At 39.3% G+C, this 72,089-nt stretch overlaps 1 non-coding gene across 1 annotated transcript; it reads left to right on the plus strand.

The window, feature by feature from the left end:
- Positions 1-32,881: 32,881 nt before the first annotated feature.
- On the plus strand, positions 32,882-32,985 carry LOC112805117 (small nucleolar RNA R71). Its single transcript, XR_003203727.1, has one exon. It is a non-coding gene; the product is annotated as a small nucleolar RNA R71 (small nucleolar RNA).
- The last annotated feature ends 39,104 nt before the right edge of the window (positions 32,986-72,089 follow it).

The following is a 72,089-nucleotide window of genomic DNA, read 5'->3' on the forward strand; positions in this document are numbered from 1 at the left end:
TTAGTTTTTGGGTTCACGATTATGTTCACCTCGTCGCGTCCAACCGGCATCTTGAGTTTCTCTTTGTGGACAGTTCCAAGACGTATGCCCCGAAAGACCGCACCTATAGCATAAGTCCGACCCAAAATGACACGGCCTATTTGGGTGATAGCCATATTTCTAATAATTTGAATCATCTGAAGTAGCCACTGTCTGTTTTTCTCTACCACTTCCTTGGTGGTCATCATTCGTCTTGAAGTTATTCCGTCCTTGGAAAAATTGTTGTGTGTATCCTCTCCTCTTAAATTCTTGGCCCCTTGGTGCGAAACCCTGATAGTGCTGTGTTCCTTTTGGTGCAATTCCCGGCTATCATTCTTTATCGTAGCAGCCTTCTTTCACATTCTTCTGTAACCCTACTCTTGTTTACCATTTCCAAGAAAACACTGATCTCCATCGGGCTCACTGAACTCAAAATATCACTCCGGAGTCCTCCTTCATATTTTACGCATTTCCATTCTTCAAAATCTCCCAGAGCACCCTGACAAATCCTAGAGAACCGACACAATTCCTCAAATCGATTGGTGTATTCTGCCACTGACATAAGACCCTGCTTTAGTTGTAGCAACTCAAGCTCCTTCATTTTCCTTACTGAGTTTGGGAAATGGTGAGCGGATATTTTATACGCTTTTTGGTAGTATTTTCATATAGTTTTTAGCATGTTTTATTCATTTTTTGTTATGTTTTTATTAATTTTTATTCAAAAATCACATTTTTGGAATTCACTATGGGTTTGTGTGTTTTTCTGTAATTTCAGGTATTTTCTGGCTGAAATTGAGGGACCTGAGCAAAAATCTGATTCAGAGGCTGAAAAAGGACTGCAGATGCTGTTGGATTCTGACCCTCATGCACTCGAAATGAACTTTCTGGAGCTATAAAGGTCAAATTGGAGCGCTCTCAATTGCCTTGGAAATTAGACATCTTGGGCTTTTCAGCAATATATAATAGTCCATACTTTGCCCAAGATTCGATGGCCCAAACTGGCGTCCAAATGCCAGCCAGAAACCCTTTTCTGGCGTAAAACGCCAGAAATGGCACCAGAACTGGAGTTAAACATCCAAACTGGCACCAAAGCTGGTGTTTAATTCCAAGAATGGTCTATGCACGTGAAAGCTTTAAGGCTCAGCACAAACACTCACCAAGTGGACCCCAAAAGTAGATTTCTGCACTATCTGCACTTAGTTACTCATTTTCTGTAAACCTAGGTTACTAGTTTAATATAAAAACTACTTTTAGAGATTCATTCAGGACTTATGATATTTTTTACATTTCATATTGTATCTTCTACGGCATGAGTCTCTAAACTCCATAGGTGGGGGTGAGGAGCTCTACTGTGTTTCAATGAATTAATGCAATTACTACTGTTTTCTATCCAATCACGCTTGCTTCCGTTCTAAGATACTCACTCGTACTTCAATAGGATGAATGTGATGATCCGTGACAATCATCATCATTCTCAAACTTATGAACACATGCTTGACAACCACTTACGTTCCATCTGAGCTCAATGTAGTTATTGAGCGATAGCTTGAGTGCGTATCTCTTGGGATTCTGATCCACGAGTTTGACTTGCCTCTCCTGACAACAGAGCATTCGAATCTGTAAGATTAGAACCTTTGTGGTAGAGGCTAGAACCAATTGGCAGCATTCATGAGATCCAGAAAATATAAACCTTGTCTGTGGTATTCCGAGTAGGATCTGGGAAGGGATGACTGTGACGAGTTTTAAACTCACGAATGTTGGGCGCAATGATAGTGTGCAAAAGGATAAAGAGATCCTATTCTGACACAAGTGAGAACCAACAGATGATTAGCCGTATAGAAACCGTACCTGGACCATTTTCACTGAGAGGACGGATGGTAACCATTGACAATGGTGATCCACCAACATACATCCTTCCATAGAAGGAGCTTTGCGCATTTGAGAGAGGAAGACAGTAGAAAAGCAGAGATTCAGAAGACAGAGTATCTCTGAAATCTCAACCTGTTCTCCATTACTGAATAACAAGTATCATTCATTTCATGCTCTTTTACTTTTTGCAACAAAATCCTTTTTATCATTAATCTCCTGACTAAGAGTTATAAGATAACCATAGCTTGCTTCAAGTCGACAATCTCCGTGGGATCGACCCTTACTCCGGTAAGGTATTACTTGGACGACCCAGTGCACTTGCTGGTTAGTTGTGCGGAGTTGTGAAAAGTGTGATCACAATTTTGTGCACCAAGTTTTTGGCGCCGTTGCCGGGGATTGTTCGAGTTTGGACAACTGACGGTTCATCTTGTTGCTTAGATTAGGAATAATTTGTTTTCGTTGGTTTAGAGTTTTCTGTTTGAGTCTAGTTTCATATTTTAAGTTTGGTGTCCTTTGTGTTTTTGTTTTCTTAAAAATTTTCAAAATTAGTTCTTGGTGTTCATCTTAGCATTCAAAGTTTTCTTGTTGTTTCTTTGTTTTGATCTAAAAATTCTAAGTTTGGTGTTATTTTACTATTTTTCTCTTTCCTCATTAAATTCAAAAAAATAAATATATCTTTTCCTTTATTTACTCATCCTTTTCGAACTCACTAGGTTGACTTGGTCAAAATTTCTAAAATTTGGTAGTTTCTTGTTAGTCATGTCAAGATTTCAATTTTTAAAATTTTATATTTTTAAATCTTTTTCAAAATAAAGTATTTTTCAATTTTCTTTCTATATTTTTCAAAAATCTTTTATAAAATTTTTCAAAATTCTTTTTTCTGTTTAAATTTTTGAACTACTTGTTCCAATTTTATTAGTTTGATTGAAAAATTTTAAGTTTGGTGTTTTCTAGTTAAGGAAATTTCAACCTTTAAAATTTTAAATCATATCTTTTTCAAATCTTTTTCTTTTATTCTCTTACAAGTGTTGATCTTCTAGTATCTTTAATTTTAGGATGCATCTTTTTCAAAATTACCTAACCACTTTTTCTCTCCTCTTAATTTTCGAAACTTACATTCAAATTTTTTATTTATTTTATTTTATTTTTTTTACTTCGGTATTAAAAAAAAAATTTAAAAAAATTTATTATTTATTTACAATTCAAATCACCTCCCTTTCTCCATCATGGACCTAAGTGGAAATGAACAGTCCAGAAGGACTCTGGGGTCTTATGCCAACCCCAATACTGCTTCATATGGAAGTAGTATCTGTATACCCTCCATCAGAGCCAGTGGTTTTGAGTTAAATCCTCAGCTCATTATCATGGTGCAGCAAACTTGCCAGTATTCCGGTCTTTCACAAGAAGAACCTTCTGAGTTTCTGGCACAATTCTTACAAATTGCTGACACAATACATGATAAGGAAGTGGATCAGGATGTCTACAGATTATTGCTATTTCCATTTGCTATAAAAGACCAAGCTAAGAGGTGGTTAAACAACCAACCCAAAGGCAGCATAAGAACATGGAAATAGTTATCAACCAAATTCCTGAATCAATATTTCCCCCCAAAAAGGATGACACAGCTAAAACTGGACATCCAAAGCTTTAAACAAGAGGATAGTGAATCCCTTTATGATGCCTGAGAGAGGTACAGAGAGATGCTAAGGAAATGCCCCTCTGAAATATTTTCAGAGTGGACGTAGTTAGACATCTACTACGGGCTTACAGAAAAGGTTCGAATATCTCTAGACCACTCAGCTGGTGGATCTATACACATGAGAAAGAAAATTGAAGAGGCTCAAGAGCTCATAGATACGGTTGCTAGAAATCAGCATCTGTATTTAAGAAGTGAGTCCTCCATGAAAGAAGAGGCTAAAACAGTATCCACTGAACTTAGTCCCCCAGAACAAGTTGCTAAATTCAATCAGCAACTATTTTCTATAACAAAACAGTTAGCAGAAATTAAGGAGATGCTACAAGAGACCAAAGATGCTAACCAGAATGTAGAAAAATAATTGAATTAGACAAAACAACAGTTATCAAAACAGATAACAGAAGAATGCCAAGCTGTTCATTTAAAGAGTGGAAAGACATTAAATGCCTCAACTCAAAGCAACAAGAAGCCAAGAAAGGAACATCTGACAGAGGATAACAAATTCACTGCCCAAAATCCCTCTGAGGACAGTAAGAGCCTAGAGAGGAATGATTCTAGCATTCAAACACCAGAAAAGGGCAGCAACCAGGCGTTAAACGCCCATTCAGCAGCCAATTCTGGCGTTCAAACGCCAGAACAGGGCAGCAACCTGGCGTTAAATGCCCAAAAAGCACCCAGTTCTTGCATTCAAACGTAAATGAGGGATCAGACACCTGCAAGTGCTGATAACAACCCCCTTAAGCAGGCTTCTCCAACCACTTCTATAGGTAATAAACCTGCAACAACTAAGGTTGAAGAATACAAAGCCAAGATGCCTTATCCTCAGAAACTCTGCCAAGCGAAGCAGGATAAATAATTTGCCCGCTTTGCAGAGTATCTCAGGACTTTTGACATAAAGATTCCGTTTGTAGAGGCACTTAAGCAAATACCCTCTTATGCTAAGTTCATGAAAGAGATCTTAAGTCATAAGAAGGATTGGAGAGAAACTGAAAAAGTTTTTGGTGCACGAAATTGTGATCATCAATGGCGCCATCAACATGGTACACTCAATTACAATCTCAACTCTTTATCACAACTTCGCACAACTAACCAGCAAGTGCACTGGGTCGTCCAAGTAATAAACCTTACGCGAGTAAGGGTCGATCCCACGGAGATTGTTGGTATGAAGCAAGCTATGGTCATCTTGTAAATCTCAGTCAGGCAGATTCAAATGGTTATGGATGATTTATGAATAAAGCATAAAATAAAGATAGAGATACTTATGTAATTCATTGGTGAGAATTTCAGATAAGCGTATGGAGATGCTCTGTCCCTTTCGTCTCTCTGCTTTCCTACTGTCTTCATCCAATCCTTCTTACTCTTTTCCATGGCAAGCTGTATGTTGGGCATCACCGTTGTCAGTGGCTACATTCTCGTCATCTCAGTGAAAATGTTCAACGCGCTTTGTCACAGCACGGCTAATCATCTGTCGGTTCTCAATCAGGTTGGAATAGAATCCAGTGATTCTTTTGCGTCTGTCACTAACGCCCAGCCTTCAGGAGTTTGAAGCTCGTCACAGTCATTCAATCCTTGAATCCTACTCAGAAATACCACAGACAAGGTTTAGACCTTTCGGATTCTCTTGAATGCCACCATCAATTCTAGCTTATACCACGAAGATTCCGATTAAGAAATCCAAGAGATAAACATTCAAGCCTTGTTTGCTTGTAGAACGGAAGTGGTTGTCAAGCACGCGTTCATAAGTGAGAATGATAATGAGCGTCACATAATCATCACATTCATCATGTTCTTGGGTGTGAATGAATATCTTAGAACAAGAATAAGCTGAATTGAATAGAAAAATAATAGTAATTGCATTGATACTCGAGGTACAGCAGAGCTCCACACCTTAATCTATGGTGTGTAGAAACTCCACCGTTAAAAATACATAAGAACAAGGTCTAGGCATGGCTGAATGGCCAGCCTCCCAAAGAGGGTTCAATCATAAAAACATGATCAAAAGATTCCTTAATACAATAGCAAAAGGTCCTATTTGTAGAGAACTAGTAGCTTAGGATTTACAAAGATGAGTAAATGACATAAAAATCCACTTCCGGGCCCACTTGGTGTGTGCTTGGGCTGAGCATTGAAGCTTTCATGTGTAGAGACTTTTCTTGGAGTTAAACGCCAGCTTTTGTGCCAGTTTGGGCGTTTAACTCCCATTCTTGTGCCAGTTCCGGCGTTTTACGCCAGAATTCTTGAGCTGACTTAGAACGCCTATTTGGGCCATCAAATCTCGGGAAACGTATGAACTATTATACATTTCTGGAAAGCCCAGGATGTATACTTTTTAAAGCAATTGAGAGCACGCCAATTGGGCTTCTGTAGCTCCAGAAAATTCACTTCGAGTGCAGGGAGGTCAGAGTCCAACAGCATCTGCAGTCCTTTTCAGCCTTTGAATCAGATTTTTGCTCAGGTCCCTCAATTTCAGCCAGAAAATACCTGAAATCATAGAAAAACACACAAACTCATAGTAAAGTCCAGAAAAGTGAATTTTAAATAAAAACTAATAAAAATATAATAAAAACTAACGAAAACATACTAAAAACATACTAAAAACAATGCCAAAAAGCGTATAAATTATCCGCTCATCAGTTTTCCTCACTGAAGAATGCAGTGTAGTCATTCTGAAAAGCTTACCAGAGAAGCTTAAGGATCCCGGAAGTTTTATGATACCATGCACATTAGAAGGTGCTAGTACCAAGACGGCTCTGTGTGATCTTGGTGCAAGTATCAACCTGATACCTGCATCCACTATCAGAAAGCTGGGTTTGACTGAAGAAGTCAAACCAACCCGAATATGTCTCCAACTTGCTGATGGCTCTATTAAAATGTCATCAGGCGTAATTGAGGACATGATTGTCAAGGTAGGGCCATTTGCCTTTCCCACTGACTTTGTAGTGCTGGAAATTGAGGAACACAAGAGTGCAACTCTCATTCTAGGAAGACCTTTCCTAGCAACTAGACGAACTCTCATTGACATTCAAAAAGAGGAGGTAACCTTGAGAGTCAATGAGGATGAGTTTAAGTTGAATGCTGTCAAAACTATGCAGTATCCAAACACATCAAAAGACTGCATGAGCATTGATATTATTGACTCCCTGGTGAAAGAGGTCAATATGACTGAGAGTCTCGAATTAGAGGTAGAGGACATTTTTAAAGATGTTTAGCCTGATCTGGAGGAACCAGAGGAAATAGAAGAAGCTTTGAAAACTCCTCAGGAAGAGGAGAAGCCTCCTAAGCCCGAGCTCAAACCACTACCACCAACCTTGAAATATGCATTTCTGGGAGAAGATGACACTTTTCTGGTAATCATAAGCTCTACTTTAGAGCCACAGGAAGAGCAAGCACTAATTCAGGTGCTAAGGACACACAAGATAGCTCTTGGGTGGTCCATAAGTGATCTTAAAGGCATTAGCCCAGCCAGATACATGCACAAGATTCTATTGAAGGATGATGCTAAGCCAGTGGTTCAACCACAGAGGCGGCTTAATCTAGCCATGAAGGAGGTGGTGCAGAAAGAGGTCACTAAGTTACTAGAGGCTGGGATTATTATTTATCCTATTTCTGATAGCCCCTGGGTGAGCCCTGTCCAAGTTGTCCCCAAGAAGGGAGTCATAACAGTGGTTCATAATGAAAAGAATGAACTGGTTCCTACAAGAACAGTTACAGGGTGGCGTATGTGTATTGACTATAGAAGGCTCAATACAGCCACCAGAAAAGATCATTTCCCTTTTCCATTCATAGACCAGATGCTAGAGAGACTAGCAGGTGATGCACAAAAACTTGTCTCTCAACAAATTTTCCTTCGGCAAGTATACCGAATTGTCATTAAGTAAAAACTCACAATAGAGTGAGGTCGAATCCCACAGGGATTGATTGGTGAAGATACTTTAATTGGAGGAATGTTGTAGTTGAGCTAAGCAGAAGTTGAGTTGATAATTACAGAAAATTAAATAGCGGAAAAGCAAATGACAGAAAATGTAGATGCTGAAAATAAATGGCAGAATGTAAATTGCAGAAAGTAAATTGTAGAATCTTAAATGGGAATTTGGGGAGATGAACATAAAAGTAAATGACAGAAGGTAAAGAGAATGGGTAAGATCAGAAATAGGGGATTCATTGGGCTTAGGAGATGTTGCATTCTCCGGATCAAGTTCATTCTCATCTCTTCCTCAATCAATACATTCATTCATCTCCTTGGCAATCTTAAGTGATTAGATCCTAATTCCTTGGCTACCCAATCTCTCTAAGCTTGAACAATTGCCCAATTCCTTGATTTAATTGCTCATGGGAAGAGATGAAGTATGGTCGCTGATTATACCACATGTATTTCCAAATCAAAGTGTTGTAGGATTATATGTCACTATATCCATCCAAATCCCAATTTGGTCCAACATGAGAAAACAATTCTAGCATGATCTCCTCATCTCTTTTTCAAGGCTCAGAGGAGATCCAATTATGGAGAGTTTCTTTTCCAAGACAATTAACCAATTGATTTAAGATCGAAAGTTTTCTAGTAAATCAAGAGAAAAGAAAGAGGAAGAAGAATGAAAACTATAATTGATCCATCAAATTACAACAGAGCTCCCTAACCCAATGAAAAGGGGTTTAGTTGTTCATAGCTCTAAAAATGGAAGATGATAGAGAAGAGTACATTCTCCAGTAAACTAGATATTGCAGGAAAAGTAAATATACAGAATGTAGTTCCCAATAATGCCAAGCCTCCTTTCTAGTTCAAAACTACTTCCTATATATACTACTCTTCTGATCTTCTAGTTAGCTCTTCAAGTCTTGGATATGGGCCCTTGATCTTTAGTTGAAGCGATTACAGTCTTTAGTGGGCTCAGCTTTGCGTGCAGAAAGAATGTGAGTCAGGCATGGTAGCACGTTAGTTAGGACGTTAGTGGCATTAACGTTAGGCGTAAACTTGGGTTCGAAAGCGTTAGTGATGATAACTTTGTCACTAACATTCTAAACCAATTGATCCACGTTAACTTCAACGTTAGTGGTACTAACGTGACCACTAACGTAGCCTCATAGTCCTTCGCAAGCGTTATTGCCACTTACTTTTACCAATAACGCTACTCCTTGTCCCTCTTTTCCACGTTAATGATCCACGTTAGTGTAACTAACGTGGCCCTTAACGTGGGCATGCCCAAGCTCGAGGTCGTTAGTGACACTCACCTTTGTCACTAACGCTTCAAAACGCCCCTTCTTTCCACGTTAGTGCCTCACGTTAATGGCATTAACGTGACCACTAACGTGGTTGTGCTTGCCATCTCCAATGTTAGTGACAAAGGTTAGTGTCACTAACGTTGGCCCATCATTCATTACTCCACGTTACCATTCATGTTAGTGGTCTTAACGTGACCACTAACGTAGGCAATCTAGGTCTGATCCAGCGTTAGTGACAAAGGTGAGTGTCACTAACGTTAGCGATCTCTTCTTTATTCCACGTTAGAGTTCACATTAATTGAATTAACGTGACTCTTAACGTGGCTATGTGTGGCCTTTTGGAACGTTAGTGGTGTTTACTTTTACCACTAACGATGGAGCTTCCCTTTCCTTCCACGTTAGTTCCCATGTTAATGTAACTAACGTGGCAACTAACGTGAGTTATGATGGATTTTGAAGGCGTTATTGATGATAACTTTTCCACTAACACTGCAAGTTTGCTCCCATTCCATGTTAGTGGTCACGTTAGTGAGACTAACGTGGCGGCTAACGTGGCTCTTCTTTGCTTCCTTTGTCCTGAAATCAAACAAACAGGGTGCATCAAAGATCTGTTCCAAGTTATGACATCATGCATCATTAATTTTATCATTCAATTCATGCATAATTCTCATGAAATCATGTAAAGTTCACAATGTTTGCTTGAATCAAGATGTAAGTGTGTTTTTACCCAAAACTTGCTTATTTACTAAGAAAATGCATGAAACTACCCTAAAATAGTAAAGAAAAGGTCAGTGAAACTGGCCCAGATGCCCTGGCATCACAACACCAAACCTAAAGCTTGCTTGTCCCTCAGCAAGTACTGCAGCATAAGAATGACGAATGAAAGAACAAGAGAAATAAGTCCTTATTATAGAAGTCAAGTTCTTGGTTTATAGGGTTTCATGCATAGCAACTTAGGTTCATTTCTTTACTGGTTTTCAGGTCCATGTCATGCTCTTGAATACTCGCTCGATTGCATCCTATGAGATCTTTATTCATTGATCCCTCCCTTTCTTTTCAGGGTTTATTGCATTCTTCTAGGCTAAGTGCTTTGTGAGGGGGCGACTCTTTAAGATAAGCTTTCAGCCAATACTCCCGAACCAGTTGGTTCAAGGTGCTAGGTGTTGAGACACCTTAAGGACTTATTCCTTCAAGTCTCTCTCCCCCATACATGCACACCACAGGCATAAGATTTGTCATTTTCTTTTCTTGAGGTCTTGGTGTCCAGCACCTCTTCGGGTTACTAAGTGTTTTGTAGCAAGGTTGCTCTTGATAGTGGATTTTCAGCTGATAATCCCGAGTTAGTTAACCCAAGTTACCAAGTGATGAAGCACTCCTGAGAACTTATTCATCCAAGCAGATCCTTTGCACAAGAACACCACAGACACATGCCACAAGATTCAAACCCTTGGTGCCTAGCCTTATTTCATATTCTTTTTCTTTCTTTTTCAAACTCTCACTGTTCTTTTTCTTTTTCTTTTTCATATTCTTATTAGTTAACCCAAGTTACCAAGTGATGAAGTACTCCTGAGAATTTATTCATCCAAGCAGATCCTTTGCACAAGAACACCACAAACACATGCTTCAAGATTCAAACCTTTGGTGCCTAGCCTTATTTCATATTCTTTTTCTTTCTTTTTCAAACTCTCACTGTTCTTTTTCTTTTTCTTATTAGGATCTTGTTGTTTAGCTAGTCTTATAGAATGTGCTTCAAGCATATGATTCAGAACATCTAGTTGCATGTATACCTTGTTGGTGAACCAATCTTAGCTAATCAATTACCACACCACAAACATTGAGAACTTACTTCACAAGATGAACCCCACTCTGGTTTTTCATAACATTTTCTTTTATTTAGCCTAACGGACAAGCATACATTTAAGCAGGATGAAAATAAAAACCGAAAACTTAGACCAGCACACATAGACCTAATGAAATCTTAAAGACAGAATTGAAAATTCCTAAGCTACTATGGAAGCATGTTCTATTTCATACATGATTTTCCTTATGTAAACTTGAAAAAGATAAAACGAAGAGGAAAATCCACCACCTTTTACTTCTGGGGATGCTTATGCTCTCTCTCTTGTTTGTCCTCTTTGTGTCTACTTGCGCTTCCCTGTATCCGTGTCATTCTGGCTCTTTTCCAATCTTCCAGTGCCTTCCTTATTCATTCATGACTCGTTTATGCTCTTTCTCTTTCCTCTCGTGCTAATTCATCCTTTACTTCCTTATATCTTGTGATCCCAGGGTGCAATACAGGCAGTTGTCCGACTAAGTATCCGAGCCTGGCTTGAGTGTTTATATTATATCCGGTCTCACTCATATAAACTCCTTCTGAGAACGCTCTGTATTCATCGAAGAGATCTTCCTGATCTCTTTGTTTCGGATGCATCTCATGAATGTGTGCTTGGATGTTGATTAGCTTTTGGATGGCTTCTTGTTGTTGATCTTGCTTTTGGTTCAACCTGTGGAAGGATTCACCCCACTGTCTCCCTTATTCCAGTTGCTGCTCCATCAATTGCTTTTGCCACTCCCGTTGTTGATTCATCCATCTAGAGAATGATTCTTCTTGGCGACCCATCATTTGTAGTTGAAGCTCCTTCTGTGCCTCTTGATTCTCTATGTATTGCCTAGACAAGCCATCAATGGCTTCTTGTAATTGGTACATGCCCAAAGTGGCTGGGGCTTGCTCCTCTGGCTTTTGTCCTTCTACAACTTGATGGGCTGCCCTCTTTCTTAGTCTTCGTTGAGGTAGGGGAGGTGCAACGGAATGCATCCGTTGAAAAGTAAGTGGGATGCCAACTTTTATCCACTCGGGATTTCCATCTTCGAACACTACCCCAGCCCTTGCGCACAGATGGAAAATGGTGCTGGGGTAGCCTAACCTTCCTCCAGAATCACTTTTCTCAGCTAACTTCTGAATGCCTTGAGCTATGAGCTCGTGAACCTTGATCTCTCCCCTTTGAGTATACATTGTACCATTGTTGCTCTCTTAAGGTTTACCTCTGAGTTCTTTCTGGCGGGAAGGATGGATCTCTTTACAATTTCGAACCACCCCTTTGCTTCAGGGGTGAGATCCCCTCTCTTAATGAATTTGGGTTTCATATGGGAATCTCTTACCCAATCCGCTCTTGATATGCAGATATCTTCCATAATCTAGTCATAATTGGGACTGCTATCTATTCTGGATTGATAACTCTCTTCTGCGAATGGTATGGTTCGTAGCTTTAACACCCTCATGATGTTCATGGGACTAAAATCCACCGTTACCCCTCTTACGAAGCTTATATAGGATTCATCTGCCCTATCATACCTGACTGCGTTTGCATAAAACTCTTTTACAAGAGTTGCGTTTACTTTTGTGACCGGATCAGTGAGGAGCTCCCATCTTCTATTTTCCACCTTCTCTGTGATTTCGGGGCACTCAGTTTTCTTGACTTGAAAGCCTAGCTCATATATGATCTCTTTATCAGTCATCCACCCAAATTGTAATGCATGGTGAAAGGTTCTAAATTTCTTCTCATCAAAAGGGGGTTGCTCCATAGGCTCCTTCCCTTTTCTTCTTTTAGTGCTCGACGATGCCATGAGTGACCTTTGATTTCAAAATTGTAGAAGTATGGATGATTGCAGCTTAAAAGATGTAGCTATGAGAGTGTGTGAGAAAGCTTTTGATGGAGGAAGAAGTTTTGAGTGTGTGTTCCGAAAGAAAGAAATGTGAAATGAAAGGGCATTTGAATACGGACGGTTATAGAGTAAAGGTCACTTATATAGGAGGCTGAGGGGTGATCGAAGGGTATGGATTAATAGTAAAATCAATGGTGGACGGCTGGGGTTTGGTACGAAATGAGCACAAGGATCACCATTTTTATGAAGCGATTGGTTCGGTCTCCAAGGATATCCTTCTTCCAATGTTGCATGGCAACACTTCCCAAGGTACTCCATTTGAAGACGTGTGTATAGCCCCCCTTTGTGAAGTGGCCGAACCCCCTTCTTCATTTATCCCATCAATTTCATCCAATCTTCCCTTTATTTCTCCTACAAGATAAAAGCTAAAAAAATGAGTTTGAATGGTGGCGGCAAAAGTTAGAGAGTGGAATAACTACTTTTTAAATTTTTTTTGTTTTTAAATAACTAAATGCTATTCATGAATGCAACCCAACCGACTGATTGAGTGTTCATGTATGCAACATTGGTGACACCAAACTTAGTTTGTGAGCATGTAGTGTAGAAAGAGTTGATTAAGGCTCTAAGATTGACATGATATGAATTGTGTTCATGCTCTCTTAGTGTGCCTTGAACACCAAACTTGTTGTTCACTATATGTTGCACACAGAGACTCTTCTAAGTATTTGTCAAAGCTGATTTGGAATTCATGAACCTTGCTTTATTAACTACTATTAAAGGTCTAAAGGAAAGGGTATAAAACATGGGTTGCCTCCCATGAAGCACTTCTTTAGTGTCATGATGTGCTATAACTGGGTATAGCTACGATTAAGGGAAATTGCACGAACGGCAAAATTCCTTCCGGCAAGTGCACCGGTTATCGTCAAGTAAAAACTCACAATAGAGTGAGGTCGAATCCCACAAGGATTGGTTGAATGAGCAATTCGAATTAGAAGTTTGATTAGTTGAGCGGAATCAAGAATTGGGTGTGAATTGCCTAAAGTAAATTGGCGGGAAATGTAAATTGCAAGGAATTGAAATGACTGAATCTTAAATTGCAGAATTAAAGTGCGAGAAGTTAAATTGCTGAAATTAAAAGGGATGGGGGTGATTGCATGAATTGAAATTGCAGATGGTAAATAGAAAGGGATAGATCAGAGAGATGGGAGTTCATTGGGTGTTAGGAGATATTGAGATCTCCGAATCAAAACATTTTATCTCTTCCTCAACCAATGCATTCATTGAATTTTGCTTGGCAATCTTATATGATTGGATCCCAATCCCTTGGCTCACCAATTCTCTCTAAAAACAAACAAATTCCCAATCCCTTGGTTTAAATGTTCATAAGAAGAGATGAAGCTTGATCACTGATTATACCACACAGCTTCATGGACCACAATTTGGTAGGATTACATGTCACAATATCCATCCAAACCCCAATCCAATTCACTGTGAGAAAGCTTCTCTAGCATGAATCCATCATTCCTTTCCCAAGGTTCCGAAGGATTCCAATTATGGGTAATTTCTTTCCCAAGACAACTACCCAATGGAATTAGATCGAGAAGCTTTCTAACAAAATTCAAGAGAAAAGATTGAAGAAGAAGATAAAACTATTATTGATTCATTGAATTACAATAGAGCTCCCTAACCCAATGAAAGGGGTTTAGTGAGTCATAGCTCAGAATTCAATTACACAATATGAAAAGTTCGAAAATGTCCAAAAGTGCTAACTAACTTCAATTCTATCCTATTTATACACTTTCTAAATTGAGCTTCTGTTGTGTTTCTTGGGCTTTGAGGCCTTTCCTTGATTTCCTTTTGCTTTAGGCTTATGGTCCATAATCTTGATGAGGCTGTGATCCAATTCTGTAACATTCATTGAGCAAACTTAGTAATAAACAAGTAATGACACAAGACTCAACAATTTGAAGTTCCAGACTCATCAATTCTTCAGGCCCAATCCCATAAACCATGATATTCAATTGGGTTTCATGTCATAATAAGTTTAAGTTAATCTTCGTGCTCAATTGCTAACTTAAACTTCAATATAATTGGCCCAGAAACCTTTCCAAATGGTGGTGTTTTAGTTTAAGTTTAAGTTTCAGTTTAAGGTCAAACTAAAACTTAAACGTGGAATTGGAAGAAAGCAACCCAGGGGTGTGCATTGTCGAGCACGTTTAACCTCCAGTTTAAGGTTAAACTGGAGGTTAAACTTGGAAATGAAGAAAGCACACCCTGGAGGCAATTTGGGTCGACCACGTTTAACCTCCAGTTTGAGGTTAAACTGGAGGTTAAACTTGGAAATGAAGAAAACACCCTGGAGGAGAGAACCCATCGAACACGTTTAACCTCCAGTTTGAGGTCAAACTGGAGGTTAAACTTGGAAATGAAGAACACACCCTGGAGGCAGAATAACCATCGAACACGTTTAACCTCCAGTTTGAGGTCAAACTGAAGGTTAAACGTGGAACTCTCCTGGTGCCTCTCCTGCTTCTGGCGTTTAACCTCCAGTTTGAGGTCAAACTGGAGGTTAAACGTGGAAATGCTTCTTGGTGAGGAGAAAGTGTCGAACATGTTTAACCTCCAGTTTGAGGTCAAACTAGAGGTTAAACGTGGAATGCCCCCTTGGTTCAAATCATCATTCTAGCGTTTAACCTCCAGTTTGAGGTCAAACTGGAGGTTAAACGTGGAATGCTTCTTAGTGCCATTTCTCATTCTGGCGTTTAACTTCCAGTTTGAGGTCAAACTGGAGGTTAAACGCCAGTTACAGCATTTCCTCTCTTCTCATGATTTTGGCGTTTAAGCTCCAGTTTAACCTTAAACTGGAGCTTAAACGTCCCATTTGATTTTTAAACTTCCTTTATTGATTTTTGTTGCTTCCTTGCGTAGCCTCTTCTTCCCTGAAATCATCCAAACAATTGCATCAAAGTCTTGTAAAATTTCATGAGAAATCATCCATTCATAGCATTCAAGTAATAACACTAAAAACTCATGGAATTTGCATCAAAATCATAATGTTTGGATGATTCATTGCTTGTTGTTCATTTAACCATTCTTGGTTACTTTAAGCTCAAGAAAATGCATAAAACAACCAAAACTAACAGAAAAATGCTAGTGAAACTAGCCTAAGATGCCTTGGCATCACAACACCAAACTTAATACTTGCTTGTCCCTAAGCAAGTCCTGAGTTATTTGAGAAGAAAGTATGAAACAAAAGGCAATTACATTGGCTAAATTAGCAAGCATTTGAAGCTCATCAGAAGGGTTTTATGCAGAAAGTTGCAGCATCACTTTTCATACTTATCAAGTAGGATTATCACTTTTTCATTGCATCCATCAAACACTGCTATGGCCTCTTGTTATTCTTATGTCCTTGGCACTTTTTCCTTTCTTTGTTTTTCTTTTTCTTAGAGCTCTTTGCTCCTTGTTTGCTCAGTGTCATGTGTAGCACATGTCAAATGCAATTTTCTTTTTCTTATCAGTGCATTACACATATCCACTACAGGCATTTTAGTTCACATTTTTTCTTGAGACATTGGTGCCCAGCACCTCTTTGTGTAACTAAATGTTTTGTAGCTAGGTTGCTCTTGATAATGGACTTTTGGTCGATAATCCCGGGTTAGTTAACCCAAGTTACCAAGTGTTGAAACACTCCACAGAACCTATTCATCCAAGCAGATCCTAGTACATAAACACCACAGGCATATGTCTCAGAAGTTCAAACCATTGATGCCTAGCTTATTTTCTCAATTTTTTTGCTTTTTAGTTGCCCTTTTCAGTGGCTTTTTCTTCTTCTTTTTCTTTCTTTCTCATGGCCAAAGACATTTATTCATCAAGATCCATAGACAGTATTTAACTTCTACACAAAAATGATAATTCTACACTCAATTTCCAGTGAGCTAACTGGTGGACGAAATTGTATCTCTTTATAGAATATGATAATAGAGGATGGTCCAGAATCAATTTCGTTCAACTGACCAGCAAGTGTACTGGGTCGTCCAAGTAATACCTTACGTGAGTAAGGGTCGAATCCACAGAGATTATTGGTTTGAAGCAATCAATATTTACTTTATTGATCTTAGTTAGGATGTCAACAAGGATTAATTTGGATTAAAAGTGAAATTACTGGAATTTGATAAAAGAGGGAACAATGTTACTTTGATTTGCAGTAATGGGAAACATGTTGGAGTTTTGGAGATGCTTTGTCCTCTGACTTCAACTCTTCCTTGAAATCCTCTTCTCACACGCAGGTTCCTTCCATGGCAAGCTCTATGTAGGGTGTCACCGTTGTCAGTGGCTACTTCCCATCCTTGCAGTGAAAACTATGCTCACGCACTCTGTCACAGTACGGCTAATCACCGGTTGGTTCCCGCTCCTACTGGAATAGAATCACTCTTTTGCGTCTGTCACTAACGCCCAGCAGGTTAAAGTTTGAAGCACGTCACAGTCATTCAATCCCGGAATCCTACTCGGAATACCACAGACAAGGTTTAGACTTTCCGGATTCTCATGAATGCCGCCATCAATCCGGCTTATACCACGAAGATTCTGTTGGGGAATCTAAGAGATATTCATTCAATCTGATGTAGAACGGAGGTGGTTGTCAGGCACACGTTCATGGGTTGAGGAAGGTGATGAGTGTCACGGATCATCACCTTCTCCACAGTTAAGCACGAATAAACATCTTAGATAAGAACAAGCGTGTTTGAATGGAAAACAAAGGAATTGTATTAAATCATCGAGATGCTGCAGAGCTCCTCACCCCCAACAATGGAGTTTAGAGACTCATGCCGTCACAAAGTATGTAATTCAGATCTGAAAATGTCATGAGGTACAAGAAATGTCTGTAAAAGTTGTTTAAATAGTAAACTAGTAACCTAGGTTTACAGAAAATGAATAAACTAAGATAATTGGTGCAGAAATCCACTTCTGGGGCCCACTTGGTGTGTGCTGGGGCTGAGATTAAAGCTTTCCACGTGTGAAGGCTGTTCCTGGCGTCAAACTCCAGGTTATGACGTGTTTTGGGCGTTCAACTCCGGATAATGACGTTTTTCTGGCGTTTAACTCCAGACAGCAGCATGAACTTGGCGTTTAACGCCAAGTTACGTCGTCTATTCTTGCGCAAAGTATGGACTATTATATATTGCTGGAAAGCCCTGGATGTCTACTTTCCAACGCCGTTGAGAGCGCGCCAATTGGACTCCTGTAGCTCCAGAAAATCCATTTCGAGTGCAGGGAGGTCAGGATCCAACAGCATCAGCAGTCCTTTTTCAGCCTAAGTCAGATTTTTGCTCAGCTCCCTCAATTTCAGCCAGAAAATACCTGAAATCACAGAAAAACACACAAACTCATAGTAAAGTCCAGAAATATGATTTTTGCCTAAAAACTAATAATATTCTACTAAAAATTAACTAAAACATGCTAAAATCTACATGAAATTACCCCCAAAAAGCGTATAAAATATCCGCTCATCACAACACCAAACTTAAACTGTTGCTTGTCCTCAAGCAACTAGATGAATAAAATAGGTTCTAACAGAAATAAAGAAATAATAATATTCTCGAGTTTTAAGTGAAGCTCAGATTCTTATTAGATGAGCGGGGCTTGTAGCTTTTTGTCTCTGAACAGTTTTGGCATCTCCCTGTATCTTTAAATTTTCAGAATGATTGGCATCCTTAGGAACTCAGAATTCAGATAGTATTGTTGACTCTCCTAGTGTAGTATGTTGATTCTTGAACACAGTCATTTTATGAGTCTTGGCTGTGGCCCTAAGCACTTTGTCTTCCAGTATTACCACCGGATACATAAATGCCACAGACACATAACTGGGTGAACCTTTTCAGATTATGACTCAGCTTTGCTAGAGTCCCCAGTCAGTGGTGTCCAGAGCTCTTAAGCACACTCTTTTGCTTTGGATCACGACTTTAACCACTCAGTCTCAAGCTTTTCACTTGGACCTTCATGACACAAGCACATGGTTAGGGACAGCTTGGTTTAGCCGCTTAGGCCTGGATTTTATTTCCTTGGGCCCTCCTATCCATTGATGCTCAAAGCCTTGGATCCCTTTTTTACTCTTGGCTAGTGCCCATGGCTTGTGAATATTGTGTTATCATTTTTTTTTTGAACTGCTTTTTCTTGCTTCAAGAATCAATTTCATGATTTTTCAGATCATCAACAATATTTTTCGTGTTCCTCATTCTTTCAGGAGCCAATATTCATCAAATTCAAAGTACATATTATGCACTGTTCAAGCATTCATTCAGAGAACAAAAAGTATTGCCACCACATATAATTAATTATAAATTTTATTATTAAGAACTCGAAAAATATAAATTACTTCTTTATTCTAAAAGAAAATCTACTACTTTATTCATGCCTAATGATGATGAGAAAAATAAATTATAGCTTAATTGGAAATAAAATCAAAATAGACATACTAATTACTACTACTACTATATAACTTCTAAGGTAAAATCCTATAATAATACTATCACAGAGTTAAAGCTGGAATTAGAACTTAACAACCTGTATTTTGGGAAGTGGATGTTCCTCTAGTCTGTGGGGTGCCTTCAAGAATTAATTTCTGACGCTCCAGCTCCCTTAAGTTCACATCCTTGCTCTTCCTGTTCTCTTAGGTGCCATGGTCTTAATGAGTTTTAGCTCAGTGATCATGGCAAATCACACCAAACTTAGAGGTTTGCTTGTCCTCAAGCAAAAGAAAGGAAAGGAGAGGAGTAGAAGGAAAGGCATTGTCAAATAAAGATAAGATGAGTTGAAAAAGATTTTAAAAAGATAATTGAGTTTTTAAAACAAACTTAAAAGAGTTTGATTGGATTGAAAATTAATTTGTTTTTATGGATTAAGATACATGTGATAATTTTTGAAAAAGGGATTTTAGAAATTAGGATTTTTAGAACACTAATTTGATTTGAGGGATGATAATTTGAAACATGTTTATGCAAGAAAACATGAATTGAAACATAAAAAAATTAGAAAATTTGTAAAGAGAGACGAATTTTACCTCCTCCCCACCATCCTGGCGTTAAACGCCCAGGATGCTAGCAAACTGGCGTTAAACGCCCAGAAGGTGCATCTTTCTGGCGTTTAACGCCCAGAAGATGCTCCTTTCTGGCGTTTAACGCCCAGATGGCTACCCTTACTGGCGTTAAACGCCCAGTGGGAGCTTCTTTTGGGCGTTCAACGCCCAAAATGTTTCTCACTGGCTTTTTCACGCCAGTGAGCTTCCAAATTTCCCTGTAACTCTGTGACTTCAACCAATTGCTATTTCACCTTTTGAAGATACTGTAGCATCTACCTGTAAAACGAATAAAATTAAATTTTGTGATTGGCTGGGTTGCCTCCCAGCAAGCGCTTCTTTAATGTCATTAGCTGGACTATTACTGAGCTTTTAATCAAGTCTCAGTTTTGAGCATTCTTGCTCAAAATTGCCTTCAAGATAATGTTTAACTCTCTGTCCATTAACAATGAACCTTTTGTTAGATTCATTATCCTGAAGCTCTACGTATCCATATGGTGATACACTTGTAATTACATATGGACCTCGCCACCGGGATTTTAATTTCCCAGGGAATAATTTGAGCCTAGAATTGAATAACAGAACTTTCTGCCCTGGCTCAAAGACTCTGGATGACAATTTCTTATCATGCCATCTTTTTGCTTTCTCTTTGTAAATTTTTGCATTCTCGAAAGCATTGAGTCTAAATTCCTCTAGCTCATTTAGTTGGAGCAATCGTTTTTCTCCAGCTAACTTGGCATCAAGGTTTAGGAATCTGGTTGCCCAGTAGGCCTTGTGTTCCAGTTCCACTGGCAAGTGACATGCCTTTCCATACACAAGCTGGTATGGAGAGGTCCCTATGGGGGTCTTGAATGCTGTTCTGTATGCCCACAGAGCATCATCCAAGCTTCTTGCCCAATCCTTTCTACGGTTAATTACAGTCCGTTCCAGGATTCTTTTAAGTTCTCTATTTGAGACTTCAGCTTGCCCATTAGTTTGTGGGTGATATGGAGTAGCCACCCTATGGTTGACTCCATAACGTACTAGAGCAGAATAAAGCTGTTTATTACAGAAATGAGTGCCCCCATCACTGATTAACACTCTAGGGACACCAAATCTGCTGAAGATATGTTTCTGGAGGAACTTTAACACTGTTTTAGTGTCATTAGTGGGTGTTGCAATAGCCTCCACCCATTTGGATACATAATCCACTGCGACCAGAATATAGGTGTTTGAGTATGATGGTGGGAAAGGTCCCATGAAGTCAATACCCCATACATCAAACAACTCAATTTCCAAGATTCCTTGTTGAGGCATAGCATAACTGTGAGGCAGGTTGCCTGATCTCTGGCAACTATCACAATTAAGCACAAATGCTCGGGAATCTTTATAGAGAGTAGGCCAGTAGAAGCCACTCTGGAGGACTCTTGTGGCTGTTCGTTCACTTCCAAAATGTCCTCCATACTGTGATCCATGGCAATGCCAAAGGATCTTCTGTGCTTCTTCTTTAGGCACACATCTACGGATTACTCCGTCTGCACATCTCTTAAAGAGATATGGTTCATCCCAGAGATAGTATTTTGCATCTGTGATTAATTTCTTTGATTGCACTTTACTGTACTCTTTGGGTATGAATCTCACTGCCTTGTAGTTCGCAATGTCTGCAAACCATGGCACTTCCTGGACGGCTAGTAATTGCTCATCCGGAAAGGTTTCAGAAATTTCAGTGAGAGGGAGGGACGTCCCTTCCACTGGCTCTATTCGGGATAGGTGATCTGCTACTTGGTTTTCTGTCCCTTTTCTGTCTCTTATTTCTATATCAAACTCTTGCAGAAGCAACACCCATCTGATGAGTCTGGGTTTTGAATCCTGCTTTGTGAGTAGATATTTAAGAGCAGCATGATCAGTGTACACAATCACTTTTGATCCTACTAAGTAGGATCTAAATTTGTCAATGGCGTAAACCACTGCAAGTAGCTCTTTTTCTGTGGTTGTGTAATTCTTCTGTGCATCATTTAGCACACGGCTGGCATAGTAAATGACATGCAGAAGCTTGTCATGCCTTTGTCCCAACACTGCACCAATGGCATGGTCACTGGCATCACACATTAGTTCAAATGGTAATGTCCAGTCTGGTGCAGAGATGATTGGTGCTGTAACCAATTTAGCTTTCAGAGTTTCAAATGCCTGCAGACACTCTTCATCAAAGATGAATGGCGTGTCTGCAGCTAGCAGGTTGCTCAGAGGTTTGGCGATTTTTGAAAAATCCTTTATAAACCTCCTATAGAACCCTGCATGTCCCAGAAAGCTTCTGATTGCCTTAACATTAGCAGGTGGTGGTAATTTTTCAATTACTTCTACCTTAGCTTGGTCCACCTCTATCCCCTTGTTCGAAATTTTGTGCCCAAGGACAATTCCTTCAGTCACCATAAAGTGACATTTTTCCCAGTTTAAAACCAGGTTAGTCTCTTGGCATCTTTTCAGAACAAGTGCTAAATGGTTAAGGCAGGAGCTGAATGAGTCTCCAAATACTGAAAAGTCATCCATGAAGACTTCCAGAAATTTTTCCACCATATCAGAGAAAATTGAGAGCATGCACCTCTGAAAGGTTGCAGGTGCATTGCACAGGCCAAATGGCATCCTTCTGTATGCAAATACTCCAGATGGACATGTGAAGGCTGTTTTCTCCTGATCCTGGGGATCTACTGCAATTTGATTGTAACCTGAATATCCATCCAGGAAGCAGTAGTATTCATGACCTGCTAGTCTTTCTAGCATCTGGTCTATGAATGGTAAAGGAAAATGATCCTTTCTGGTGGCTGTGTTGAGTCTTCTGTAATCAATGCACATGCGCCACCCTGTAACTGTTCTTGTAGGAACCAGTTCATTTTTTTCATTATGAACCACTGTCATGCCACCCTTCTTAGGGACAACTTGGACAGGGCTCACCCAGGGGCTGTCAGAAATAGGATAAATGATCCCAGCCTCTAGTAATTTAGTGACCTCTTTTTGCACCACTTCTTTCATAGCTGGGTTCAGCCGCCTTTGTGGTTGAACCACTGGCTTGGCGTCATCTTCCAACAAGATTTTGTGCATGCATCTGGCTGGGCTAATGCCCTTAAGATCACTAATGGACAACCCAAGAGCTGTCTTGTGTGTCCTTAGCACTTGAATTAGTGCTTCCTCTTCCTGTGGCTCTAAGGTAGAGCTTATAATTACAGGAAAGGTTTCACCTTCTCCCAGAAATGCATATTTCAGGGATGGTGGTAATGGTTTGAGCTCGGGTTTTGGAGGTTTCTCCTCTTCTTGAGGGATTTTCAGAGGTTCTATTATCTTCTCTGATTCCTCCAAATCAGGCTGAACATCTTTAAAGATGTCCTCCAGCTCTGATTCGAGACTCTCAGCCATATTGACCTCTCTTACCAGAGAATCAATAAGATCAACACTCATGCAGTCATTTGGGGTGTCTGGATGTTGCATGGCTTTAACAACATTCAACTTGAACTCCTCCTCATTGACTCTCAAGGTCACTTCCCCTTTTTGGACATCAATGAGGGTTCAGCCAGTTGCTAGGAAAGGTCTTCCTAGAATGAGAGTTGCACTCTTGTGCTCCTCCATTTCCAGCACCACAAAGTCAGTAGGAAAGGCAAATGGCCCAACCTTGACAATCATGTCTTCAATCACGCCTGATGGGTATTTAATGGAGCCATCAGCAAGTTGAAGACATATCCTGGTTGGTTTGATTTCTTCAGTCAAACCAAGCTTTCTGATAGTAGATGCAGGTATTAGGTTGATACTTGCCCCAAGATCGCATAAAGCTTGCTTGGTACAAATACCTTCTAATGTGCATGGTATCATAAAGCTCCCAGGATCTTTAAGCTTCTCAGGTAAGCTTTTCAGAATGACTGCACTGCATTCTTCAGTGAGGTAAACTTTTTCAGTTTCCCTCCAATCCTTCTTATGACTTAAGATCTCTTTCATGAACTTAGCATAAGAGGGTATTTGCTCAAGTGCTTCTGCAAACGGAATTTTTATTTCAAGAGTCCTGAGATAGTCTGCAAAGCGGGCAAATTGCTTATCCTGTTCCGCTTGGCGGAGTTTTTGAGGATAAGGCATTTTGGCTTTGTATTCCTCAACCTTAGTTGCTGCAGTTTTATTACCTACAGAAGTGGGTTGGGAAGCCTTTTTAGAAAGGTCAGCACTTGTATGTGACTGATTCCCTACTGGCATTTGAATGCTAGTGGTGGGAGCTGGAGTGGCGTCAAACGCTACTTCCTTGTTTGTTACTGGCGTTTGAACGCCAGAACCATGCTCCTTTTGGGCGTTCAACGCCAGATCCATGCTTGTTTTTGGCGTTGAACGCCAGGAATAAGCATGGTTTGGGCGTTCAGCGCCAGTTTTATCCCTTTCTGGGCTCTGCTTGTCCTCAGAAGGATTTTTAGTAGCCATTTGTTCATTTCCTGTCTTCTTGCTACTTTGAAGTGAGGTATTTAATGTTTTCCCACTTCTTAATTGAACTGCTTGGCATTCTTCTGTTATTTGCTTTGACAGTTGCTTTTCTGTCTGCTTTAATTGTACTTCCATGTTCCTGTTAGCCATTCTTGTTTCCTGTAATATTTCCTTGAATTCGGCTAGCTGCTGAGTTAGAAAATCTAATTGCTGATTGAATTCATTAGCCTGATCCATCGGATTGAGTTCTGCAGTTACTGTTTTAGCTTCTTCTTTCATGGAAGATTCACTGTTCAGATACAGATGCTGATTTCTGGCAACTGTATCAATAAGCTCTTGAGCTTCTTCAATTGTTTTTCTCATGTGTATAGATCCACCAGCTGAGTGGTCTAGAGAAATCTGAGCTTTTTCTGTAAGCCCATAGTAAAAGATGTCTAATTGCACCCATTCTGAAAACATTTCAGAGGGGCATTTTCTTAGCATCTCTCTGTATCTCTCCCATGCATCATAAAGGGATTCATTATCTCCTTGTTTGAAGCCTTGGATGCTTAGCCTTAGCTGTGTCATCCGTTTGGGAGGGAAATAGTGATTTAGGAATTTTTCTGACAGCTGTTTCCATGTTTTTATGCTGTTCTTAGGCTGGTTATTTAACCACCTCTTAGCTTGATCTTTCACAGCAAATGGAAACAGTAGTAATCTGTAGACATCCTGATCCACTTCCTTATCATGTACTGTATCAGCAATTTGCAGAAATTGTGCCAGAAACTCTGTAGGTTCTTCATGTGGAAGACCAGAGTACTGGCAGTTTTGCTGCACCATGATAATGAGCTGAGGATTCAGCTCAAAGCTACTAACTCCAATGGAGGGTATACAGATGCTACTCCCATATGAAGCAGTAGTGGGGTTTGCATATGACCCCAGAGTCCTCTTGGACTGTTCACTCATACTTACTTCCATAATGGAATATAAGTTGAGAATTTATAGTTTGGAATGTAGCAATGAAATAAATAAAAATGGAATAAATAAAAAGAAGTTAAAAATAATTTTTTTTTTATTTATAAAATAAAAACGAAATGAATAAAAGAAAGTGAAAATATTTTGAAATTGAAAATTGAATTTTTATAAAAGATTTTCAAAAAAAAATTGTTCAAAATTAGTTAGAAAAATAAAAATTTTTGAATTTTGAATTTTATGATGAAAGAGAAAAACACACAAAAGACACAAGACTTAAAATTTTTAGATCTAATGCTCCTTAATTTTCGAAAATTTTTGGAGGGAAAACACCAAGGAACACCAAACTTAAAAATTTTAAGATCAAGACACAAGAAAAACTCAAGAACACTTTGAAGATTCACAAGAACACCAAGAACACAAGGAAGAACACCAAACTTAAAATTTTTAGAAAACTTTAATAAAATTTTCGAAAATTATAAAAATTAACAATAAAACACCAAACTAGGAGTTTGGCACAAGATTAAATCAAGAAAAATTATTTTTGAAAAAGATTTTCAAAAGTACTGGTGCTCCCTTATCAAGAATATAAGCCAATGCTTTAGCCAATTGGGAATAAATATGACACTTGATGCAGATGTTCTTGAAAAGAAATTATCCTATCAAAATTTAATGACTCTATAACAATAAAAATAAAAATAAAAATAAAAATAAAAATAAATTATTCCTAATCTAAGAAATAAAATAAACCTTCAATTGTCCAAACTCAATAATCCCCGGCAACGGCGCCAAAAACTTGGTGGACGAAATTGTATCTCTTTATAGAATATGATAATAGAGGATGGTCCAGAATCAATTTCGTTCAACTAACCAGCAAGTGTACTGGGTCGTCCAAGTAATACCTTACGTGAGTAAGGGTCGAATCCACAGAGATTATTGGTTTGAAGCAATCAATATTTACTTTATTGATCTTAGTTAGGATGTCAACAAGGATTAATTTGGATTAAAAGTGAAATTACTGGAATTTGATAAAAGAGGGAACAATGTTACTTTGATTTGCAGTAATGGGAAACATGTTGGAGTTTTGGAGATGCTTTGTCCTCTGACTTCAACTCTTCCTTGAAATCCTCTTCTCACACGCAGGTTCCTTCCATGGCAAGCTCTATGTAGGGTGTCACCGTTGTCAGTGGCTACTTCCCATCCTCGCAGTGAAAACTATGCTCACGCACTCTGTCACAGTACGGCTAATCACCGGTTGGTTCCCGCTCCTATTGGAATAGAATCACTCTTTTGCGTCTGTCACTAACGCCCAGCAGGTTAAAGTTTGAAGCACGTCACAGTCATTCAATCCCGGAATCCTACTCGGAATACCACAGACAAGGTTTAGACTTTCCGGATTCTCATGAATGCCGCCATCAATCCGGCTTATACCACGAAGATTCTGTTGGGGAATCTAAGAGATATTCATTCAATCTGATGTAGAACGGAGGTGGTTGTCAGGCACACGTTCATGGGTTGAGGAAGGTGATGAGTGTCACGGATCATCACCTTCTCCACAGTTAAGCACGAATAAACATCTTAGATAAGAACAAGCGTGTTTGAATGGAAAACAAAGGAATTGTATTAAATCATCGAGATGCTGCAGAGCTCCTCACCCCCAACAATGGAGTTTAGAGACTCATGCCGTCACAAAGTATGTAATTCAGATCTGAAAATGTCATGAGGTACAAGAAATGTCTGTAAAAGTTGTTTAAATAGTAAACTAGTAACCTAGGTTTACAGAAAATGAATAAACTAAGATAATTGGTGCAGAAATCCACTTCTGGGGCCCACTTGGTGTGTGCTGGGGCTGAGATTAAAGCTTTCCACGTGTGAAGGCTGTTCCTGGCGTCAAACTCCAGGTTATGACGTGTTTTGGGCGTTCAACTCCGGATAATGACGTTTTTCTGGCGTTTAACTCCAGACAGCAGCATGAACTTGGCGTTTAACGCCAAGTTACGTCGTCTATTCTTGCGCAAAGTATGGACTATTATATATTGCTGGAAAGCCCTGGATGTCTACTTTCCAACGCCGTTGAGAGCGCGCCAATTGGACTCCTGTAGCTCCAGAAAATCCATTTCGAGTGCAGGGAGGTCAGGATCCAACAGCATCAGCAGTCCTTTTTCAGCCTAAGTCAGATTTTTGCTCAGCTCCCTCAATTTCAGCCAGAAAATACCTGAAATCACAGAAAAACACACAAACTCATAGTAAAGTCCAGAAATATGATTTTTGCCTAAAAACTAATAATATTCTACTAAAAATTAACTAAAACATGCTAAAATCTACATGAAATTACCCCCAAAAAGCGTATAAAATATCCGCTCATCACTAACTAAACAATCAAGCATGCATACCACCACATAATTCTACTTGATTTGTCACTAATTTAGCCAAGTTACTTTTGTTCAAACTTTTCTTTTATTTTTGGAAGCAGAACAAGCATGGCAAGCATTTGTTTAAGAAGATGAAGTTATATCAAACATCTAGGCATTCACTTTATTCAAAGCAATAAATCAACAAACATACTAAAAACTTCACATTCCAGAAAGATTCGACAATTACAGTTTAAACCAGAACAAGCATGCTTTTGTTTGCCTTTTTAAAGAATAGTCAAGGAACAACACCACCTTGTGAAATTTCTTGTTTTCTCCTTGATGCCAGGAAACAATTTGATTTCTCCTTCTTCTCCCAGTTGTTGCTTCATGTTCTTTCTAAGATCCTTGTTTCCTTTCCTGCAAAGAGTGATGAAGTTGCTTGCTTCTCAAGCACTTGAGTGGTTAGCTCAACTATGTATGGGCGAGTGTCTGAGTCTTAAGTTGGTGTGTGAACACCAAACTTAATCTCCTACTTACTCCTCTGTTCTTTGAATTCTTGAATTCTCCTTGGCGTGAAGTTGCTGTTAAGGATTTTAAGCATTTCTGTGATTGCTTAGAATGGTTATTCTTTTCATATAATTCAAAGGTTGTTGTGTTCAATTGATCTTTATGGTGGAACACCAAACTTAGAGTTACACATTCCCCTTTGAATTATTGATCCACAAATTCATTGTTTGGTGTGAAACACCAAACTTAATTCTTTGCAATGCACAGAAACTACTTCACCCTTTATTGAAACAAAATAAAAAAACACAGCAAAAGAGTGTTACCTCAGGTTGGGTTGCCTCCCAACAAGCGCTCTTTTAACGTCATTAGCTTGACGGTCAGATTCCTTAGTTGAGGTGATATTTAACCTTGTCCTTCTCCTCTACATCTCCCAAGTAATGTTTGAGTCTTTGACCATTCACAGTGAAGGTTCTTTGTGACTTTTCTTCCATGATTTCTACTTGTCCATATTGGGAGACCTTGGTGACAAGGAATGGTCCAGACCACCTTGATTTTAGCTTCCCTGGAAATAGCTTCAGCCTAGAATTGTAGAGCATTACTTTTTGTCCCGCTTCAAATTTCCTTGGGGCTATGTTGCTGTCATGCTTCTTCTTTGCTCTTTCTTTGTAAATTTTGGCATTCTCATAAGCTTCAGCTCTGAATTCTTCTAACTCTTGAATTTGCAACATCCTTCTTTCTCCAGCGGCTTTGCTGTCCAAGTTTAAGAGTTTCAAGGCCCAGAATGCCTTGTGCTCCAACTCCAGTGGCAAATGGCAAGCCTTTCCATATACTAGTTGGTAAGGAGACATTCCAATTGGTGTTTTGAAAGCTGTCCTATATGCCCAAAGAGCATCATCTAGCTTAATCGACCAGTCCTTCCTTGAAGCTCCCACAGTCTTTTCCAAGATTCTTTTGAGTTCCCTATTAGATATTTCGGCTTGCCCACTTGTCTGTGGATGGTATGGTGTGGCTACTTTATGTTTGACTCCATATTTTAGAAGCAATGCCTCTAATGGTTTGTTGCAGAAGTGGCTTCCTCCATCACTGATGATTGCTCTTGGAACCCCAAAACGGCAAAAAATGTGTTTTCTGAGGAAGTTAATGACTGCCTTATTATCATTGGTTGGAGTTGCTATTGCTTCAACCCATTTGGAGACATAGTCTACCGCCACAAGAATGTAATTATTTGAGTATGAGGTGGGAAAGGGTCCCATGAAATCCATCCCCCATACATCAAACAATTCAAGTTCCAGAATAAATTGTTGTGGCATCTCATTTCTTTTTGACAGGTTCCCCGCTTTCTGGCATTCATGGCAATGCTTCACTAGTTCCTTTGCATCTTTGAAGATAGTAGGCCAATAAAAACCACACTGCAAAACCTTGGCTGCTGTTCTTTCTCCTACAAAATGTCCTCCATAAGTGGAGCCATGGCAGTCCCATAAGACTTCCCTTCCTTCTTCCTCTGATATGCATCTTCTTAGTATGCCATCCGAACATTTTTTGAACAAGTAAGGTTCGTCCCAGATGAAGTATTTGGCATCATTTACCAATTTCTTCCTTTGATGCTTGTTAAATTCCAACGGAAAACTCCCAGTGGCCTTGAAGTTTGCTATGTCTGCAAACCATGGTGCCTTGTGAATCACCATGAGTTGTTCATCAGGGAAGCACTCATTTATATGTGTGCTTTGTGTGCTTCCTTCTTCACATGGTATTCTTGATAAATGGTCTGCCACTTTGTTTTCTACACCCTTCTTGTCTTTGATTTCAATGTCAAATTCCTGCAACAAAAGAACCCATCTAATAAGTCTTGGTTTGGATTCTTGTTTAGCAAGTAAGTATTTTAAAGCTGAGTGATCAGTGAAGACAATGACTTTAGACCCAATGAGATAGGATCTAAATTTGTCAAATGCAAAGACTATTGCCAAGAGTTCTTTTTCAGTGGTTGTGTAATTCCTTTGGTTATCATTCAAGACTTTACTGGCATAATAAATCACATGTACCAAATTGTTTTTCCTTTGTCCTAACACTGCCCCAATAGCAAGGTCTGATGCATCACACATCAGTTCAAAAGGTAAGTTCCAATCAGGTGGGGCAATGATAGGTGCAGAGGAAAGTTTTTGCTTCAAAAGTTCATAGGCTAGCATGCAATTTTTATCAAATACAAAGGGTGTATCAGAGACAAGCAAGTTACTCAAAGGTTTGGCTATTTTAGAAAAGTCTCTAATAAACCTTCTGTAAAAGCCAGCGTGTCCCAAAAAACTCCTAACTGCCTTGACATTACTTGGTGGAGGTAGTTTTTCAATGAGTTCCACCTTAGCTCTGTCCACCTCAATGCCTCTCTTTGAGATTTTGTGGCCAAGGACTATTCCTTCTGTGACCATGAAATGACACTTTTCCCAGTTTAATACTAGGTTGGTCTCTTGGCATCTCTTAAGCACCAAGGCAAGGTGGTGTAGGCAGCTAGGAAAAGAATCTCCAAACACAGAAAAATCATCCATGAAAACTTCAATAAACTTTTCGATCATGTCCGAAAAGATGGACAGCATGCACCTTTGGAAAGTGGCAGGTGCATTGCACAATCCAAAGGGCATGCGTCTATAAGCAAAAACTCCATATGGACAAACAAATGATGTTTTCTCTTGATCTTTTGGATCAACTACTATCTGATTATAGCCTGAGTATCCATCCAAAAAGCAATAGTATGCATGTCCTGCAAGCCTTTCAAGCATCTGATCCATGAATGGGAGTGGGAAATGATCTTTTCTGGTGGCTTCATTGAGCTTCCTATAGTCTATGCACATCCTCCACCCAGTGACAGTTCTTGTGGGTATGAGTTCGTTCTTCTCATTTGGCACCACAGTTATGCCACCTTTCTTGGGAACTACATGTATGGGACTAACCCACGGGCTATCAGAAATGGGGTATATTACTCCTGCCTACCATAACTTCATGACCTCCTTTTGTACCACTTCTTTCATGGTGGGATTCAATCTTCTCTGAGCTTGAATGGAGGGTCTAGCATCCTCTTCTAACAAAATTTTGTGCATGCATATGGATGAACTTATCCCCTTCAAATCAGCTAGGGTCCACCCAATGGCATCTTGATGAGTTTGTAGCACCTTGATCAATTCTTCTTCCTGTTCTTGGCTCAAGGCAGAGCTAATGATAACAGGATGGCTCTCATCACTACCCAAGTATGCATATTTGAGATTAGGGGGCAATGCTTTGAGCTCAGGTTTCGGTGCTTCCTTCTCTTCTTTCACTCTCTCAGGCATGCTTGGCATGGTTATCTCAACAGCCTTCATGTCACTAACTTCAATCTCCTTGGTGAACTCCTCCTCTGCCACTTCCTTTGTTGTTTCCTCAAAGGTTTCTTGTATTGCAATATCCACTACATCCACCCTCATGCATTCCTTTAGTGATTCTGATGGATAGCTCATTGCCTTGAATACATTATACACCAATTTCTCATCATGTAATCTAAGAGTGAGTTCACCCTTTTGGACATCTATGATGGCTCCAGCAGTAGCCAGGAAAGGTCTTCCCAGAATTATGGAGGCTTTGGCTTCTTCCTCCATATCTAGCACCACAAAATCGGCCGGAAATATAAAATCTCCCACTTTCACCAACAAATCCTCAACTATCCCATGAGGGAACTTAAAAGTTCGATCTGCCAATTGGAGGGCCATTCTTGTTGGTTTGGCTTCCTCAATCTTCATTCTTTTCATCATTGTTAGAGACATCAAATTGATACTGGCCCCTAAGTCACACAAGGCCTTCTCCACCATGACTTCTCCTATGATGCAGGGGATTTGGAAACTGCCTGGATCCTTCAATTTCTGAGGCAATTTGTGTTGAATGATGGCACTACATTCTTCAGTTAACAACACAGTTTCCTCATTTCTCCAGCTCCTCTTCTTGGTCATTAATTCCTTCAAGAATTTTGCATAGAGTGGCATTTGCTCTATTGCCTCAGCAAAAGGAATGTTGATTTGAAGCTTCTTGAAAATCTCCAAGAATCTGGAGAATTGGCCATCCTTTTCACTTTTCATCAAACGTTGAGGATATGGTACTTTGGGTGTATAAGGCTTCAGGACCTCTTTTTCTTTTTCTTTTGTTGCAGATGGTGTAAAAGATTGTCCTTGTTCCTTGTCTCCCACATCTTCCTTTGTTTCATCCTCTGTGGTTTCCTTTGAGATCTCCCTTAGCTTCTTTCCACTTCTGAGTGTTATGGCTTTACATTCTTCCCTTGCAATAGCCTTGGCAGCATGAGAAACGCTCGGCCCAGGGGCTTGCTTAGACAAATACACAATTTGATTTTCTAGCTTTTGGATGGCAGCTCCTTGGTTTTGCAAGTTAGATTTTACTTCTTCCTTAAAAGCTTTCAATTCGGTTATGTCTTGACTCATGGTTGCAATCATTCTTTCTATCCTGTTTAATTGATCTTGGAATTGTTGGTTTGGATTAGGTTGGGCAGATTGGGTATTTTGGCCATCATATGGTGGTTGGGAGTAAGTGTTTTGTGTGGCTTGGTATGATCTTTGGTTGGAGTTTTGGTATGTGGAATTGTTATGTTGGTTGTGGTTGTAAGGTTTGTGGTTTTGTGGTTGGCTTTGCTGGTTCCCCCACCCAAAGTTTGGGTGGTTTTTCCATCCTGGGTTGTAAGTGTTAGAATGTGGATCACATGATTGCCTTTGTTGATTTCCCACATAGTTGGCCTCTTCCCAATCATTTCCTTCAATGCTTACTTCTTCTTGATCTTGTGTGTGTATTGCTGCCACGTGCTTTGTGTCTAACTTCCTGGTAAGCTCTGCTAGTTGCTTGGCAAACACCTTGTTTTGGGCTAGGATTGCATCAACATGGTTCAGCTTCATGACTCCCTTAGTGTTGTGTCTCTCTGAAGCATAGTAGTATTCATTCTCAGCCACTGTCTCAATCACTTCAATGGCTTCTTCCACAGTCTTTTTCCTGTTCAATGAGCCTCCTGATGAATGGTCTACAGCCTTCCTTGATTCATAAGAAAGTCTATCATAGAAGATGTGCAATTGCACCCAGTCAGGGAACATGTTTGGTGGGCATTTCCTTGTCAACTCTTTGAACCTCTCCCATGCCTCGTAGAGCGTCTCACCATCTTGTTGTCTAAAAGTCTGAACCTCAGATCGAAGCCTATTGACCTTTTGTGGGGGGTAGAAACGTGCCAGAAACTTGCTCTCCACCTCATCCCAAGTTGTTAGGCTGTCCCTTGGGAATGATTCCAGCCACTTAGCTGCCTTGTCCCTAAGTGAAAATGGGAACAAGAGCATTTTATAGGCATCATCCTGGACTCCATTGGACTTCACAGTGTCGCAAATTCTCAAGAATTTGGTGAGATGTTGGTTTGGATCTTCATTCGCACTCCCACCAAATGAACAATGGTTCTCCACCAATGATATTAGCTGTGGTTTGAGTTCAAAATTGTTGGCCTGAATGGGTGGTTTCTGGATGCTGCTACCACAATTCCCAGAGGTTGGGTTTATGTATGAACCAAGAACCCTCCTCCCAGGAATGGCATTGTTTCCATCATCCCTCTCATGGTTGTGAACTTCTCTATCCATGTTGAGATCTAGAGCTTCCTCAAAATTGTCCTCAGATTCTCCTTCAGATTCTTCTTCTCTCAGTACCCTCTTCCTTCTTGCTTCCCTTCTAAGTCTATGAAGGGTCCTCTCTGGTTCGGTATATGGGGGAGTTGATGTCTCTCCTCTTCTACCTGTCATACAAGAACACACCACAAGCAACAAACAAGTGGAATACTCTTGGTTACTGGAAGAGTATGGTTAGAGCAATTGAGGAATTAATTCAAATAGTTAGTGGGTCAGTGAGTTAGTTGCTTGAATTTAAAGGCATAAAGAAAGAAAAAGCAAATAACAGAGTGCAGGAATTAAAATCAACAAGTAACTGCATTAACAAAACAAGAAAAATGCTCAATCTAGTTAACTCCCAATTTTAGAATTGTCAATCGAAAACCAATCCCCGGCAACGGCGCCATAAACTTGATGTGCTATAACTGGGTATAGCTACGATTAAGGGAAATTGCACGAACGGCAAAATTCCTTCCGGCAAGTGCACCGGTTATCGTCAAGTAAAAACTCACAATAGAGTGAGGTCGAATCCCACAAGGATTGGTTGAATGAGCAATTCGAATTAGAAGTTTGATTAGTTGAGCGGAATCAAGAATTGGGTGTGAATTGCCTAAAGTAAATTGGCGGGAAATGTAAATTGCAAGGAATTGAAATGACTGAATCTTAAATTGCAGAATTAAAGTGCGAGAAGTTAAATTGCTGAAATTAAAAGGGATGGGGGTGATTGCATGAATTGAAATTGCAGATGGTAAATAGAAAGGGATAGATCAGAGAGATGGGAGTTCATTGGGTGTTAGGAGATATTGAGATCTCCGAATCAAAACATTTTATCTCTTCCTCAACCAATGCATTCATTGAATTTTGCTTGGCAATCTTATATGATTGGATCCCAATCCCTTGGCTCACCAATTCTCTCTAAAAACAAACAAATTCCCAATCCCTTGGTTTAAATGTTCATAAGAAGAGATGAAGCTTGATCACTGATTATACCACACAGCTTCATGGACCACAATTTGGTAGGATTACATGTCACAATATCCATCCAAACCCCAATCCAATTCACTGTGAGAAAGCTTCTCTAGCATGAATCCATCATTCCTTTCCCAAGGTTCCGAAGGATTCCAATTATGGGTAATTTCTTTCCCAAGACAACTACCCAATGGAATTAGATCGAGAAGCTTTCTAACAAAATTCAAGAGAAAAGATTGAAGAAGAAGATAAAACTATTATTGATTCATTGAATTACAATAGAGCTCCCTAACCCAATGAAAGGGGTTTAGTGAGTCATAGCTCAGAATTCAATTACACAATATGAAAAGTTCGAAAATGTCCAAAAGTGCTAACTAACTTCAATTCTATCCTATTTATACACTTTCTAAATTGAGCTTCTGTTGTGTTTCTTGGGCTTTGAGGCCTTTCCTTGATTTTCTTTTGCTTTAGGCTTATGGTCCATAATCTTGATGAGGCTGTGATCCAATTCTGTAACATTCATTGAGCAAACTTAGTAATAAACAAGTAATGACACAAGACTCAACAATTTGAAGTTCCAGACTCATCAATTCTTCAGGCCCAATCCCATAAACCATGATATTCAATTGGGTTTCATGTCATAATAAGTTTAAGTTAATCTTCGTGCTCAATTGCTAACTTAAACTTCAATATAATTGGCCCAGAAACCTTTCCAAATGGTGGTGTTTTAGTTTAAGTTTAAGTTTCAGTTTAAGGTCAAACTAAAACTTAAACGTGGAATTGGAAGAAAGCAACCCAGGGGTGTGCATTGTCGAGCACGTTTAACCTCCAGTTTAAGGTTAAACTGGAGGTTAAACTTGGAAATGAAGAAAGCACACCCTGGAGGCAATTTGGGTCGACCATGTTTAACCTCCAGTTTGAGGTTAAACTGGAGGTTAAACTTGGAAATGAAGAAAACACCCTGGAGGAGAGAACCCATCGAACACGTTTAACCTCCAGTTTGAGGTCAAACTGGAGGTTAAACTTGGAAATGAAGAACACACCCTGGAGGCAGAATAACCATCGAACACGTTTAACCTCCAGTTTGAGGTCAAACTGAAGGTTAAACGTGGAACTCTCCTGGTGCCTCTCTTGCTTCTGGCGTTTAACCTCCAGTTTGAGGTCAAACTGGAGGTTAAACGTGGAAATGCTTCTTGGTGAGGAGAAAGTGTCGAACACGTTTAACCTCCAGTTTGAGGTCAAACTGGAGGTTAAACGTGGAATGCCCCCTTGGTTCAAATCATCATTCTGGCGTTTAACCTCCAGTTTGAGGTCAAACTGGAGGTTAAACGTGGAATGCTTCTTAGTGCCATTTCTCATTCTGGCGTTTAACTTCCAGTTTGAGGTCAAACTGGAGGTTAAACGCCAGTTACAGCATTTTCTCTCTTCTCATGATTTTGGCGTTTAAGCTCCAGTTTAACCTTAAACTGGAGCTTAAACGTCCCATTTGATTTTTAAACTTCCTTTATTGATTTTTGTTGCTTCCTTGCCTAGCCTCTTCTTCCCTGAAATCATCCAAACAATTGCATCAAAGTCTTGTAAAATTTCATGAGAAATCATCCATTCATAGCATTCAAGTAATAACACTAAAAACTCATGGAATTTGCATCAAAATCATAATGTTTGGATGATTCATTGCTTGTTGTTCATTTAACCATTCTTGGTTACTTTAAGCTCAAGAAAATGCATAAAACAACCAAAACTAACAGAAAAATGCTAGTGAAACTAGCCTAAGATGCCTTGGCATCATGTCATTAGCTTGACGTTTGGCCTTTGTCACGGTGGTTGGTAATGCCTCAATATCTCCGTTGGCTTTATTAAGAATCTTCACATGTTCCCAGGAGAGAATTCTGCTAATGGTGTATACTTGAGGTAGCTGAGATGGAATGGTGGGGAGATGAGGTAGGATAGATGGGAAATGAGCAGAGATTACTTCATCCCCTGGAGAAAAATCCTCAGTAGGGATCTTCTTGTTCCTCCTTCCCCTTGGTGCCTTCTTCCTTATTTCTTTTAATGCTACCTTACTCCTTGTGGCCTCTTTTTCCATGGAAATTTTGTTGTTGGTCTCATATGACTCCGGTGGATTTGGCTCCTCTTAGGTTTCCCTTAGCTGTTGTGCCTTCTGACTGTATTGTTTGTCAACCAAAGGAATTCTCAGGTGTATTGTTTGTGCTTCTGTGCTTGTTTCTTCCACCAATGCCTTATTGTGATCCTCCCTTGATTCCTTGTTTTCTTGATCTGCTTCTTGTGAGGGTTTGAAGACATTAAAGATAAGTTGTTCATCATGTATCCTCAGTATTAGCTCTCCTCGCTCCACGTCTATAAGTGCTCTGGCTGTGGCTAGGAATGGTCTTCCCAATATAATTGGATGGAGGTGACTCTCTTCCATTTCCAAGATAACAAAGTCTGTGGGAAAGAAGTAGTTCCCAACCTTCACCAACACGTTTTCAACCACTCCTATTGCTTGTTTTTTAGTTTTGTCAACCAACTTGATGATTACATCCGTGGGCATTAGCTCATTGATTTGAAGCTTCTTCATGAGGGATAAAGGCATTAAGTTGATGCTTGCTCCCAGGTCACAGAGTCTCTTATCAATCTTTGTTTCTCCTATAGTAGAAGGGATGTGAAAACTCCCTGGGTCCTTCCTTTTTGTAGGCAACTCTGTTCGAATGAGAGCACTGCACTCCTTATTCATCACTATTGTTTGCCCTCCCTTTTAGTGAATTTTTCTTGGTCAACAGCTCTTTCATACACTTAATGTATGAGGGCATTTGTTAGAGAGCCTTGATGAATGGTATGTTTACATGGAGGGATGCAAACATGTCGAGGAACTTTGAGTACACTCTCCTTTCTACACCCCTTTGAGTCTTTAGGGAAAAGGTGCATATGAGTTCAAAATCTCCTTCTCCCTTAACTCCTTCCTTTGTGTGGGGTTGGTTTCTTGGTCACTCTCTTCTTGCTTCTCTATTGGAATATCTTGAGAGTATTCTAATGGTTTGTTCAGTTCTTCCACACTCCCCTCATCACTTATAGTGATCATCTTGCATTCTTCCCATCTTACCTTCTTTGCTTCACCTCTCGGGTTTTTTTCTGTGTCACTTAGGAAGCTATCAGTAGGCTTGGGAATCTGCTGAGAGAGATATCCCACTTGAGAATCCAGCCTCTTGATGGTGTCTCCCTGGTTTTTTATATTAGCTCGCACTTCATTCTTGAACACTCTGTTGTCTTGGACTTCTATGCATATATCTTCAAGTAGAGTCTCAATTCTGGAGAGTCTATCTTCGGATGGTGATGGTGAATTGAGGTAGGAGGGGTGAGCAAGGCCATTTTGGTTTTGATATGGATGTTGAGAGGTACAGTTGGGTGGGTGTTTGATGAGCGGATAATTTATACACTTTATGGCATTGTTTTTAGATAGTTTTTAGTAGGATCTAGCTACTTTTAGGGATGTTTTCCTTAGTTTTTATGCTAAATTTACATTTCTAGACTTTACTATGAGTTTGTGTGTTTTTCTGTGATTTCAAGTATTTTCTGGCTGAAATTGAGGGACCTGAGCAAAACTCTGATAAAAAGGCTGACAAAGGACTGCTGATGCTGTTGGATTCTGACCTCCCTACACTCGAAATGAATTTTCTGGAGCTACAAAATTTTAAATGGCACGATCTCAACGGCGTTGGAAAGTAGACATCCAGAGCTTTTCAGTAATATGTAATAGTCCATACTTTATTCGAGATTAGACGACGCAAACTGGCGCTCAACACCAGTTCCATGCTACATTCTGGAGTCAAACGCCAGAAACACGTCATGAACCAGAGTTAAACGCCAAAAACACGCTACAACTTGGCGTTTAACTCCAAGAGAAGCCTCTACACGTGTAAAGCTCAAGCTCAATCCAAGCACACACCAAGTGGGTCCCGGAAGTGGATTTCTGCATCAATTACTTAATTCTGTAAACCCTAGTAGCTAGTCTAGTATAAATAGGACATTTTACTAGTGTATTAGACGTTTTTGATTGTATAGTCTCTTGACCATTCGGTGTTTTGATCATTCATGGGGGCTGGCCATTCAGCCATGCCTGGACCTTCATCACTTATGTATTTTCAACGGTGGAGTTTCTACACATCATAGATTAAGGTGTGGCACTCTGCTGTACCTCAAGTTTTAATGCAAAGTACCACTATTTTCTATTCAGTTCAAGCTTATTCTTATTCTAAGATATTCATTGCACTTTAACATGACAAATGTGATGATCCGTGACACTCATCATCATTCTCACCTAGGAACACGTGATTGACAACCACGTCCATTCTACCTTAGACCGAGCGCATATCTCTTGGATTCCTTAATCAGAATCTTTGTGGTATAAGCTAGAATTGATGGTGGCATTCATGAGAATCCGGAAAGTCTAAACCTTGTCTGTGGTATTCCGAGTAGGATTCAGGGATTGAATAACTGTGACGAGCTTCAAACTCGCGATTGTTGGGCGTGATGACAAACGCAAAAGAATCAATGGATTCTATTCTGGCATGATCAAGAACCAACAGATGATTAGCCGTGCTGTGACAAAGCATTTGGACCATTTTCACTGAGAGGATGGGATGTAGCCATTGACAATGGTGATGCCCTACATACAGCTTGCCATGGAAAGGAGTAAGAAGGATTGGATGAAAGCAGTAGAAAAGCAGAGATTCAGAAGGAACACAGCATCTCCATACACTTATCTGAAATTTCCACCGTTGAGTTACATGAGTAACTCTATCTTTATTTTATGCTTTATTTTATTATTATTTTCTAAAAACCATTATAACCATTTGAATCCGCCTGACTGAGATTTACAAGATGACCATAGTTTGCTTCATACCAACAATCTCTGTGGTATCGACCCTTACTCACGTAAGGTATTACTTGGACGACCCAATGCACTTGCTGGTTAGTTGTGTGGAGTTGTGAAGAAAGTGCTGAGTTAGTAGATGCTCATACCAAGTTGAATGCCATTGTTAGAGATCACAATTTCGTGCACCAAGTTTTTGGCACCGTTGCCGAGAATTGTTCAAGTTTGGACAACTGACGGTTCATCTTATTGCTCAGATTAGGTAATTTTTTTTCAAAAAGTTTTCAAAAATCTTTCAAAAGAATTTTTTATTTTATCTTCGTTTTTTCCAAAAAATTAATTTTCAAAAAAAAAAAAATACAAAAAATAATAAAATAAAAAAAATAAAAAATATTTTGTGTTTCTTGTTTGAGTCTAGAGTCAATTTTTAAGTTTGGTGTCAATTGCATGTTTTTAAAATTTATGCATTCTTTTTTTTGAAAATTCATGCATGTATTCTTCATGATCTTTTAGTTGTTCTTGATAAGTCTTCTTGTTTGATCTTTAAATTTTCTTGTTTTGTGTCTTTTGTTGTTTTTCATATGCATTTTTGCATTCATAGTGTCTAGGCATTAAAGATTTCTAAGTTTGGTGTCTTGCATGTTTTTCTTTTCTTGAAAATTTTTCAAAAATAAGTCCTGATGTTCATCTTGATCTTCAAAGTGTTCTTGGTGTTCATCTTGACATTCATAGTGTTCTTGCATGCATTAAGTGTTTTGATCCAAAATTTTCATGTTTTGGGTCATATTGGTGTTTTTCTCTCTCCTCATTAAAAATTCAAAAATAAAAAATATCTTTTCCTTATTTTTCTCAAAATTTCAAAAATTTGAGTTGACTTAGTCAAAATTTTTTTTAAAACTTAGCTATTTCTTATAAGTCAAGTCAAATTTTCAATTTAAAAAAAATCCTATTTTTTCAAAATCTTTTTCAAAAATCAAATCTTTTTCATTTTTCTTTTATGATTTTCGAAAATTTAAAATTATTTTTCAAAATCTTTTTCTTATCTTTATTTCAAAATTTCGAAAACTTTACTAACAATTAATGTGATTGATTCAAAAATTTGAAGTTTGTTACCTTCTTGTTAAGAAAGGTTCAATCTTTAAATTCTAGAATCATATCTTTTAGTTTCTTGTTAGTCAAGTAATCAATTTTAACTTTAAGAATCAAATCTTTTTCAAAATATCATTTTCAATCATATCTTTTAAAAATATCTTTTTTTCAAATCATATCTTTTTCAAAATCAATTTCAAAATATCTTTTCTAACTTCTTATCTTTTTAAAATTGATTTTTAAATCTTTTTCAACTAACTAATTGACTTTTTATTTGTTTTAAAATTCTTATCTTTTTCAAAACCACTTAACTACTTTCTCCTCTCTAATTTTCGAAAATTCCTCCCTCTTTTTCAAAACTTTCTTAATTAACTAATTGTTTCAAATTTTAATTTTAATTTTAATTCTTCTCTTAATTTTCGAAAATCACTAACCCTTTTTCAAAATTAATTTTCGAAATTCTCTCCCTCTCATCTTCTTCTATTTATTTATTTATTTACTAACACTTCTCTTCATCTCAAGAATTCGAACCTATCTTCCCCCTTGTGTTTGGATTCTTAACTCTTTTCCTTCTTCTATTTCTTTCTTCTTCTACTAACATAAAGGAATCTCTATACTGTGACATAGAGGATTCCTCTTCCTTTTCTGTTCTCTTCTTTTTCATATGAGCATGAACAAGGAAAAAGGCATTCTTGTTGAAGCTGATCCTGAACCTGAAAGGACTCTGAAGAGAAAACTGAGAGAAGCTAAAATACAACAATCCAGAGACAACCTTACTGAAATTTTCCAACAAGAAAAGGATATGGCAGCCAAACCCAACAACAATAATGCAAGGAGGATGCTTGGTGACTATACTACACCTACTTCCAAGTTTGATGGAAGAAGCATCTCAATCCCTGCCATTGGAGCAAATAATTTTGAGCTAAAACCTCAACTAGTTGCTCTAATGCAACAGAACTGCAAGTTCCATGGACTTCCATCAGAAGATCCCTATCAGTTTTTAACTGAATTCTTGCAGATTTGTGAGACTGTTAAGACTAATGGAGTAGATCCTAAAGTCTACAGGCTCATGCTTTTCCCTTTTGCTGTAAGAGATAGAGCTAGAACATGGTTGGACTCACAACCTAAAGATAGCCTGGACTCTTGGGATAAGCTGGTCACGGCCTTCTTGGCTAAGTTCTTTCCTTCTCAAAAGTTGAGCAAGCTTAGAGTGGATGTTCAGACCTTCAAACAAAAAGAAGGTGAATCCCTCTATGAAGCTTGGGAAAGATACAAATAGATAACCAAAAGGTGTCCTTCTGACATGCTTTCAGAGTGGACCATTCTGGATATATTCTATTATAGTCTATCTGAGTTCTCCAAGATGTCACTGGACCATCCTGCAGGTGGATCCATTCAACTAAAGAAAATTCCTGCAGAAGCTCAAGAACTTATTGACATGGTTACAAATAACCAATTCATGTACACTTCTGAAAGGAATTCTATGAATAATAGGACGCCTCAGAGGAAGGGAGTTCTTGAAATTGATACTCTGAATGTCATATTGGCTCAGAACAAAATGTTGACTCAGCAAGTCAACATGATTTCTCAAAGTTTGAATGGATGGCAAAATGCATCCAACAGTACTAAAGAGGCATCTTCTGAAGAAGAAGCTTATGATCCTGAGAACCCTACAATAGCATAAGTAAATTACATGGGGGAACCTTATGGAAACACCTATAATTCCTCATGGAGAAATCATCCAAATTTCTCACGGAAGGATCAACAAAAGCCTCAACCAAGCTTTAATAATGGTGGAAGAAATAGGCTCAACAATAACAAGCCTTTTCCATCATCTTCTCAGCAACAGACAGAGAATTCTGAGCAGAGTACCTCTAAGTTAGCAAACATAGTCTCTGATTTGTCTAAGGCCACTTTAAGTTTCATGAGTAAAACGAGGTCCTCCATCAGAAATTTGGAGGCACAAGTGGGCCAGCTGAGTAAGAAAGTCACTGAAACTCTTCCTAGTACTCTTCCAAGCAATACTGAAGAAAATCCAAAAAGAGAGTACAAGGCCATTGATATTGTCAATATGGCTGAATCCAAGGAGGAAAGGGAGGACGTGAATCCCAATGAGAAAGACCTCATGGGACGTCTCCCAGACAAGAAGGAGTTCCTTATTGAGGACCTAAAGGAATCTGAGGCTTATATAGAGACCATAGAGATCCCATTAAACCTCCTTATGCCATTCATGAGCTCTGAAGACCATTCTTCCTCTGAAGAGGATGAAGATGTAACTGGAGAGTAAGTTGCTCAATATCTGGGTGCTATCATGAAGCTAAATGCCAAGTTATTTGGTAATGAGACTTGGGAAGATGAACCTCCCTTGCTCATTAGTGAACTAGATACATGGGTTCAGCAAGCTCTACCTCAAAAGAAACAAGACCCTGGTAAATTCTTAATATCTTGTACTATAGGCACCAGGACCTTTGAGAAGGCTCTTTGTGACCTGGGGTCAGGGATAAATCTTATGCCACTCTCTGTAATGGAGAAACTGGGGATCATTGAGGTACAGCCTGCCACATTCTCATTATAGATAGTAGACAAGTCAGTAAGACAAGTGATGAGCGGATAATTTATACACATTTTGGCATTGTTTTTAGTAGGTTTTTAGTATGTTTTAGTTAGTTTTTATCATATTTTTATTAGTTTTTATTTAAAATTTACTTTTCTGGACTTTACTATGAGTTTGTGTATTTTTCTGTGATTTCAGGTATTTTCTGGCTGAAATTGAGGGACCTGAGCAAAAATCTGATCCAGAGGCTGAAAAAGGACTGCAGATGCTGTTGGATTCTGACCTCCCTGCACTCGAAGTAGATTTTCTGGAGCTACAAAAGCCCAATTGGCGCGCTCTTAATTGGGTTAGAAAGTAGACATCCTGGGCTTTCCAGCAATATATAATAGTTCATACGTTGCCTGAGATTTGATGGCCCAAACAGGCGTTCCAAGTCAGCTCAAGAATTCTGGCGTTAAACACCGGAACTGGCACAAAAGTGGGAGTTAAACGCCCAAACTGGCACAAAAGCTGGCGTTTAACTCCAAAAAAAGTCTCTACACATGGAAGCTTCAGTACTCAGCCCAAGCACACACCAAGTGGGCCCAGAAGTGGATTTTTACGTCATTTACTCATTTTTTGTAAACCCTAAGCTACTAGTTCTCTATAAATAAGACCTTTTACTATTGTATTTTCATCTTGGTTCTTCTGGTTCCCTCTCTGGGGCGAAGCCAATGATCACCATTATCACTTATGTATTTTCAACGGTGGAGTTTCTACACACCATAGATTAAGGTGTGGAGCTCTGCTGTACCTCGAGTATTAATGCAATTACTATTGTTCTTCTATTCAATTCATCTTATTCTTGTTCTAAGATATTCATTCGCACCCAAGAACTTCATGAATGTGATGATTACGTGACGCTAATCATCATTCTCACTTATGAACGCGTGCCTGACAACCACTTCCGTTCTACATGCAAACAAGGCTTGAATGTGTGTATCTCTTGGATTCCTTAATCAGAATCATCGTGGTATAAGCTATAATCCATTGGCGGCCATTCTTGAGAATCCGGAAGGTCAAAACCTTGTCTGTGGTATTTGATGAGCGGATAATTTATACGCTTTTTGGCATTGTTTTTAGTATGTTTTTAGTATGATCTAGTTAGTTTTTAGTATATTTTTATTAGTTTTTAGTTAAAATTCACTTTTCTGGACTTTACTATGAGTTTGTGTGTTTTTCTGTGATTTCAGGTATTTTCTGGCTGAAATCGAGGGTCCGGAGCAAAAATCTGATTCAGAGACTGAAAAGGACTGCAGATGCTGTTGGATTCTGACCTCCCTGCACTCGAAGTAGATTTTCTGGAGCTACAGAAGCTCAATTGGCACGCTCTCAACGGCATTGGAAAGTAGACATCTTGGGCTTTCCAGCAATGTATAATAGTTCATACTTTTCCCAAGATTTGATGGCCCAAACCGGCGTTGCAAATCTGCCTCAGAATTTCCAGCGTTTAACGCTAGAACTGGCATAAAAACTGGAGTTAAACGCCCAAACTGGCATGAAAGCTGGCGTTTAACTTCAGAAAAAGTCTCTACACATGAAAGCTTCAATGCTCAGCCCAAGCACACACTAAGTGGACCCAGAAGTGGATTTTTACGTCATTTACTCATTTCTGTATACCCTAGGTTACTAGCTTACTATTAATAGGATCTTTTGACATTGTACCGGTACCTCATGACACTTTACACGTTTCTTTGTGTACTTTCCACGGCATGAGTCTCTAAACCCCATGGTTGGGGGTGAGGAGCTCTGCTGTGTCTTGATGGATTAATGCAATTACTACTGTTTTTCATTCAATCATGCTTGCTTCCATTCTAAGATATCACTTGTTCTTAACCCGGATGAATGTGATGATCCGTGACACTCATCATATTCTCAACTATGAACGTGTGCCTGACAACCCCCTCCGTTCTATATTAGATTGAGTAGATATCTCTTGGATTCCTTAACCAGAATCTTCGTGGTATAAGCTAGAATTGATGGCGGCATTCAAGAGAATCCGGAAGGTCTAAACCTTGTCTGTGGTATTCTGAGTAGGATTCAATGATTGAATGACTGTGACGAGCTTCAAACTCCTGAGGGCAGGGCGTTAGTGACAGACGCAAAAGAATCACTGGATTCTATTTCGGCCTGATTGAGAACCGACAGATGGATAGTCGTGCCGTGACAGGGTGCGTTGAACATTTCCACTGAGAGGATGGGAGGTAGCCACTGACAACGGTGAAACCCTTGCATACAGCTTGCCATGGAAGGAGCCTTGCGTGTTTGAAGAAGAAGACAGTAGGAAAGCAGAGATTCAGAAGATGGAGCATCTCCAAAACCTCAACCTGTTCTCCATTACTGCAAAACAAGTACTTATTTCATGTTCTTTTACTTTTCCCAATCAACCCTGATAATTATTGATATCCTGACTAAGATTTACAAGATAACCATAGCTTGCTTCAAGCCGACAATCTCCGTGGGATCGACCCTTACTCACGTAAGGTATTACTTGGACGACCCAGTGCACTTGCTGGTTAGTTGTGCGGGGTTGCAAAAGTGTGATTGCAATTTCGTGCACCAAGTTTTTGGCGCCGTTGCCGGGGATTGTTCGAGTTTGGACAACTAACGGTTTATCTTGTTGCTTAGATTAGGACTGTTTTATTTTTGTTGGTTTAGAGTCTTTTATTTGAGTTTAGTTTTATATTTTAAGTTTGGTGTCTTCTTTGTGTTTTCCTTTAAGTTTTCGAAAGTTTGTGTTTGATTTTCTAAAAATTTTAAGTTTGGTGTCTTTTGTGCTTTTATTCACTTAAACATTTTTCAAAAATTTGTTCTTGGTGTTCATCTTGATCCTCAAAGTGTTCTTGGTATTCATCTTGACATTCAAAGTTTTCTTGTTTGTTCTCTTTGTTTTGATCTAAAATTTCTAAGTTTAGTGTCGTTCTGTTGTTTTTCTCTTTCCTCATTAAAATTTAAAAATAAAAAATATTCTTTCCTTGTTTTACTCATAATTTTTGAAATTTTGCATTAAATTAGTCAAAGATTTTCAAAATCATATCTTTTCAATCATTTTTATTTGCAATCATATCTTCTCAATCATATCTTTTTCAAAATAATTCTCAATCATATCTTTTTAATTAATTAATTAATTTAGTTTTCAATTTGCTTTGATTTTATTTTTCGAAATTTTATTTTATTTTCCATTTATTTTCTTTTATTATTTTCGGTCACTTTTAATTAAAATAAAATAAAAAAAACTTTACTTGTGAATCCATATCATATTCCCTTTCTCCATCATGGACCTAAGTGGAATTGAACAGTCCAGAAGGACTCTGGGGTCATATGCTAACCCCATTACAGCTGCATATGGGAGTAGCATCTGTATACCTCCCATTAAAGCAAGCAGCTTTGAGCTAAATCCTCAACTCATTATCATAGTGTAGCAAAATTGCCAGTATTCCGGTCTTCCACAGGAAGAGCCTACTGAGTTTCTGGCACAGTTCTTACAAATTGCTGACATAGTACATGATAAAGAGGTAGATCAGGATGTCTACAGACTATTATTGTTTCCATTTGCTGTAAAAGATCAAGCTAAGAGGTGGTTGAATAACCAACCTACAGCAAGCATAAAGACATGGAAACAGTTATCAGACAAATTCCTGAATCACTTTTACCCTCCAAAGAGGATGACACAGCTAAGGCTGGACATCCAAGGCTTTAAACAAGAGGATAATGAATCCCTTTATAATGCCTGGGAGAGGTATAGAGGTATGCTAAGAAAATGCCCCTCTGAAATGTTTTCAGAGTGGGTACAGTTAGACATCTTTTACTATGGGCTTACAAAAAAAGCTCAGATGTCTTTAGACCACTCAGCTGGTGGATCTATACACATGAGGAAGACAATTGAAGAGGCTCAAGAGCTCATAGACACTATTGCTAGAAACCAATATTTGTACTCTAGCAATGAGTTCTCTCCAAAAGGGGAAGTCATGGCAGTAGCCACTGATCCTAATCCTCAAGAACAGATGATTGAGCTTAATCAACAATTACTCCTGATGACAGAATAGTTAGCAGAATTTAAAGATATGCTCCATGAAACTAAAGTTGCTAACAAGAACATAGAACTGCAGTTGAATCAAGCAAAACAGCAGATATCTAAACAGATAACAGAAGAATGTCAAGCAGTTCAACTGAGGAGTGGGAAGACACTGAATAACACTGCTCAAAAGAGCAAAAAGCCAAATAAGGAACAATTGATAGAGGATAACCAAACCACTGTTCAAAATCCCTCTGAGGACAGTAAGAGCCCAGAGAGGAACACTTTTGGCGTTCAAATGCCAGAAAAGGGGGGAAAGCTGGCGTTAAACGCCCATTCCCTGCCCAGTTCTGGCATTCAAACGCCAGAAAAGGGGGGAAAGTTGGCGTTAAACGCCCATTTTCCACCCAATCCTGGCGTTCAGATGCCAAGGGAGGATGGTGCACGAAATTGTGATCATCAACGGCGCCAAAAACTTGGTACGCTCAATTGTAATCTCACTTCTTTATCACAACTTCGCACAACTAACCAGCAAGTGTACTGGGTCGTCCAAGTAATAAACCTTACGCGAGTAAGGGTCGATCCCACAGAGATTGTTGGTATGAAGCAAGCTATGGTCACCTTGTAAATCTTAGTCAGGCAAACTCAAATGGATATGAATGATATACGAATAAAACATAAAGATAAAGATAGAGATACTTATGTAATTCATTGGTGGGAATTTCAGATAAGCGTATGAAGATGCTTAGTCCCTTCCGTCTCTCTGCTTTCCTACTGTCTTCATCCAATCCTTCCTACTCCTTTCCATGGCAAGCTTATGCAAGGGTTTCACCGTTGTTAGTGGCTACCTCCCATCCTCTCAGTGGAAATGTTCAACGCACCCTGTCACGGCACGGCTATCCATCTGTCGGTTCTTAATCAGGCCGGAATAGAATCCAGTGATTCTTTTGCGTCTGTCACTAACGCCCCGCCCTCAGGAGTTTGAAGCACGTCACAGTCATTCAATTATTGAATCCTACTCAGAATACCACAGACAAGGTTAGACCTTCCGGATCTCTTGAATGCCACCATCTGTTCTAGCCTATACCACGAAGACTCTGATCTCACAGAATGGCTGGCTCGTTTGTCAGGCGAGCACTCGGTTGTCAGGCGATCAATCATGCATCGTGTATCAGGAATCCAAGAGATATTCACCCAATCTAAGGTAGAACGGAGGTGGTTGTCAGTCACATGTTCATAGGTGAGAATGATGATGAGTGTCACGGATCATCACATTCATCAAGTTGAAGAACAAGTGATATCTTAGAACAAGAACAAGCGGAATTGAATAGAAGAACAATAGTAATTGCACTAATACTCGAGGTACAGCAGAGCTCCACACCTCAATCTATGGTGTGTAGAAACTCCACCGTTGAAAATACATAAGAACAAGGTCTAGGCATGGCCGAATGGCCAGCCTCCCAATGATCTAAGAACTAGGTGTCCAAAGATGATCAAAGGATCTAAAATAATCCCAAGATTGAAAATACAATAGTAAAAGGTCCTACTTATAGAGAACTAGTAGCCTAGGGTTTACAGAGATGAGTAAATGACATAAAAATCCACTTCCGGGCCCACTTGGTGTGTGCTTGGGCTGAGCATTGAAGCATTTTCGTGTAGAGACTCTTCTTGGAGTTAAACGCCAGCTTTTATGCCAGTTTGGGCGTTTAACTCCCATTCTGGGAATTCTGAGGGTGACTTTGAACGCCGGTTTGGACCATCAAATCTTGGGCAAAGTATGGACTATCATATATTGCTGGAAATCCCAGGATGTCTACTTTCCAACTCCGTTGAGAGCGCGCCAATTGGGCTTCTGTAGCTCCAGAAAATCCACTTCGAGTACAGGGAGGTCAGAATCCAACAGCATCTGCAGTCCTTTTTAGTCTCTGAATCAGATTTTTGCTCAGGTCCCTCAATTTCAGCCAGAAAATACCTGAAATCACAGAAAAACACACAAACTCATAGTAAAGTCCAGAAAAGTGAATTTTAACTAAAAACTAATAAAAATATACTAAAAACTAACTAGATCCTACTAAAAACATACTAAAAACAATGCCAAAAAGCGTACAAATTATCCGCTCATCACAACACCAAACTTAAATTGTTGCTTGTCCTCAAGCAACTGAAATATCAAATAAGATAAAAAGAAGAGAATATGCAATGAATTCCAAAAACATCTATGAAGATTAGTATTACTTAGATGAGCGGGGCTTTTAGCTTTTTGCCTCTGAACAGTTTTGGCATCTCACTCTATCCTTTGAAATTCAGAATGGTTGGCTTCTTTAGGAACTCAGAATCCAGATAGTGTCATTGATTCTCTTAGTTAAGTATGATGATTCTTGAATACAGCTACTTATTGAGTCTTGGCCGTGGCCCAAAGCACTCTGTCTTCCAGTATTACCACCGGATACATACATGCCACAGACACATAATTGGGTGAACCTTTTCAGATTGTGACTCAACTTTGCTAGAGTCCCCAATTAGAGGTGTCCAGGGTTCTTAAGCACACTCTTATTACCTTGGATCACAACTTTATTTCTTTCTTTTTCTTCTATTTCTTCTCTCTTTTTTTTTCGTTTTCTTTTCTCCCTTTTTTCGTTTTTTTCTCTCTCTCTCTTTTTTTTGTATTCACTGCTTTTTCTTGCTTCAAGAATCATTTTTATGATTTTTCAGATCCTCAGTAACATGTCTCCTTTTTCATCATTCTTTCAAGAGCCAACATTCATGAACCACAAATTCAAAAGACATATGCACTGTTTAAGCATACATTCAGAAAACAAAAATATTGCCACCACATCAAAATAACTAAACTGTTATAACATTCAAAATTCATGCAATTCTTATCTTTTTCAATTAAGAACATTTTTCATTTAAGAGAGGTGATGGATTCATAGGACATTCATAACTTTTAGGCATAGACACTAGGACACTAATGATCACAAGACACAAACATAGATAAACATAAGCATAATTTTCGAAAAACAGGAAAATAAAGAACAAGGAAATTAAAGAACGGGTCCACCTTAGTGATGGCGGCTTGTTCTTCCTCTTGAAGATCCCATGGAGTGCTTGAGCTCCTCAATGTCTCTTCCTTGTCTTTGTTGCTCCTCTCTCATGATTCTTTGATCTTCTCTAATTTCATGTAGGAGGACGGAGTGTTCTTGGTGCTCCACCCTTAGTTGTCCTATGTTGGAACTCAATTCTCCTAGGGAGGTGTTTAGTTGCTCCCAATAGTTTTGTAGAGGAACGTGCATCACTTGAGGCATCTCAGGGATTTGATGATGAGAGGGGTCTCTTGTTTGCTCCATCCTCTTTTTAGTGATGGGCTTGAGGTCATTCCTTCTTAGTTGACTTGGCTTCCCTTTCTCTTCCATTGAGCGCCCTCTTCACAGATGTCTATGAGGACTTGGTCCAACCTTTGATCAAAGTTGACCCTTTTTGAGTTTGAAAGGGATCTTGGGGATCACCTTCTTCAAGGCCACAACTTCATAGAAGTGGTCTTGATGCACCCTTGAGATGAATCTCTCCATCTCCCATGACTCGGAGATAGAAGCTTTTGCCTTCCCTTTCCTCTTTCTAGAGGTTTCTCCGGCCTTGGATGCCATAAATGGTTATGGAAAAACAAAAAGTAATGCTTTTACCACACCAAACTTAAAAGGTTTGCTCGTCCTCGAGCAAAAGAAGAAAGAAGAGAGTAGGAGAAGAAGAAATGAGGGAGAAGGGAATGGCTATGTGTTCGGCCAAAAAGGGGGAGAAGTGGTGTTTAGGTTGTGTGAAAATGAAAGAGTGAAGGAGGGTTTATATAGGAGTGGGGAAAGGGTAGGGTTCGGTCAAGTGAGGGTGGGTTTGGGTGGGAAAGTGGTTTGAATTTGAATGGTGAGGTAGGTGGGGTTTTATAAAGGATGGATGTGAGTGGTGAAGAGAAAGATGGGATTTGATAGGTGAAGGGTTTTTGGGGAAGAGGTGTTGAGGTGATTGGTGAATGGGTGAAGAAGAGAGAGAGTGGTGGAGTAGGTGGGGATCCTGTGGGGTCCACAGATCCTGAGGTGTCAAGGAAAAGTCATCCCTGCACCAAATGGCATGCAAAAATGCGTTTTTAGCCAATTCTGGCGTTAAACGCCGGGCTGGTGCCCTTTTCTGGCGTTTAACGCCAAGTGCTTGCCCTTTTCTGGCGTTTAACGCCAGTCTGGTGCCCTTTTCTGGTGTTAAACGCCCAGAATGGTGCCAGACTGGGCGTTAAACGCCCAACAGCTAGCCTTACTGGCGTTTAAACGCCAGTACGTTCTCCTCCAGGGTGTGCTGTTTTTCTTTCTATTTTTCATTCTGTTTTTGCTTTTTTCATTGATTTTGTGACTTCTCATGATCATCAACCTACAAAAGAACATAAAATAACAAAGGAAAATAGATAAAATATAACATTGGGTTGCCTCCCAACAAGCGCTTCTTTAATGTCAGTAGCTTGACAGAGGACTCTCATGGAGCCTCAGAAATGCTCAGAGCTATGTTGGAACCTCCCAACACCAAACTTAAAGTTTGAATGTGGGGGTTCAACACCAAACTTAGAGTTTGGTTGTGGCCTCCCAACACCAAACTTAGAGTTTGACTGTGGGGGCTCTGTGTGGCTTTGTTTTGAGAGAAGCTCTTCATGCTTCCTCTCCATGATGACAGGGGAATATCCTTGAGCCTTAAACACCAAGGATTCTCCATTCACTTGAATGATCAATTCTCCTCTATCAACATCAATCACAGCCCTTGCTGTGGCTAGGAGGGGTCTGCCAAGGATGATGGATTCATCCATGCACTTCCCAGTCTCTAGGACTATGAAATCAGCAGGGATGTAATGGTCTTCAACTTTTGCCAGAACATCCTCTACAAGTCCATAGGCTTGTTTTCTTGAATTGTCTGCCATCTCTAGTGAGATTTTTGCAGCTTGCACCTCAAAGATCCCTAGCTTCTCCATTACAGAGAGAGGCATGAGGTTTACACTTGACCCTAAGTCACACAAGGCCTTCTTGAAGGTCATGGTGCCTATGGTACAAGGTATTGAAAACTTCCCAGGATCCTGTCTCTTTTGAGGCAGTTTCTGCCTAGACAAGTCATCCAGTTCTTTGGTGAGCAAGGGGGGTTCATCCTCCCAAGTCTCATTTCCAAATAACTTGTCATTTAGCTTCATGATTGCTCCAAGGTATTTAGCAACTTGCTCTTCAGTGACATACTCATCCTCTTCAGAGGAAGAATACTCATCAGAGCTCATGAATGGCAGAAGTAAGTCCAATGGAATCTCTATGGTCTCAATTTGAGCCTCAGATTCCCATGGTTCCTCATTGGGGAACTCATTGGAGGCCAGTGGACGTCCATTGAGGTCTTCCTCAGTGGCGTTCACTGCCTCTTCCTCCTCTCCAGATTCGGCCATGTTGATGGCCTTGCACTCTCCTTTTGGATTTTCTTCTGTATTGCTTGGAAGAGTACTAGGAGGGAGTTCAGTAATTCTCTTGCTCAGCTGACCCACTTGTCCCTCCAAATTTCTAATGGAGGATCTTGTTTCAGTTATAAAACTTTGAGTGGTTTTGATCAGATCAGAGACCATGGTTGCTAAGTCAGAGTTAGTCTGCTTAGAACTCTCTGTCTATTGCTGAGAAGATGATGGAAAAGGCTTGCCATTGCTAAACCTGTTTCTTCCACCATTACTATTGTTGAAACCTTGTTGAGGTCTCTGTTGATCCTTCCATGAGAGATTTGGATGATTTCTCCATGAAGGATTATAAGTGTTTCCGTAGGGTTCTCCCATGTAATTCACCTCTTCCATTGAAGGGTTCTCAGGATCATAAGCTTCTTCTTCAGATGAAGCTTCCTTAGTACTACCTGGTGCATTTTGCATTCCAGATAGACTTTGAGAAATCATATTGACTTGTTGAGTCAATATTTTGTTCTGAGCCAATATGGCATTCAGAGTGTCAATCTCAAGAACTCCTTTCTTCTGACTAGTCCCATTGTTCACAGGATTCCTTTCAGAAGTGTACATGAATTGGTTATTTGCAACCATTTCAATTAGTTCTTGAGCTTCTGTAGGCGTCTTCTTCAGATGAAGAGATCCTCCAGCAGAGCTATCCAAAGACATCTTGGATAGTTCAGAGAGACCATCATAGAAAATACCTATGATGCTCCATTCAGAAAGCATGTCAGAGGGACACTTTTTGATTAATTGTTTGTATCTTTCCCGAGCTTCATAGAGGGATTCTCCTTCCTTCTGTCTGAAGGTTTGGACTTCCACTCTAAGCTTACTCAATTTTTGAGGTGGAAAGAACTTTGCCAAGAAGGCATTGACTAGCTTTTCCCAAGAGTTCAGGCTTTCTTTAGGTTGTGAATCCAACCATGTCCTAGCTCTGTCTCTTACAGCAAAAGGGAATAGCATAAGTCTGTAGACCTCAGAGTCAACCCCATTAGTCTTGACAGTGTCACAGATTTGCAAGAACTCAGCTAAAAACTGATGAGGATCTTCCAATGGAAGTCCATGGAACTTGCAATTCTGTTGCATTAGAGAAACTAATTGAGGCTTAAGCTCAAAGTTGTTTGCTCCAATGGCAGGGATAGAGATGCTTCTCCCATAGAAGTCGGGAGTAGGTGCAGTAAAGTCACCCAGCACCTTCCTTGCATTGTTGGCATTGTTGTTATTTTCGGCTGCCATGTGTTCTTCTTCTTTGAAGAATTCGGTTAGGTCCTCTACAGAGAGTTGTGCCTTAGCTTCTCTTAGCTTTCGCTTTAAGGTCCTTTCAGGTTCAGGATCAGCCTCAACAAGAATACTTTTGTCCTTGCTCCTGCTCATAAGAAAGAGAAGAGAACAAGAAAATGTGGAATCCTCTATGTCACAGTATAGAGATTCCTTAAGGTGTCAGAGGAAAAGAAAAATGGAGGACAGAAGTGGAAAATTCGAACTTATCAGAGAAGATGGAGTTCGAATTTTGCATTAAGGAATAGTGTTAGTCCATAAATAGAAGGATGTGAGAAGAATGGAAGTAATTTTCAAAAATTAAGTAAAAAGATTTTGAAAACATTTTGAAAAAAAAAAACTAATTGATTTTCGAAAATAAAAGTGGGAAAGAAATCAAGTGATTTTTGAAAAAGAATTTGAAATTAGAAATTAAAAAGATATGATTGAAAACTATTTTGAAAAAGATGTGGTTAAGAAGATATGATTGGTTTTTAAAAGATGTGATTGAGAAGATATGATTTGAAAAACATTTAAAAAGATTTGATTTTGAAAATTAATGACTTGGCTATCAAGAAAAGATATGATTCAAACATTAAACCTTTCTCAATAGAAAAGGCAACATACTTGATATGTTGAATCAAATCATTAATTGATAGCAAGTATCTTTGAAAATGGAAAGAAATTGAATTTGAAAAAGATTTGATTGAAAAGATTTGATTTGAAAAAGATTTGATTTTGAAAAATTTTGAAAACTTGAAAAAAATTTGCATTGAAAACAAAATCTTCCCTCTTGTGCCATCCTGGCGTTAAACGCCCAGAATGGTGCACATTCTGGCGTTTAACGCCCAAACCACTACCTTTTTGGGCGTTAAACGCCCAGCCAGGTACCCTGGCTGGCGTTTAAACGCCAGTTTGCCCTTCTTCACTGGGCGTTTTGAACGCCCAGCTTTTTCTGTGCAATTCCTCTGCAGTATGTTCTGAATCTTCAATTCTCTGTATTATTGACTTGAAAAGACACAAATTAAAAATATTTTTGGATTTTTACTAAAGAGGAATAATCAAAATGCAACTAAAATCAAATAACAATGCATGCAAGACACCAAACTTAGCAGTTTGTATACTACTGACACTAATGAGAATGCATATGAGACACATAAACACTCAAGTCAAAAGAATTCAAAGATCAGAGTAAGAAAATCATCAAGAACAACTTGAAGATTAATGAAGATATATGCATGAGTGCAAAAAGAAAAAAAAACATGCAATTGACACCAATCTTAAAATGAGAATAGAGTCTCAAACAAGAAATATTTTTGGATTTTATGATTTTGTAAATTTTTTTGGATTTTTCGAAAATTAAGTGGAAAAAGAAAATAAAGGTATCAAAATTCTCAATGAGAATTCCAGGAATCATGCAATGTTTAGTCTAAGACTCCGGTCCAGGAATTAGACATGGCTTCACAGCCAGCCAAGCTTTCAAAGAAAGCTTCGGTCCAAAACACTAGACATGGCCAATGGCCAGCCAAGCCTTAGCAGATCACTGCTCCAATAGCAAGATTGATAGAAATCAACAAGCTCTTGTGATGATAAGTTGAAACCTCGGTCCAATGAAATTAGACATGGCTTCACAGCCAGCCAGACTTCAACAAATCATCATGAAACTCTAGAATTCATCTTCAAGAATTCTGAAAAAAAATACCTAATCTAAGCAACAAGATGAACCGTCAGTTGTCCATACTCGAACAATCCTCGGCAACGGCGCCAAAAACTTGGTACTATTGCCGGATCAGAAATTTGGCACTGATGTTACCGGACCAAAAGCTTGCCGAAATACTCGAACAATCCCCGGCAACGGCGCCAAAAACTTGGTACGCTCAATTGTAATCTCACTTCTTTATCACAACTTCGCACAACTAACCAGCAAGTGTACTGGGTCGTCCAAGTAATAAACCTTACGCGAGTAAGGGTCGATCCCACAGAGATTGTTGGTATGAAGCAAGCTATGGTCACCTTGTAAATCTTAGTCAGGCAAACTCAAATGGATATGAATGATATACGAATAAAACATAAAGATAAAGATAGAGATACTTATGTAATTCATTGGTGGGAATTTCAGATAAGCGTATGAAGATGCTTGGTCCCTTCTGTCTCTCTGCTTTCCTACTGTCTTCATCCAATCCTTCCTACTCCTTTCCATGGCAAGCTTATGCAAGGGTTTCACCGTTGTCAGTGGCTACCTCCCATCCTCTCAGTGGAAATGTTCAACGCACCCTGTCACGGCACGGCTATCCATCTGTCGGTTCTCAATCAGGCCGGAATAGAATCCAGTGATTCTTTTGCGTCTGTCACTAACGCCCCGCCCTCAGGAGTTTGAAGCACGTCACAGTCATTCAATCATTGAATCCTACTCAGAATACCACAGACAAGGTTAGACCTTCCGGATTCTCTTGAATGCCGCCATCAGTTCTAGCCTATACCACGAAGACTCTGATCTCACGGAATGGCTGGCTCGTTTGTCAGGCGAGCACTCGGTTGTCAGGCGATCAACCATGCATCGTGTATCAGGAATCCAAGAGATATTCACCCAATCTAAGGTAGAACGGAGGTGGTTGTCAGTCACACGTTCATAGGTGAGAATGATGATGAGTGTCACAGATCATCACATTCATCAAGTTGAAGAACAAGTGATATCTTAGAACAAGAACAAGCGGAATTGAATAGAAGAACAATAGTAATTGCATTAATACTTGAGGTACAGCAGAGCTCCACACCTCAATCTATGGTGTGTAGAAACTCCACCGTTGAAAATACATAAGAACAAGGTCTAGGCATGGCCGAATGGCCAGCCTCCCAATGATCTAAGAACTAGGTGTCCAAAGATGATCAAAGGATCTAAAATAATCCCAAGATTGAAAATACAATAATAAAAGGTCCTACTTATAAAGAACTAGTAGCCTAGGGTTTACAGAGATGAGTAAATGACATAAAAATCCACTTTCGGGCCCACTTGGTGTGTGCTTGGGCTGAGCATTGAAGCATTTTCGTGTAGAGACTCTTCTTGGAGTTAAACGCCAGCTTTTATGCCAGTTTGGGCGTTTAACTCCCATTTTGGTGCCTGGTTAGGCGTTTAACGCTGGGAATTCTGAGGGTGACTTTGAACGCCGGTTTGGGCCATCAAATCTTGGGAAAAGTATGGACTATCATATATTGCTGGAAAGCCCAGGATGTCTACTTTCCAACGCCGTTAAGAGCGCGCCAATTGGGCTTCTGTAGCTCCAGGAAATTCACTTCGAGTGCAGGGAGGTCAGAATCCAACAGCATCTGCAGTCCTTTTTAGTCTCTGAATCAGATTTTTGCTCAGGTCCCTCAATTTCAGCCAGAAAATACCTGAAATCACAGAAAAACACACAAACTCATAGTAAAGTACAGAAAAGTGAATTTTAACTAAAAACTAATAAAAATATACTAAAAACTAACTAGATCCTACTAAAAACATACTAAAAATAATGCCAAAAAGCGTACAAATTATCCGCTCATCAGAGGATCAGACACCTGAGAGTGCTAACAGTAATCCCTCTAACAAGGCTTCTTCAACCACTTCTGTAAGGAATAAACCTGCAGCATCTAAGGTTGAAGAATATAAAGCCAAGATGCCTTATCCTCAAAAACTCCGCCAAGCGGAACAGGATAAGCAATTTGCCCGCTTTGCAGACTATCTAAGGACTCTTGAAATAAAGATCCCGTTTGCAGAGGCACTTGAGCAAATACCTTCTTATGCCAAGTTCATGAAAGAAATCTTAAGTCATAAGAAGGATTGGAGAGAAACTGAAAAAGTGTTTCTCACTGAAGAATGCAGTGCAGTCATTCTAAAAAGCTTACCAGAAAAGCTTCAAGATCCAGGAAGCTTTATGATACCATGCACATTAGAAGGTGCTTGCACCAAGACAGCCCTGTGTGACCTTGGAGCAAGTATCAATCTAATACCTGCATCCACTATCAGAAAGCTTGGGTTGACTGAAGAAGTCAAACCAACCAGGATATGCCTCCAACTTACTGATGGCTCCATTAAACATCCATCAGGCATAATAGAGGACATGATTGTCAAGGTTGGGCCATTCGCCTTTCCAACTGACTTTGTGGTGCTGGAAATGGAGGAGCACAAGATTGCAACTCTCATTCTAGGAAGACCTTTCCTAGCAACTGGACGAACTCTTATTGATGTACAAAAAGGGGAAGTAACCTTGAGAGTCAATGAGGATGAGTTCAAGTTGAATGCTGTAAAAGCTATGCAGCATCCAGACACACCAAATGACTGCATGGGCGCTGACATTATTGACTGTCTGGTAGAAGAGATCAATATGACTGAAAGCCTAGAATCAGAGCTTGAGGACATCTTCAAGGATGCTCAACCTGATCAAGAAGAACCAGAGGAAACAAAGGAATTTTCGAAAATTCCTCAGGAGGAGGATAAGCCTCCCAAACCTGAACTCAAACCACTACCACGATCCCTGAAGTATGCATTTCTGGGAGAGGGTGACACTTTTCCAGTGATTATAAGCTCTGCTTTAAATCCACAGGAAGAGGAAACACTGATTCAAGTGCTAAGGACACACAAGACAGCTCTTGGGTGGTCCATAAGTGATCTTAAGGGCATTAGCCCAGCTAGATGCATGCACAAGATCCTGTTGGAGGATAATGCCAAACCAGTGGTCCAACCACAAAGGAGGCTAAATCCAGCCATGAAGGAGGTGGTGCAGAAAGAGGTCACTAAATTACTAGAGGCTGGGATTATTTATCCTATTTCTGATAGCCCCTGGGTGAGCCCTGTCCAAGTTGTCCCCAAAAAGGGAGGCATGACAGTGGTTCATAATGAAAAAAATGAACTGGTTCCTACAAGAACAGTCACAGGGTGGCGTATGTGTATTGACTACAGAAGGCTCAATACAGCCACCAGAAAGGATCATTTTCCTTTACCATTCATAGACCAAATGCTAGAAAGACTAGCTGGTCATGATTATTACTGCTTTTTGGATGGCTATTCAGGTTACAACCAAATTGCAGTAGATCCTCAGGACCAAGAAAAAACAGCATTTACTTGCCCTTCTGGCGTGTTTGCCTACAGGAGGATGCCTTTTGGTCTGTGTAATGCTCCTGCAACATTTCAGAGATGCATGTTATCCATCTTCTCTGATATGGTGGAGAAATTCCTGGAAGTCTTCATGGATGACTTCTCAGTATATGGAGACTCATTCAGCTCCTGTCTTAATCACCTAGCACTTGTCCTAAAAAGGTGCCAAGAGACTAACCTGGTTTTAAACTGGGAGAAATGTCACTTTATGGTGACTGAAGGAATTGTCCTTGGACACAAAATTTCAAGCAGGGGAATAGAGGTGAATAAGGCAAAGGTAGAGGTAATTGAAAAATTACCACCACCTGCCAATGTTAAGGCAATCAGAAGCTTTCTGGGGCATGCAGGGTTCTACAGAAGGTTTATAAAGGATTTTTCAAAAATTACAAAACCTTTGAGTAACCTGCTAGCTGCTGACACACCATTTGTGTTTGACACACAGTGTCTGCAGGCATTTGAGACCCTGAAAGCTAAGCTGGTCACAGCACCAGTCATCTCTGCACCAGATTAGACATTGCCATTTGAACTAATGTGTGATGCCAGTGACCATGCCATTGGTGCAGTGTTGGGACAGAGGCATAACAAGCTTCTGCACGTCATTTATTATGCCAGCCATGTTCTAAATGATGCACAGAAGAATTACACAACCACAGAAAAAGAGTTACTTGCAGTGGTCTATGCCATTGACAAGTTTAGATCCTATCTAGTGGGATCCAAAGTGGTTGTGTACACTGACCATGCTGCTCTTAAATACTTACTCACAAAGCAGGATTCAAAACCCAGGCTAATAAGATGGGTGTTGCTTCTGCAAGAGTTTGATATAGAAATAAGAGACAGAAAAGGGACAGAGAACCAGGTGGCTGATCATCTGTCCCGAATAGAACCAGTAGCTGGGGCATCCCTCCCTTCTACTGAGATTTCTGAAACTTTCCCAGATGAGCAACTCTTTGCCATTCAGGAAGCTCCATGGTTTGCAGATATTGCAAACTATAAAGCTGTGAGGTTCATACCCCAGGAGTACAGCAGAGTACAAAGAAAGAAATTAATTTCAGATGCCAAGTACTACCTATGGGATGAGCCATATCTCTTTAAGAGATGTGCAGACGGAATGATCCGCAGATGTGTACCCAGAGAAGAAGCACAAAGGATCCTATGGCACTGCCATGGATCACAGTATGGAGGACATTTTGGAAGTGAGCGAACAGCCACTAAAGTCCTCCAATGTGGCTTCTACTGGCCTACTCTCTATAAAGATGCCCGAGAGTTTGTGCGTAACTGTGACAGTTGCCAAAGAGCTGGTAACTTGCCTCACGGATATGCTATGCCTCAACAAGGGATATTAGAGATAGAATTGTTTGATGTATGGGGAATTGACTTCATGGGTCCATTCCCACCATCATACTCAAACACTTACATTCTGGTGGCAGTGGACTATGTATCTAAGTGGGTAGAAGCAATTGCTACACCTACTAATGATACCAAGACCGTGCTGAAATTCCTCCAGAAACACATCTTCAGCAGGTTTGGTGTTCCCAGAGTACAAATCAGTGACGGGGGCACTCATTTCTGCAATAGACAGCTATACTCTGCTATGGTCAGATATGGAATTAGCCACAAAGTGGCAACTCCGTATCATCCACAGACAAATGGGCAAGCTGAAGTCTCTAACAGAGAGCTAAAAAGAATCCTAGAACGGACTGTGATAGCCCGAAGAAAGGATTGGGCAAAGAGTTTGGATGATGCTCTGTGGGCATACAGAACAGCATTCAAGACTCCTATAGGAACCTCTCCATACCAACTGGTGTATGGGAAGGCCTGTCATCTGCCCGTGGAACTGGAACATAAAGCCTACTGGGCAACCAGATTCCTAAACATGGATGCTCAGTTAGCTGGTGAAAAAAGATTGCTCCAGCTAAATGAGCTAGAGGAGTTCAGACTCAATGCCTTTGAAAATGCAAAAATTTATAAGGAAAAGGCAAAGAAGTGGCATGACAAAACGTTGTCATCCAGAGTCTTTGAACCAAGACAAAAAGTTCTGCTCTTCAACTCTAGGCTCAGATTGTTTCCAGGAAAACTTAAATCCCGGTGGAGGGGTCCGTATGTGATTACAGGAGTGTCACCATATGGATATGTTGAGCTTCAGGATATTGATTCTGACAAAAAGTTCATTGTTAATGGACAGAGAATCAAGCATTATCTTGAAGGCAATTTTGAGCAGGAATGCTCAAAACTGAGACTTGAGTGATTCTCAGTAAAGGTCCAGCTAAAGACAGTAAAGAAGCGCTTGCTGGGAGGCAACCCAGTCATTAGCAGGTTATATGTTTTGGTTTTACAAAGGCAAGTATCAAAAATGAAGGAATTCACAGAGTTACAGAAGGATTCAGTGCAAAAAGCAGAGAAAAAGAGCTTACTGGCGAAAAAATGCCAATAAGGGGTACTTTGGGCGTTAAACGCCAGAATGGGTACCATTCTGGGCGTTTAACGCCAGTAAAGGTGCCATTTTGGGCGTTAAACGCCAGAATGGGCACCATTCTGGGCGTTTAACGCCAGAAAGGTGGGGGATCAAGATTTTGCTTTCCAATCAAATTTTTTTTCAAACTTTCCTTTTCTTACCTATACTTTTCTACATAAACACATCTCAACCTTTCATCATTCACTTTCAAATCTTCAAAAACCAAAATCATTCTTCAAATCTCTCTCAAATCAATCCCAAATCTTATTCAAAAACTCACCCTTCTCTCAAATTCTCTCCATATCTTCTCAAATCTCCTTTCAATTTTCAAAATCTCCTTTCCCCCCTTTATAAAAACACGTTCGGCCTCCTCATTCCCCCACACCATTCGACTTTGCTCTTCTCCTCTCTCTCTTCCTCCCTTTCTTTTGCTTGAGGACAAGCAAACCTCTAAGTTTGGTGTGCTTTTCTGTGATCACTAAGCCAAGATTCATCAAGATCATGGCTCCTAAGGGAAAACAAACCAATTTAAGAGGAAAGAAAGAGAATAATCCAAAGAATCTTTGGAATCAAGAGAAGTTCTTAACCAAAGAACATGAAGACCATTATCACAAAATAATGGGTCTGAGGTCAGTGATCCCGGAAGTTAAATTTGATCTGAAAGAAGATGAATACCCAGGGATCCAAGAGCAAATTCGAAACAGAGGATGGGAAGTTCTAACCAATCCTGAAATAAAGGTTGGAAGGAATATGGTTCAGGAATTCTACTCAAATCTGTGGCTAACAGATAAGTAGAGAATGATTGGAACTGCTTACCATACTTACAGAACCATGGTCAGAGGGAAAGTTATGTACTTCCATCTGGACAAAATAAGAGAAATCTTCAAATTGCCTCAACTGCAAGATGATCCTGAATCCTTTAATAGGAGAATGGTGAGAGCAGATAAAGGGTTGGATCAAGTTCTAAAGGACATATGCCTCCCTGAAACTAAGTGGATAACCAATTCAAAGGGTGTCCCAAACCAACTCAAGAGGGGAGACCTCAAACCAATTGCAAGAGGTTGGCTAGACTTTATTGGGCGTTCCATATTGCCCACTAGCAACCGTTCTGAGGTCACTATCAAGAGAACAGTGATGATTCATTGCATTATGCTTGGAAAAGAAGTAGAGGTTCATCATGTGATTGCTTGTGAGATCTACACAATTGCAAAAAAGAATTCCACTGAAGCCAAACTGGCTTACCCAAGCTTGATCTCCTTGCTCTGTAAAGAGGCTGGGGTAAAGATGGGAGTAGATGAATTCATACCCATTGAACATCCAATCACCAAGAAGTTAATGGAAGGACAAATGCAAGACAATTGTATCAAAAGGAGGGCGCAGGAGTTCCTCCCTGAATTCCCTGAAATTGGCTACTGGGCCAGCCTAGAAGCATCTATCACCAAGTTGCAAGAGACTATGGAGCAACTTAAGGAAGAACAGCAGAATCAAAACTGCATGCTCTGCAAATTGCTGAAGGAACAAGAGAAGCAGGGGCGTGAACTCCAAGAGCTGAAACGCCAGAAATTCTCCCCTCAATTTGAGGGAGCATCCACTTCTCAAAATCAAGGTTGTTGAGTCCTAACTCTGTGAAAACCTCTATCATTAGGAGCCTATTTAAATTTTTTGTTTTCTATTTTGTTTAGTCTCATTTTATATCTATTTTTGAGTCTTGTTCTTAATTCATAATTAATAAAATTTAAAATTCATGCCTTAAAGCTATGAATGTCCTATGAATCCATCACCTCTCTTAAATGAAAAATGCTTTAATCACAAAAGAACAAGAAGTACAGGATTTCGAATTTATCCTTGAAACTAGTTGAATTAGCTTGATGTGGTGACAATAATTTTTGTTTTCTGAATGAATGCTTGAACAGTGCATATGTCTTTTGAATTTGTTGTTTTAAGAATGTTAAAATTGTTGGCTCTTGAAAGAATGATGGAAAAGGAGAACTGTTTATTGAGGATCTGAAAAATCATCAAATTGATTCTTGAAGCAAGAAAAAGCAGTGAATAAAAAAACAAAAAAAAAGAAAGAAAAGAAAGAGAAAAAGAAAAAGAAAGAAATAAAGTTGTGATCCAAGGCAAAAAGAGTGTGCTTAAGAACCCTGGACACCTCTAATTGGGGACTCTAGCAAAGCTGAGTCACAATCTGAAAAGGTTCACCCAATTATGTGTCTGTGGCATGTATGTATCCGGTGGTAATACTGGAAGATAGAATGCTTTGGGCCACAGCCAAGACTCAGAAAGTAGCTATGTTCAAGAATCATCATACTTAACTAGGAGAATCAATAACACTATCTGAGTTCTGAGTTCCTATGGATGCCAATCATTCTAAACCTCAAAGGATAGAGTGAGATGCCAAAACTGTTCAGAAGCAAAAAGCTACTAGTCCCGCTCATCTAATTGGAGCTAAGTTTCTTTGATATTTTGGAGTCTATAGTATATTCTCTTCTTTTTATTCTATTTTGATTTTCAGTTGCTTGGGGACAAGCAACAATTTAAGTTTGGTGTTGTGATGAGCGGATAATTTATACGCTTTTTGGCATTGTTTTTAGTATGTTTTTAGTATGATCTAGTTAGTTTTTAGTATATTTTTATTAGTTTTTAGTTAAAATTCACTTTTCTAGACTTTACTATGAGTTTTTGTGTTTTTCTGTGATTTCAGGTATTTTCTGGCTGAAATCGAGGGTCCGGAGCAAAAATCTGATTCAGAGACTGAAAAGGACTGCAGATGCTGTTGGATTCTGACCTCCCTGCACTCGAAGTGGATTTTCTGGAGCTACAGAAGCCCAATTGGAACGCTCTCAACGGCATTGGAAAGTAGACATTCTGGGCTTTCCAGCAATGTATAATAGTCCATACTTTGCCCAAGATTTGATGGCCCAAACCGGTGTTGCAAATCTGCCTCAGAATTTCCAGCGTTTAACGCTGGAACTGGCATAAAAACTGGAGTTAAACGCCCAAACTGGCATGAAAGCTGGCGTTTAACTCCAGAAAAAGTCTCTACACATGAAAGCTTCAATTCTCAGCCCAAGCACACATTAAGTGGACCCAGAAGTGGATTTTTACGTCATTTACTCATTTATGTATACCCTAGGTTACTAGCTTACTATTAATAGGATCTTTTGACATTGTACCGGTACCTCATGACACTTTACACGTTTCTTTGTGTACTTCCCATGGCATGAGTCTCTAAACCCCATGGTTGGGGGTGAGGAGCTCTGCTGTGTCTTGATGGATTAATGCAATTACTACTGTTTTTCATTCAATCATGCTTGCTTCCATTCTAAGATATCACTTGTTCTTAACCCGGATGAATGTGATGATCCGTGACACTCATCATATTCTCAACTATGAACGTGTGCCTGATAACCCCCTCCGTTCTATATTAGATTGAGTAGATATCTTTTGGATTCCTTAACCAGAATCTTCGTGGTATAAGCTAGAATTGATGGCGGCATTCAAGAGAATCCGGAAGGTCTAAACCTTGTCTGTGGTATTCTGAGTAGGATTCAATGATTGAATGACTGTGACGAGCTTCAAACTCCTGAGGGCGGGGCGTTAGTGACAGACGCAAAAGAATCACTAGATTCTATTCCGGCCTGATTGAGAACCGACAGATGGATAGCCGTGCCGTGACAGGGTGCGTTGAACATTTCCACTGAGAGGATGGGAGGTAGCCACTGACAACGGTGAAACCCTTGCATACAGCTTGCCATGGAAGGAGCCTTGCGTGTTTGAAGAAGAAGACAGTAGGAAAGCAGAGATTCAGAAGATGGAGCATCTCCAAAACCTCAACCTGTTCTCCATTACTGCAAAACAAGTACTTATTTCATGTTCTTTTACTTTTCCCAATCAACCCTGATAATTATTGATATCCTGACTAAGATTTACAAGATAACCATAGCTTGCTTCAAGCTGACAATCTCCGTGGGATCGACCCTTACTCACGTAAGGTATTACTTGGACGGCCCAGTGCACTTGCTGGTTAGTTGTGCGGGGTTGCAAAAGTGTGATTGCAATTTCGTGCACCAGTATTCTGAGTAGGATTCAGGGATTGAATGACTGTGATGAGCTTCAAACTCGCGATTGTGGGGCGTTAGTGACAGACGCAAAAGAATCACTGGATTCTATTCCGACATGATCGAGAACCGACAGATGAATAGCCGTGCTGTGACAGAAAGGAGTAAGAAGGATTGGATGAAGACAGTAGAAAATCAGAGAGACGGAAGGGACAAAGCATCTCCATACGCTTATCTGAAATTCTCACCAATGAATTACATAAGTATCTTGATGAGCAGATAATTTATACACTTTTTGGCATTGTTTTTAGGTAGTTTTTAGTAAGTTCAAGCTACTTTTAGGGATGTTTTCATTAGTTTTTATGTTAAATTCACATTTCTGGACTTTCCTATGAGTTTGTGTGTTTTTCTATGATTTCAGGTAATTTCTGGCTAAAATTGAGGGACTTGAGCAAAACTCTGATAGGAGGCTGACAAAGGACTGCTGATGCTGTTGGAATCTGACCTCCCTGCACTCGAAATGGATTTCTGGAGTTACAGAACTCCAAATGGCGCGTTTTCAACGGCCTTAGAAAGTAGACATCCAGAGCTTTTCAGCAATATATAATAGTCCATACTTTATTTGGGAATTGACGATGTAAACTGGCGCTCAACGCCAGTTCCATGTTGTTGTCTGGAGTAAAACGCCAGAAACACGTCACGACCCGGAGTTGAATGCCCAAAACACGTTACAACTTGGCGTTCAACTCCAAAAGAAGCCTCAGCTCGTGGATAGATCAAGCTCAGCCCAAACACACACCAAGTAGGCCCCGAAAGTGGATTTATGCATCAATTACTTACTCATGTAAACTCTAGTAGCTAGTCTAGTATAAATAGGATAATTTACTATTGTATTAGACATCTTTGGTCTCAGTTTTATTTTATTCTTCATCTGAGGAGACTATTGATCACGTTTTGGGGGGCTGGCCATTCGGCCATGCCTGAACCTTTCACTTATGTATTTTCAACGGTGGAGTTTCTACACACCATAAATTAAGGGTGTGGAGCTCTGCTGTACCTCAAGTTTCAATGCAATTACTATTATTTTCTATCCAATTCGAATTATTCCTATTCTAAGATATTCGTTGCACTTCAACTTGATGAATGTGATGATCCGTGACACTCATTATCATTCTCACCTATGAACGCGCGTGATTGACAACCACTTCCGTTCTACCCTAGACCGGGCGCATATCTCTTGGATTCCTTAATCAGAATCTTCGTGGTATAAGCTAGAATTGATGGCGGCATTCATGGGAATCCGGAAGGTTTAACCTTGTCTGTGATATTTCGAGTAGGATTCCGGAATTGAATGACTGTGACGAGCTTCAAACTCCTGAAGGCTGGGCGTTAGTGACAGACGCAAAAGAATCAAGGGATTCTATTCCAACCTGATTGAGAACCGACAGATGATTAGCCGTGCTGTGACAGAGCATTTGGACCTTTTTCACTGAGAGGATGGGATGTAGCTATTGACAACGGTGATGCCCTACATACAGCTTGCCATGGAAATGAGTAAGAAGGATTGGATGAAGCAGTAGGAAAGCAGAGATTCAGGAGGAGCACAGCATCTCCATATACCTATCTGAAATTCCCATCATGGAAATACATGAGTAACTTTATCTTTATTTTATGTTTATTTACTATTATTTGATTTTCCAAATTCCATAATTTATTTAAATCCGCCTGACTGAGATTTACAAGATGACCATAGCTTGCTTCATACCAACAATCTCTGTGGGATCGACCCTTACTCACGTAAGGTTTATTACTTGGACGACCCAGTACACTTGCTGGTTAGTTGAACGGAGTTGTGACCACACATAGTAAAGAGCTATTATCTCGAATTAAATTTCATACAAGTACAAAGAGTACGAAGCATAATTTCGTCCACCAAGTTTTTGGCGCCGTTGCCGGGGATTGTTCGAGTATGGACAACTGACGGTTCATCTTGTTGCTCAGATTAGGTAATTTTCTTTTTATTTTCTTTTCAAAAAGTTTTCAAAATTTTTCTTTTATTTTCGTTTTTCTAAAAGAATATTTTCGAAAAAAAATAATAATAATACAAAAAAATCATAAAATCATAAAATTCAAAAATATTTTGTGTTTCTTGTTCAAGTCTTGAGTCACCTTTTAAGTTTGGTGTCAATTGCATGTTTAAAAAAAATTTTCTTGCATTTTTCAAAAATTCATGCATTCATGGTGTTCTTCATGATCTTCAAGTTGTTCTTGACAAGTCTTCTTGTTTGATCTTGATGTTTTCTTGTTTTGTGTTGTTTGTTGTTTTTCATACGCATTTTGTTTGTTTGTTAGAGTCCATGCATTAAAGATTTCTAAGTTTGGTGTCTTGCATGTTTTCTTTGCATCAAAAATCTTTCAAAATTATATTCTTGATGTTCATCATGATCTTCATAGTGTTCTTGGTATTCATCTTAACATTCATAGTGTTCTTGCATGCATTCTTTGTTTTGATCCATAAAGAAAAGAGAAAAACACAAAAATGACGTTTTTAATTTTTCTCTCTCATCATTAACAATTAAAAAAAAATATCTTTTCTTTTTTTCTCTCAAAATTTCAAAAATTTGAAGTTGACTTAGTCAAAAATTTTCAAAATTAAGTTGTTTCTTACAAGTCAAGTCAAATTTTCAAATTTTAAAAATCTTATCTTTTCAAAAATCTTTTTTTTTCAAAAATCATATCTTTTTCATTTTTTCTTTTTTTCGAAAATTTTAAAAATCTTTTTCAAAATATTTTCAAAATCTCTTCCTTATCTTTATTTCAAAAATTTCGAAATTACACTAACAATTAATGTGATTGATTCAAAAATTTGAAGTTTGTTACTTTCTTGTTAAGAAAGGTTCAATCTTTAAATTCTAGAATCTTATCTTGTAGTTTCTTGTTAGTAAAGTAATTAATTTTAATTTTAAAAATTAAATCTTTTTCAAACATATCTTATCATATCTTTTATATCTTATCTTTTTTATCATATCTTTTTCAAAATTTTATCTTTTTCAAAAATTTGATTTCAAAATATCTTATCTAACTTCTTATCTTATCTTTTCAAATTTGATTTTAATATCTTTTTCAACTAACTATTTGACTTTTTATTTGTTTCTTATCTTTTTCAAAACCACCTAACTACTTTTCCCCATCTAATTTTCGAAAATACCTCCCTCTTTTTCAAAAAAAAAAATTCTTTTTAATTGTTTAAATTTTAATTTTAATCATATCTTATCTTTAATTTTCGAAAATCACTAACCACTTTTTCAAAATTATTTTCGAAATTCTCTATCTCTCCTTCTATCTATTTATTTATTTATTCACTAACACTTCTCTTCATCTCTCTTCATCTCAGATCACCACCTCTATCCTTACCCATTCTTCTTCACTACTCTGCCCTTTTTTTTTCTTCTACTAACATAAAGGAATCTTTATACTTTGACCTAGAGGATTCCTCTTTCTTTTCTTGTTTTCTTCTTCCCTATATGAGCAGGAACAAGGAAAAAGACACTCTTGTTGAAGCTGATCCAGAACCTGAAAAGACTCTGAAGAGGAAACCAAGAGAAGCTAAACTACAATAATCCAGAGGCAACCTTTCTGAAATTTTCGAACAAGAAAAGGAGATGGCAGCCTGATGAGCGGATAATTTGTATGCTTTTTGGCATTGTTTTTAGTATGTTTTTAGTATGATCTAGTTAGTTTTTAGTATATTTTTATTAGTTTTTAGTTAAAATTTACTTTTCTGGACTTTACTATGAGTTTGTGTGTTTTTCTGTGATTTCAGGTATTTTCTGGCTGAAATTGAGGGTCCTGAGCAAAAATCTGATTCCGAGACCAAAAAGGACTGCAGATGCTGTTGGATTCTGACCTCCCTGCACTCGAAGCGGATTTTCTGGAGCTACAGAAGCCCAATTGGCGCGCTCTCAACGGCATTGGAAAGTCGACATCCTGGGCTTTCCAGCAATATATGATAGTCCATACTTTGCCCAAGATTTGATGGCCCAAACCGGCGTGGCAAATCAGCCTCAGAAATTCCAGCGTTAAACGCCGGAACTGGCATAAAACTTGGAGTTAAACGCCCAAACTGGCATGAAAGCTGGCGTTTAACTCCAGAAAAAGTCTCTACACGAAAATGCTTCACTGCTCAGCCCAAGCACACACCAAGTGGACCCAGAAGTGGATTTTTACGTCATTTACTCATTTCTGTACACCCTAGGCTACTAGTTTACTATTAATAGGATCTTTTGACATTGTATCAGTACCTTATGACCTCATGACACTTTACACCTTTCTTTGTGTATCTTCCACAGCATGAGTCTCTAAACCCCATGGTTGGGGGTGAGGAGCTCTGCTGTGTCTTGATGGATTGATGCAATTACTACTGTTTCTCATTCAATCATGCTTGCTTCCATTCTAAGATAATACTTGTTCTTAATCCGGATGAATGTGATGATCCGTGACAATCATCATCATTCTCAACTATGAACGCGTGCCTGACAACCACCTCCGTTCTACCTTAGATTAAGTAGTTATCTCTTGGGTTCTTTAACCGGAATCTTCGTGGTATAAGCTAGAATTGATGGCGGCATTCAAGAGAATCCGGAAGGTCTAAACCTTGTCTGTGGTATTCTGAGTAGGATTCAATGATTGAATGACTGTGACATGCTTCAAACTCCTGAAGGCGGGGCGTTAGTGACAGACGCAAAAGAATCACTGGATTCTATTCCGGCCTGATTGAGAACCGACAGATGAATTCCGCTATGCTGTGACAGAGCATATGCAATCGCTTTCACTGAGAGGATGGGAGGTAGCCATTGACAATGGTGAAACCCTACATATAGCTTGCCATGGAAGGAGACTTGCGTGTTTGAAGAAGAAGACAGTAGGACAGCAGAGATTCAGAAGATGGAGCATCTCCAAACCTCAACCTATTCTCCATTACTGCAAAACAAGTAATCATTTCATGTTCTTTTGCTTTTCACAATCAATCCTGATAATTTTTGATATCCTGACTAAGATTTACAAGATAACCATAGCTTGCTTCAAGCCGACAATCTCTGTGGGATCGACCCTTGCTCACGCAAGGTATTACTTGGACGACCCAGTACACTTGCTGGTTAGTTGTGCGGGATTGCAAAAGTGTGATTGCAATTTCGTGCACCAAGTTTTTGACGCCGTTGCCGGGGATTGTTCGAGTTTGGACAACTGACGGCTTATCTTGTTGCTTAGATTAGGACTGTTTTATTTTTGTGGTTTAGAGTCTTTTAGTTGAGTCTAGTTTCATATTTTAAGTTTGGTGTCAATTGCATGCTTTTGCTTTTCTTTTAATTTTCGATTTTTTTTGCATGTTCTTAGTCCCTTTTTGATTCATAAGAATTCTAAGTTTGGTGTCCTCTTTGTGTTTTTCTCTTAAAAATTTTTCGAAAAATTAGTGTTTGATTTTCTAAAAATTTTAAGTTTGGTGTCTTTTTGTGTTTTTCTCTTTCCTATTTTCAAAATCAAATCTTTTTCATAAAAATTTTTCAATCATATCTTTCTAATTGCTATTTTCAAAATCTTTTTAATTAACTCATTGATTCAGTTTTCAATTTGCTTTGATCTTATTTTCTTTTTGATTTTCGAATTTTTATTTTATTTTATTTTATTCTATTTTTTTCGTAAATTCAAAAAAAAAACACAAAATTTATATCCTTGCAATCATTATCATTTCCCTTTTGTCCATTATGGACTTAAGTGGGATTAATCAGTCCAAAAGGACTCTGGGGTCATATGCTAACCCCATTACAGCTGCATATGGGAGTAGCATCTGTACACCTCCCATCAAAGCAAGCAGCTTTGAACTAAATCCTCAACTCATTATCATAGTGCAGCAAAATTGCCAGTATTTCGGTCTTCCACAGGAAGAACCTACTGAGTTTCTGGCACAGTTTTTACAAATTGCTGACACAGTACATGATAAAGAGGTAGATCAGGATGTCTACAGACTATTACTGTTTCCATTTGCTGTAAAAGATCAAGCAAAAAGGTGGTTGAATAACCAACCTACAGCAAGCATAAAGACATGGAAACAGTTGTCAGACAAATTCCTGAATCATTTTTACCCTCCTAAGAGGATGACACAGCTAAGGCTGGACATCCAAGGCTTTAAACAAGAGGATAATGAATCCCTTTACAATGCCTGGGAGAGGTATATAGGTATGCTAAGGAAATGTCCCTCTGAAATGTTTTCAGAGTGGGTACAGTTAGACATTTTCTACTATGGGCTTACAGAAAAAGCTCAGATGTCTTTAGACCACTCAGCTGGTGGATCTATACACATGAGGAAGACAATTGAAGAAGCTCAAGAGCTTATAGACACTGTTGCTAGAAACCAATATTTGTACTCTAGCAATGAGTTCTCTCCAAAAAAGGAAGTCATGGCTGTAGTCACTGACCCTAGTCCTCAAGAACAGATAATTGAGCTTAATCAACAATTGCTCCTGATGACAGAACAGTTAGCAGACTTTAAAGAGATGCTCTATGAAACTAAAGTTGCTAACAAGAGCATAGAACTGCAGTTGAATCAAGCAAAACAGCAAATATCTAAACAGATAACAGAGGAATGTCAAGCAGTTCAATTGAGGAGTGGGAAGACCCTGAATAACACTGCTCAAAAAAGTAAAAAGCCAAACAAGGAACAATTGACAGAGG

Source organism: Arachis hypogaea, chromosome 5 (assembly GCF_003086295.3).
Source record: "Arachis hypogaea cultivar Tifrunner chromosome 5, arahy.Tifrunner.gnm2.J5K5, whole genome shotgun sequence".
NCBI classification, from domain to species: Eukaryota; Viridiplantae; Streptophyta; class Magnoliopsida; order Fabales; family Fabaceae; genus Arachis; species Arachis hypogaea.